The 66,454-nt window shown below is 56.9% G+C and overlaps 6 protein-coding genes across 18 annotated transcripts; 4 read left to right on the top strand and 2 right to left on the bottom strand.

The window, feature by feature from the left end:
• Positions 1–739: 739 nt before the first annotated feature.
• LOC114200990 (putative CENPB DNA-binding domain-containing protein 1) lies at positions 740–1,057 on the bottom strand. Its single transcript, XM_028093386.2, has one exon. It carries the CDS (start codon positions 1,055–1,057, stop codon positions 740–742), a length of 318 nt encoding a protein of 105 aa, XP_027949187.2.
• A 16,128-nt stretch (positions 1,058–17,185) lies between these two features.
• Positions 17,186–26,577, top strand: MZF1 (myeloid zinc finger 1). 5 transcript variants are annotated; one of them, XM_028093305.2, is made up of 7 exons: positions 17,186–17,705; positions 18,066–18,407; positions 18,917–19,450; positions 19,892–20,075; positions 20,738–20,808; positions 20,924–21,044; positions 24,945–26,577. In XM_028093305.2, exons 3-7 carry the CDS (start codon positions 19,055–19,057, stop codon positions 26,390–26,392), a joined length of 2,220 nt encoding a protein of 739 aa, XP_027949106.2. In that variant the 5' UTR covers positions 17,186–17,705; positions 18,066–18,407; positions 18,917–19,054; the 3' UTR covers positions 26,393–26,577. The 5 variants fall into 5 exon arrangements, with proteins under 5 accessions (XP_027949106.2, XP_027949109.2, XP_027949107.2 ...); XM_028093308.2 differs by lacking the exon at positions 18,066–18,407 and having other exon boundaries at positions 19,015–19,450; XM_028093306.2 differs by lacking the exon at positions 18,066–18,407.
• Positions 26,578–30,581: 4,004 nt separating this feature from the next.
• UBE2M (ubiquitin conjugating enzyme E2 M) lies at positions 30,582–33,929 on the top strand. The gene is made up of 6 exons (XM_028093366.2): positions 30,582–31,338; positions 32,528–32,622; positions 32,750–32,788; positions 32,897–33,000; positions 33,262–33,325; positions 33,412–33,929. The coding sequence occupies exons 1-6, from the start codon at positions 31,230–31,232 to the stop codon at positions 33,550–33,552; spliced, it is 552 nt and encodes a 183-aa protein (XP_027949167.1). The 5' UTR covers positions 30,582–31,229; the 3' UTR covers positions 33,553–33,929.
• A 631-nt stretch (positions 33,930–34,560) lies between these two features.
• Positions 34,561–37,459, top strand: CHMP2A (charged multivesicular body protein 2A). 2 transcript variants are annotated; one of them, XM_028093361.2, is made up of 6 exons: positions 34,561–34,690; positions 35,511–35,702; positions 36,586–36,765; positions 36,839–36,969; positions 37,060–37,121; positions 37,238–37,459. In XM_028093361.2, exons 2-6 carry the CDS (start codon positions 35,535–35,537, stop codon positions 37,363–37,365), a joined length of 669 nt encoding a protein of 222 aa, XP_027949162.1. In that variant the 5' UTR covers positions 34,561–34,690; positions 35,511–35,534; the 3' UTR covers positions 37,366–37,459. The 2 variants fall into 2 exon arrangements, with proteins under 2 accessions (XP_027949162.1, XP_027949161.1); XM_028093360.2 differs by having other exon boundaries at positions 35,493–35,702.
• A 732-nt stretch (positions 37,460–38,191) lies between these two features.
• On the bottom strand, positions 38,192–44,465 carry TRIM28 (tripartite motif containing 28). The gene is made up of 17 exons (XM_028093384.2): positions 44,031–44,465; positions 43,566–43,678; positions 43,237–43,369; positions 41,290–41,425; positions 41,093–41,209; positions 40,896–41,010; positions 40,643–40,789; positions 40,424–40,538; positions 40,233–40,339; positions 40,102–40,138; positions 39,975–40,020; positions 39,643–39,895; positions 39,233–39,552; positions 39,029–39,152; positions 38,854–38,940; positions 38,636–38,773; positions 38,192–38,543 (listed from the first exon to the last, which is right to left on the bottom strand). Exons 1-17 carry the CDS (start codon positions 44,371–44,373, stop codon positions 38,367–38,369), a joined length of 2,508 nt encoding a protein of 835 aa, XP_027949185.2. The 5' UTR covers positions 44,374–44,465; the 3' UTR covers positions 38,192–38,366.
• Positions 44,466–60,306: 15,841 nt separating this feature from the next.
• On the top strand, positions 60,307–66,076 carry ZBTB45 (zinc finger and BTB domain containing 45). 8 transcript variants are annotated; one of them, XM_088027002.1, is made up of 5 exons: positions 60,352–60,457; positions 61,990–62,084; positions 62,299–62,359; positions 62,564–63,842; positions 64,886–66,076. In XM_088027002.1, the coding sequence occupies exons 4-5, from the start codon at positions 62,564–62,566 to the stop codon at positions 65,140–65,142; spliced, it is 1,536 nt and encodes a 511-aa protein (XP_087883128.1). In that variant the 5' UTR covers positions 60,352–60,457; positions 61,990–62,084; positions 62,299–62,359; the 3' UTR covers positions 65,143–66,076. The 8 variants fall into 8 exon arrangements, with proteins under 8 accessions (XP_027949134.1, XP_087883127.1, XP_027949137.1 ...); XM_028093333.2 differs by lacking the exon at positions 61,990–62,084 and having other exon boundaries at positions 60,307–60,457; positions 62,559–63,842; XM_088027001.1 differs by having other exon boundaries at positions 60,307–60,457; positions 61,990–62,359; positions 62,559–63,842.
• Positions 66,077–66,454: the final 378 nt, after the last annotated feature.

Genomic DNA, 66,454 nt, shown 5'->3' with positions numbered 1-66,454 from the left:
AGGCGGTGTCAAGAATGCTGTAGTCTCGCCAGAAGTCAAGGACCACCAACTGCTCGTCCCTGCCTCCCACCCTCAACGCCAACAGGCGGAAGACCGTCCGTGGGTAGCAGGCCTTGAACGTGGCAACAATGTCCTGGTTCATGGGCTGGACGAGGGCCATGGTTTTCTTGGGCAGGTACAGCACATGCACGTGGTCCGATAGGTCATCCAGGTTCCCAGGGTGGCCAGGGGCACTGTCCAGGATGAGCAGGGCTTTGTACGGGAGGCCGTACCGGGCACAGTCCCTCTCCACAGCTGGGCAGAAGTGCACAAACCACTCCTGGAGGATGCTCATGGTCACCCAGGCTTTCTTGTGTGAACGCCACACCATGGGCAGGTTGGGCCTGGAGCAGCCCTTGAGAGCATGCAGGTTCTCTGAGGGATACAGCAGCAGCGGCTTCAGCTTGAGGTCTCCAGCCGCACTGCCACCAAGCCGCAGCGTCAGGAGATCTCGGGCAGCTCTGCACCCCAGGGCTGACTTCTCCTCCAGGGAAAGGAGCATCCTGGCAGGCAGTCGCTTCCAGAAACGTCCAGTCCCATCCATGTTGAACACCAGCCGGGGTGTGTAGCCGCCCTCCTGGATCACTCTCCGCAGAAGGGCGGGGTACCTGCGCATGGCTGCCGCAGTTGTGCCCATAGCCTCGACACCCACCCCAAGACCAGGCAGGTTATGTCAGGCCTTGAACCGCGTGAACCACCCTCAGCTAGCCCCGAAGGTCTCCGATTGGGCACCCTCACCCTGCTCCCGCTTGAGGTCCTCAAACAGGCTGCGAGCCTTCTCCTGGATGAGGAAGACACTGATGGGCACATTGCGCTGGTTCTGGTCCTCGATCCACACACTTAGCAGCCGCTCCATGTTCTCCATCACCAGGCTGCGGCTGCACATCAATCTGGTGGCCGCCTGGGAACTCGCTCGGATCTTCTCCTTGTTGTCACAAATGGTAGCCACAGTGGAGGTGGACAGCCCCAACACCTTCCCAATTCTGCTAAGCTCTCCGGCTTCGAAGCACCACAACATCTCAAACTTCACCTGCAGGTTGATAGCCTTGTGGACCCCCCTCGGTGCTTTGGCACTGGCTTACACTGGGCGGCCTCTTCAGAGGGATCTTCTGGCCAGAAACGGAGGGGGAGGCTCTATCTGCATCCCTCTGTCCAGACACAGCTAAAGAATATGTGTTTTCCCGCCCTGTGCCTGCTGATTTCAATGCCGCTGCTGCCCCGGCCCTGACCTGCTGTAAAATGGGGAGAAAACCTTTATTGGTGGGAATGTAGACAGGCTTGGATAAACCTGTTAAAGACCGTTAATAAATCTCCCTCATTTGGCCACAGAGCTCACTTCCCACTGGATGAATTCTGGCCCCATGGACTAAATTAACTTCAGCCTCAGTAATGCGGCAAGCCTCTGAAATACACAACAAGCTGATGTCAGACCAAAGGCAGAAATCAGAAATTAACAGGTTGGAGGGGTGGTGTGCCTCAAAACATTGTGGCTGGGTACAGGAATTTATAACAACTGTTCATAAAACTGAACTCTGAGCTTTCAGGCCACCAAGGAGGAAAACAAGAAGCTGTCCAGTTACAAGAAACGCATTTTCATGGCTCTGAGCTTGCAGAGACCCTGAACAATGTAATTAAGGATATCAAAACTCACAGTTTTTGCTTTGTGTTGTTTTGTTTGTTTTGCTAGAGGTAAGAGCTGACCTTTGAACAACACGGAGTTAGGGGACCCCCCGCCAAGCAGTTGAAGATCCACTTATAACTTTTGACTATTAATAACTTACTGTTGACTGGAAGCTTTGCTGATAACATAAGCAGTCAATTAACACATACTTTGTATGTTATATGTATTATACACTGTATTTTTAAAATAAAGCTAAGAAAAAAAGAAAATGTTATTAAAAGCACAAAGAAAATACATTACAGGGGTGCCTGGGTGGCTCAGTCGTTAAGCATCTGCCTTCAGCTCAGGTCATGATCCCGGGGTCCTGGGATCGAGCCCCATATCAGGCTCCCTGCTCAGTGGGGAGCCTGCTTCTCCCCTCTGCCCCTCAGCCCGCTTGTTCTCTCTCTCACTCTCTCTCAAATATATAAATAAAATCTTAAAAAAAAAAGAAAAAAGAAAGAAAAGAAAATACATTACTGTATTATATTTATTAAAAAAAAAAAAATCCAGGGCGCCTGGGTGGCTCAGTCAGTTAAGTGTCTGCCTTCCGCTCAGGTCATGATCCCGGGGTCCTGGGATGAAGCCCCACATCGGGCTCCCTGCTCAGTGAGGAGTCTGCTTCTCCCTCTCCCTCTGACCCTGCTTGTATGGTCTCTCTCTCTGTCACTCTCTCTCTCAAATAAATAAAATCTTTAAAAAAAAATCCACATACAAGTGGACTCATGCAGTTCAAGCCCATGCTATTTAAGGGTCAACTGTACATGGACATGGTAAAAAAAAAAAAAATGCGGACAGGCTACTGCAGAACCAGGCAAGGGTCCTAGAGGCAGCCAGGGAAACCCACTTCCCCTGTATCCTTCCACAACAATGGAAGACGATGCACCCTGTTTCTTTCGGGAACAGCATCTCTCAGAGCTCAACTTTGTACTATTGATTTGTGACTGGAGTTTCACCGTGAAGCATCCTGGCTACTCCCTAAGAGTTCCCAGCATGCCACTGACTCACAGAAAACATCTGCTGAGCCCAGCTTGGGTAGATCTGGACAGGCCAACTCTAAGAGTCCCCACATTTTGCAGTCTCTCAGGAAGCTCCAGGAATGACAGTCGGGAGCAGGGAGGGCCAGGATGAGGCCCACTCACCTGACAGGAGACCCTAGCCATGCTCCTTGCCTGATCTGCCCTCCTTCCCATGTATGCTCAGTCAATGTCTATAAGCAACTCCCTCGGGGCGCCTGGGTGGCTCAGTCGTTAAGCGTCTGCCTCCGGCTCGGGTCATGATCCCGGGGTCCTGGGATCGAGCCCCGCATCGGGCTCCCTGCTCCACGGGAAGCCTGTTCTCCCCCTCTCCCACTCCCCCCGCTTGTGTTCCCTCGCTCTCACTGTGTCTCTGTAAAAAAAATAAAATCTTTTTAAAAAATTAAATAAATAAGCAACTCCCTCTCTCCTCCTGGGGAAGCCCCTGGGTTACCCGCTGGGACCACAAACACTCAAGTACCCTGTGACACAGAGGCAAGCTTTGGCCCCTATCTCATGGGGGAGAGCCATCCCTGGGGAGGCTATATAATGCCCAAGGACCAAAAGGCCTCCCCACATCAAGGTAAGCCTGACCAAGGAATGGGAGGCCAACTGTTTGCCACAAAACACCTCAGTTCCCTTCCCTGCCCAAAAGAGACAGCCACGCTAGGCTGCCATGAGGACTGAAGGTGAGACAACCCTCCACAGTGCTCAGCACCGAAGCCCGGGCTCCAGGGACATCTGTGTGCTGAAGGCTGGGCTGATCTAGAGGATCGGCAGGCCAGGAGGGCAGAGGAGAAGAGGGGCGACAGCTAGGACCGGGGTGTGTGTTCTGAGATGGGCAAGACAAATGACTCCCAAAGAGCCACTAAAAGGAAAGGGTTGAGCTGCTTGTGACACTGGAAGGGCCAATAAGAGATGAAGTGAAAGAGCAGGTGCAGAGCATAGGTGGGGCTTCCTTTGGAAGCATCTATATACCTACACACCTGCAGACATGTGTGTGCTGCATGTGCATATATAAAACGAGGGAGAGGGGACACACAGAGGCTAACAACGGCCGTCTCCAAAGAGGCGGACCAGCCGTGAGGCTTGAAATGTACATACTTCATAATACACATATATTACACTGTTAGATTTAAAATGTAACGGGAGGGTAACCTGCTACTGATCAGCATATTACTTTCTATCTCTGTGCATCAGAAACGACGACTAAATTAATAACAGAAAACCCACTTTGGAGAAGTGGTCCATAAGATGGGGAAGAGGAGCCTGCTGGCGTGGGGGCCTGAAAGAAGCAAAGCCAAGATCAAAGCCAGCCCAGGGGGCACAGCCAAGGCACCCCAGACAGAGGAGAGGTACCCAGCCCCCATTACAGGCCAGTGTGGTCAGTCCTGCCCACAGTTGTGTCCTCTCGGCCTGCCAAATGCTGTTTTAAATTGTGAACTGGTGCAGTTTTGGGCTTTCCTGACAGCAATGTTTGGCCACACCCAAAAGAAGTCGAGACCAGGCAACCCCATCTGTGCCCCAGGCTCACCCCCGTGCCTCCGGATTTGGGCACTGGGGTCCCGAGACCTCAGGACAAGCACCTAGTCTACTATTCAGACAGTGCAAGCCTGGGGATACCCCACCGTCAAAACCAGGAGCTGAAGGAGGCTGCAGGGCAGGCTCCTGGGCCCCCAAACCTGAGGGTGAAGGGAGGTGAGAAGAGGCTGGGCACAGCTGCTGAAGTGACCCTCCAAGGAAAGGTGGTGAGAGCCTTCCTTTGGCTGCAGCCAGATATTCAGTAAAGGGCTGACTCAGCAGGCCTGGGTTGTCCAAACCCTGCAGGTTCCAAAAGTTTGGCCCTTGACCTGCTCCTAAGAGGTAACCTCTAAGCCCTTGGAATATTCTGCCTGTTAAAGGTGTCTTTGTTTACCTAAGGACTTGTGCCAAACCAGATAGTTCATGCTAACAATGTGACTTACAGTGGTGACCCTGGGCCACACTGTACCAATCTGACCTCTGGGAGGAGTTGAGATTGAGTAACTAAAGTCAGGATGCTCCATGCTTATGTGACTGACCCTCAGTAGAAACCCTGCCCACGAGAGCTCAGGAAAGCATCCCTGACTGCCGCCCTGTCATGTATCACTGCTATGAGAATTAAGCAGTGTCCACATGACTACCCTGGGAAAGGACATGTGGAAGCTCATGGCCACTATCTCCCAGACTATGCACCTTTTTCCATTGCTGATTTTAATATGTATCTTTTCACTGTAATCAACTATAATCATGAGTACAACAGCCTTGTTGAATTCTGTGACTCCTTCCAGCAAATTGTTAAGACTAAGGGTGGTCTTAGGGACCACCACACACACCTTGACATTGACAGCCAAGGAAAAAGTTTGAGACATCTAGCTTCTGAACTTCCTGACAGAATCACAGCAATCATCTCCGAGGCCACTCAGAGAAAGCAAGGGCCAGACCCTCTACCCTCTCTCACGTGGGGCCACTGGAGGGACCAGCAACAGGACAAGATCAGGTAAGGGCATGGAGCAAAGGGAGGAGTGTTCATGTACATTTGAACAGTGGCAAACCTGAATTGTGTGTGATCTCAAGGATGAACGGACAGAACCAGACACACCCCACAAGAATCACGTGAGTACCAGGCCTGAGTCCGTTCGGTAACCTGTAGGCTGCTGTTCCAACATCCACAATGTTATTGCAAAATCGCCTTTTTTTAAAAGTTTATTTATGTTTTTAGTAGTCTCTACAGCCAACATGGGGCTCAAACTCATGACCCCGAGATCAAAAGTCACATGCTCTTCCAACTGAGCCAGCCAGGTGCCCTGCACACTGTCTTTAGAGCGTGCATCACCTACGCATCTATTCAGTGGGAAGCTGAGAACTAGAACTAAAAGACAGACCTCAGAGGAGGAGGCAGACATTGGATGTTGGTCAAGAGACAGCCCGCCTCAAAACACTGGCAGCAAGCTTAGAAAAGGGCATGGTAGTACCACCAAACACCCCAGAAAGACTACAGACACATGCCTCCAAAGTGCCTCACCTGCACCTCACGTTCACGCCTAGGTGAAAACACTCATCATCAAGGTCTTCCTTAGCAGGAACCGAATCCAGTTCATGTGCACAACCAGATTCACCATATCCCCCTCAGAAGCCCCAGCACCATCCAGCAGTGGCCTCTCCTCAGGGGTCTGGGTCACACGCCCTCCTCAGTTTCTAATTGTCTTAATTCCAATCTCTTCCCTTTGTTCCCACAGCTCTAGAAGTAGATACTATTCCCTGCAGTCCTTACTGCCATGACACCTTACAATTCTTTCTATACTCTTCTCCTCCTTCAATAACTGGTTAAATGATTTACATTAAAATTCCCTCTGTTAGGGGCGCCTGGGTGGCTCAGTTGTTAAGCGTCTGCCTTCAGCTCAGGTCATGGTCCCAGGGTCCTGGGATCGAGCCCCGCATCAGGCTCCCTGCTCCGCGGGAAGCCTGCTTCTCCCTCTCCCACTCCTCCTGCTTGTGTTCCCTCTCTCACTGTCTCTCTCTCTCTCTCTGTCAAATAAATAAATAAATAAAATCTTTAAAAAAAAAATTCCCTCCGTTAAAACAAGTGCTGTGTCACCATTCCTGTAAAGGTCAAACAGCCTCACCACATGACCCAGCAATTCCACTCCTAGGTAAATAAACTAAAATCTTTGTGTCTCTATGGGTTTGCTTATTCTGGACATTTCATTAAAGAGAATCATGCAGCATGTGGCTTTTTATGACTCGCTTCTTTCACAAGTGTCATGTTTTCAGTGTTCACCTATGCTGTGGTATGTAATTATCTCTTTTTTATGGCTGCCAGGGCATTAGGAGGAGAAGAATGGAGAGTGACTCCGAATGGGCATAGAGTTTCTTTGGAGATGTTTAAGTTATGGTATCAGGCAACGGTGATGGTTGTACAATCCTGTAAATATACTAAACCCAGGGACGGTACACTTTTTTGGTATGTAAACTATAACTTAGCACAGCTCGTTTTGTTTTTAATTGCTATGGTTTCTACTTCTTGGTACAGAGAACCAAGCAAGCAAAAGGCACCGCATACGTATGTGTGAGCAAACGTGTCAACAAATGCCAGGATGAATGACGGCACCCTACCCAACCATCTCTCCTTCCCGTTTCATGGTTATCCCCTCCTCACGGGCACATAGGCACATGTGTGGCCTAAGGTGAAGATGTCACATGGCAGGAAATGCAAAGCCATCCCTGGCCAGGCCAACCCCTGTGCTCACCTCCTTGTGCCCCCACCCCCTCCAGAGAAAGGAGGATACCCTAATCGTGACTGGAGGTCTCCCTATTCAACTCGCCAAACAGACTAAGCTCCAATAGGGCAGAAACCTTGCTTTTTCCTTTCCCTGCTTGACTTATATGGCCTGGAACACAGCATGCATTCAGTGATCTTGTGAGAGAGTGAGAAAGGAAGAGAAAGGAGGCCCAGCACACCCTGAGAGGGTGAAATGTCATGCCGATGTCAAGCTCACATCTCTGGGGAGCTCACAGGCTAGAAAACGCTCCGAACATCGTCCAGCTTCTGAGTCTTATTCCCAGCAATGAGAACACTGGGCCAGGGTCATGGGTTGTGTCCCCTTCTGCATTCCCCAGCCCACAGGAATCCCAACCAGCCCCTGGGCCCCTGTGGCTCAACAGTCTCCTGCATCATCTGAGCAAGGTCCTCCACCAGCGCCACAGCCTCCTCACCATTCTCAGGGCACTGGGACTCCACCCAGACCGGAGTGTGAGGTGGCAACACACCCAGGAACTACTCCAGCATTAATAGGTCCAGCATCTGCTCCTTAGGGTGTGCTTCGGGCCGCAGCCACTGGCGGCACAGTTCCTGTAGCCTGGCTAGGGCCTCTTGGGGCCCTGCTGTCTCTTCATAGCGGAAGCTGCAGAGGTGCTGCTGGGGGTCCCTACAGAGTCTGGGCAGCAGGGTTGAGGGCTGAGGACTGGAGAGGGGTTCAGGATCCCATGGGGCAGCCTCATCTTCCTCCATCTTGATGATCACGAGCTCTTCCTGATTGAGGGGTGCTGGGTCGGCTGCCATGACAAGACCTTGGGAAGTTGGCCTCCCTTGCACTCACTCAGGCCACACACTGTCTCCCTGGGACAAATGCCCATCCAGTCAGGGCCACTGATCATGCATGCCCCTCCAGTCACCCACACCCTCAAGGCCACCTGCTGCTGGGGAAACTGTCCCCAAGTCTGGCCAGCTGGCAACCTGGTAGGGGATACCTCCAGTCTCAACCTCCCCATCTGTGCCCTCAAGAGAACACCTGGCACTGGGAATCTGGTTAAGAGAACAGTGAACCCACCCCTGCAGAACTTTACAATAGCTCATGCCAGACTGGGTAAAGGTAGGAGAGTTGTTCCTGAGGATAGAGGGCACAGACATGCCGTGTTTCAGTGAACTGAGAGAGCCCCACCAGCAGTCGAGCAGGAGTGCAGGCGAGAACTAGCAGAGGGTCAGTGCCCAGGGAGGGTATGAGCAAGTGAAGGGTGCAATCAGCCAGGCACCAGGAAGAGTGATGTGGGGGACGGACTGGAAGGGCAAGATGGAAGCTAGGGACAGCATGGGCCAGGCGCAGGGAGAGCGATAGCTGACTCACACTGGAAGCCCTTCCTTCCCCCATGGCAGACTCCTACGGAGCCTGAGAGGCTCAGCTCACACCAATTAGCCAAGATCAAAAAATGACAAGGAACAATGTTAAATAAGAAGGTAATCTGTGGCCCTCCTCACGTAACATGATCCCACTAACGTTAACATTTTAAAACAAACCTCTGCGGTGCATGTGTGTGAGTGCACGCAGGAGCTATCGTTATAAATGTTCGGAAACAGGTCCTGAAAAACAAACTCCCAGTGGGCGAAATCTGGGGGAAATAACTGGAGGAGGACATCCGCTTTTTCTTTTCTCAATCTCTACATGCTGCTTTTTTTTTTTTTTTTGGCAACGGCTATCTGTTACCATTGCAACTTTAAAAGAAAATAAAGGCCGTTTTCACTGCCAGCGCATGTTTCTAAAAGGGTTGGTCGGGGTTCCCCAGGCCGGGGCAGCTCCATGCCCCACACACACCCAACCACCAGGCTCCTGACTGCCAGGCGCCCTGAGGAGGTGATGGCTACGGGAGAGAACATTCTGGGCCGCGGAATCAGCTCAGGCCAGAGCCACGTGGCCAGGGCAACCCTGCAGAGGCTTCGCCACGTAAGGGTCTGGACTCTCACACCCGAGGGCGCAGAGCGCCCTCTACGGACGGACGCACGTGGAGTGGGCGCAAAGAGGACACGCAAGCGTGGGTGGCGGAAACCCAGAGAGCCCCAGAGGCAGTGCGAACAGTCTCGAAGGAGCTGGGTGGGTCTGCATCTGAAAGGGAACCGCTGGAGGGAAGCCCAGAAAACTGGGCTCAGGAGGGTAAACAGAGCCCATCCGCGGGCAGAACCCGGCGCATTGGTGAGAGCCCAACTCAGCCCAGAACCACTTCCGGGTCAGGACGCGCCCGCGCAAGCCTGGGTATCCCAGAGGCCCCCCCCGAGGCGCCCTTCCTCCGGGACGAACGGGGCTCCCAGGGAAACGGGCGATGCTTCTCTGCGCCAAGTCCCCTGCCGCCCTCCGCCGGGCTGCACACCCTACCCCAGGCCTTTCCGACGCTTCCGGCTGCACTGCGCCCGCCTCACCGCCCCCGAGAGCCCCACGGCCCGGCTCCACCGCGCAGGGACAGCGAGCAACCACCCCGGCGAGGAGAACGGGGAGCTTCCGGCGCCTGTGCCCTTGCCCTCGCGCGCGGCCTCCCACGCAAACACCGCGGGAGGGGAGGGGGGCGGGAGTCGGTCGCTTCTGCGTCGAAGAGCGGCTCTGTTGGTGAGTTTCTCCGGCGAATGCAGTCCCCAGCGCGTCGGAGAACCAGCCTGTGGAGCTGCAGGAGACACCGGGCTTCCCCGACCCACCACCAGGGCCCCCCTAAAACGCTAGGGGCCTGGGAAAGCTTGCCGGCTGAACGAATCCAGGGCTCCCCGCTGCGCGCTTGTTGATGGCCGGGCGCCTGAAGAAACAAGCCCTGGGGCCAGACGGGCCGCCACAATGCCTGCGTGGCCTAACTACTCCTTCCACCCCGTCAGATTTGGCCTCACGGACTCCCACCCGGTCACCCGCCTCCTTCAGGGGCGTGTACGGCACTCAGCCTCCCCCGAGGGTACCCCTTCCTCCCGGGCCTCAGGCCTTCGCCAACCACCCCACCACACTGGGCTGCCTCTGCCAAAGCCCTGTGCACCGCGTGGCGTTTTGAAACGAGGGGTTTCCTGACTGCCGGCAAGGTCCCTGAAGTCTGAGACACCACTTCCCCAGAAAGCCTATCACGCCTGGTCCTCTGTGCCCGGCTAGGTGGGGGGGGGGGGGGGGGTCCTCCCGAGTCGCCGGGCATAGCCTCGTCACCGAGAACGGAACCACCTCTGGACTGGCAGCTCCTGGTCTCAACAGCGGGCTCACAAACTGGGCGATCAGTCCAGTCTGTCACCAGAACCCTAAGAAAAGCCTCCCTTCTCTGTCATCCCTCTTACCATTCTCCCCAGGAAAGCAAGCACGGGGCCTCACCTGACCTTTCTCCCAGCAAGGCTGGCCCTTCAAGTCCCTCCCTGGACCCCGGCCCTTGTGATATGTTGACAGCAAGCCCATCAATGCAGACGGAAGTAGCCGGCATCCTTCCTCCCACCTTTATTTCTTGGCATGCGTGTCTGTTTGTGTGCGCGCACCTGTGTCGAAAGGAGTCCACAAGCCCAGACATCCCTGTCCCACCACCTGTGGCTCCTCCAGCTGGAGCACAAGAACACCTTCCCTTGCTGGCTGGCTGTGTTTTGGTGACCCAAGTGGTGTTTCTGCCGTCAGGTGGACACCCCATGATGCCTGTTGTTCCAGTTCAGGGGACAGGAAAACAAACTGGAATTAGGGGAGATGATGAGACTGGGGGGTCGGGGTGTCCATCAGAATCTCAGAGCTTTGGGTCTAACTCAGGGAGAGGCTGGGCTGTAGCCAGTGCACTGGGAGTTAACCCTGAGGTGATCCCAGCTCTTAGCAGCAGATGGTATTTTCCAAAGAGCAGCAGAACTGGGAGACCATCACAGTCACAAAAGCCTCAACCTCAAAGGCTGGAGGGAAGCCATGCCCACGGCACAGAAACTCAGGGAAGAAAACATCTCCAGACGAAGGAAGTGAACCCTGGTATCAAAATCCACAGTGAATCAAAGTGCTCAGGCACAGGGAAGGTACCAGAGACCCGGGTCAACAGAGGCCATGGAAGCCAGAAGAGGGGAGGATGGCATGGAAAGTGACAGAGGACATGCCGAGAGCAGGAAGCCCTCATCTAAAGTTGGCAAGGCACGGAGTAAGAGGTCAGGTTTGGAAAATGGGAGAGGTGGGTCTCAGTTCTGGCCCCTCACCACAAGAAAAGCTGCCCTGGCAGGCTGTGCTGGGCGACTACCATACTACAGGTTGTGTCCCTGTCATGGGTGGGCACTCCTGGGCCCTGCAGCTCATCTGCCAGTCAGAGAACACTACCCTTCTGTTCCCCAAGCCTGAGCTGTGTGTCACTATACAAAGACCAGAGAGCATGAGATATGCGAACCTGGGGGAGAAGTAGCAGTATCTGACCTCCAGAAACAAAACATCATTAGAGAGAGATCACGTGAGGTCAAGCCCAAGCCCCAAATCATACAGGACAGCCAGAGGTCTGACCTTCATGACCAGTGCCCTTAGCCACATCCCCACCCTCTATGGGCCCCACTTGGGGCAAGGGCAGCTTTCCTGCCAAATCCCTTGTTGCCACTGCCGTGGGGCCCCCTAAGGATGCAACTGCCCGGGCCTGTCGCCTCCTTTCCCGGTGCAGCTCCCGGAGGCGGGCAAGGGCACAGTGGACACCCCGGGACACCCGGAGGCTGCGTTCCCGGTTTGGATCATTCTCCATGAGGACCCGTAAACCAGCAGCAAAGTGAGACAGGGCCTGGGCCAGGTGCTCGGTGCTCAGAGCACCCACATCAGCTTCCTCGGTCCCCGCACCCACCACAGCCTCTGTGAAATCTGGCTCTGGTTTTCTGGAGACTGAGCCTTTCCCTGCCTCCCAGGGCAACCCAGAGCTGCTGATGTCCCCATCCTCTGCATCCTGGGGGCTGCCGTGGGGTGGGGGCTCCCCATGGGCCTGCAGGAGGCTGGCGACATCGGCCTCAGCTGCATCTCCAAGGCCCACATGGCTGGCTAGTGCAACAATGCTGCGACGGAGCTGAGGCACAGTGTCAGGCTCGGGGGTGCCAGGGGGGACACACTCGGGCCAGAGCTTCCTCCAGGCACCATTCATGGTGGCAGGCTGCAGCTCTGCCCAGGCTTCGGCTATATTGTCCACAGCAGTCACAACAGTGTAGCTGCGCCAGAACTCCCGCACAGAGGGCCGGTCTTCCCCAGCTGTCTCCTGGACCAGCTGGCTGAGCGTGCGGCGCAGGTAACAGGCCTTGAATGTGGCAATGACACCCTGGTTCATGGGCTGGATCAGGGCCGATGTGTTCTTGGGCAGGAACTCAACTCGCACATGGGCTGAGAGGCCACCCAGATGAGCAGGGTGGCAGGGCGCGCCATCCAAGAGCAACAGGGCACGGTGTGGGAGGCCGTGGCTGGCACAGTAGCTCTCCACGGCAGGGCAGAAGCAGCCAGTAAACCACTCCTGGAAGATGCTGGGTGTCAGCCAGTCGTTGCGGTTAGAGCGCCAGACCACAGGAAGGCTGGCCTTGGAGCAGCCCTTGAGGGCACGCGGGTTCTCTGAAGGGTACACCAGCAGGGGCTTCAGTTTGAAATCACCAGCTGCATTGCCACCAAGCAGCAGAGTCAGGTGGTCCTTGGAGGCCTTGAGGCCAGGCCCAGCTGCCCCTTCCAGGGCCAGCAGCATGCGCTCCGGGAGCCGCTTCCAGAACAGGCCCGTCTCATCCACATTGAAGACCTGGCGTGGTGAGTAGCAGCCCTCCTCCAGAATGGTGCGCAGCACTGGGGGGTAGTGGGCAGCAGCCTGGGTGTCAGCCACCGATGGCTCATCTGTCAAAAGCACATTGTGGCGAGCCTTGAATCGGGCAAACCAGCCATTACTGGCCCCAAAGGTCTCAGCCTGAGTGCCATTACCCTGCTCATGCTGCAGCTGCACAAAGAGCCGTCGTGCCTTGTCCTGGATGAGCAGTGTGCTGATGGGCAGGTTCTGCCGCTTTTGCTCCTCAATCCACAGGCTCAGCAAGCGTTCCATATGGCCCATCACCACACCCCGGCAGCGGGTCAGCTGTGTGGCGCTGACAGGGGTGGCTGCCTGAGAATTGGCCCGGATCTTGTCCTTGTTGACACGGATCGAAGCGACGGTAGAGGTGGCCAGCCCCAGGGCCCGGGCAATCTGAGTCAGCTTCTCACCTTCCTCAAACCTCCGGAGCACCTCTAACTTCACATGCAGGGTGATGGACTTTCGGTCCCGCTTGGCACTGTGGCGGAGGCCAATCCCACCAAGGGGTGCCTTCCCCGACACTTGCAGCCGAGGAGTTGTCTTCATTCCGCCTCCCTGAGCCATGCACCTTGATGAGGTCTCTCCCCAGGGCCTATCCACAGTAGCTACCAATGTGCCCACAATGGCAGCCTCTTGGCCTCTCCTGCCATACCTGCCTCTGCCTGTAAGACAAGGACACACGGGCATTAACGTGTAAGTACATGGAAGTCCCGACCACCAGCTGGCCTTCCCGTGCTCTGACACAGGGCACCCAGCCCTGCTGACCTCTGCCTCAGAGGCATGCCCAGCCCCTTCTTTCCCTACTGCTAAAAACACTGCACATGCACTTCCAAGCATTCCTTGCATTTAGAGGAGCATGTCACTTAGTTTTAGCTTATGAGATCAAGACAAGTCTGCTAGGAGACTTTGCTGTCTTCCCCAAGCAAACCTCTTGCAACCACGAGACAGTCTAGAAACCCACCTCCCACACACTGATGAGCAAATGAGCTACCCATTTCCTTGCTTCCCACCCAAAGACATCAAACATCAGTGTGAGTTGCTCCTAAAGACAGTCACATCCTAATCCCTATGAATAAATTACCTTATATGGCAAAAGGGACACTGTAGGTGTGATTAAGTTAATAATCTTGAGATAGGGAAATTATCCTGGCTTATTTAAATGGGCCCTAAATGTAATCTGAGGGGTCCTTGCAAGGGGAGGCAAAAGATTTCACTCAGAAGGTGGCAATGTGACCACTAAAGCCTAAAGCCTCCAGAAGGAACCAGCCCAGCTGATACCTTGATTTTAGCTCACTGAGACCCATCTCAGATTTCTGACCTCCAAGATTCCAAGATAATACATTTGTGTTATTTTAAACCACTCATTTTTCAGCAATACGTTATAGCAGTCATAGGAAACCAACGCAGGAGGAAACCAACCTAATTCGTGCCACCCCGCAGAGCACCTGGGAATAGAGGAGGAAGGTGGTTCTCCACTCGGCAGCCACAAAGATTCAGTAAGCACTAAGATCCTGTTGCCCCCCTCTCTGCTCAGAGGTCTCCCAGCTCTGAGTAAAAGCCACCATCCTCACCAGGTTCGTCAAGCACTTCAAAGCCTCCTCCTTTACTTTGCTCACTCCTGCCCACATCCTTGGTGCTCCTGTTTCCTTCAGCCCAGGGCCCAGGCTCTTCCCTGTTACCTGCGTGGCTCACTCCCTCTCCTACAGATCTCTGCTCAAAAGTAACCTAATCAAAAAGGCCCTCCCCACCTACGTTTTATCATACATCTGTCACATGCTGCCTGAGGGCAGGAGCTGAGTCCGCTGAGCTCTCTCTTGTGTCCCCAGCCCCGGGAATAGTGCATCCAGCTTGCTGATGGAATTATTAAATGAAGTACAGCGGTGGGAGGAAGGTTTCTCACCTCGTCCCTATCGCATTACGAACCATGTGAAAGTAGCACCTGATCAAACAGTAAAAAAAAAAAAAAAAATTGACGGAGTGCCTGTGAAAGCATGGACAAATGAGTGAAGGTCCGTTTTTGCAGCGGCTATGGCACCTATCGGTATCGCATCAGTACCTTCAAGGATTCATGGGCTGCACATGCTTGAAACAAGGTGGCACAGGAACCTCGAGCCTGGAGGCAGGGAAAGGTGGGTGGGCGTGGGAAAGGCTCCTCTTGCCTGGAAGCCGTCCCCGAATTCTGAACCCCTCACGCGCCATTGTTCTTTCTTCAATATTCACGCCTTCCTCTGCTCACCCACAATTTTAAACGAATTCCCCCATGTGGTCATTCACTCATTCGCTCCCTCCCTCCCACTCTCGTGAGAAAGTCTCCGAGCGCGCCGCCGGGGAGGCTCACCGCCCAGCGTCTGGGTGGGAGACAGGGCTCGTCCCCGTGAGACTACAATTCCCAGACAGCCGGGGGGCCGCCGGAAGCTCCGATTGGCTCACCCGCGCTCGTCCCGGACTGAGCGCGCAGCGGCCTCTGTCCGTTCCCTTCCCGAGAAACGGCGCCCCAGCCCCAGCCACCGGAGCCCGGGCCCCCGCGCGGCCGCCCGTCCTCACCTCCGGACCGCGACGCGGGCCGGCTGCTTCAGCTCTTCCCCATCTCCTGCCTTAGAGCGCCCCTTTCCGGAGGCGGCCGAGCTCAGCCTCCATATTCCCGGCGGGGGCGGAAGATTGCCGGCGACTGCCGAGATTGGCGGAGTCCGCGTGGGGCCCGCCCCCGACGGCGCTCTGAACCCTGCGCCGGGCCCTCCCAGGGCCGCCGGGAAATGTAGTTTGGCGTCGAGGACGCTGCGCATAGAGGCCAGCCGGGGGCGCTGGAGGCTGCCTGTGCCCAAAGCTGGCTTTCTGCTTCCTTTCTCTCGAATCTTCCCCGCGCCGACTTTCTGTCTGTGTCCTTACTTCATCCTCCCTACCTCCTTCCATTTCTGGCTCTGTTTTCTCTTTTTCTTGGTTTGTCCCCCATCCTGGAGAATTCCGCTAAGACTGTCAAGTGTTTTTTTAAACGTTAAAAATAAACTCAGTGAGGGGCACCTGGGTGGCTCAGTCGTCGGGCGTCTGCCTTCAGCTTCGGTCATGATCCCAGGATCCTGGGATCGAGCCCCGCATCGGGCTCCCTGCTCCGCGGGAAGCCTGCTTCTCCCTCTCCTACTCCCCCTGCTTGTGTTCCCTCTCCCGCTGTGTCTCTCTTTGTCAAATAAATAAATAAAATCTTTTTAAAAAATTTTTTAAAAAATGCACCAAGAAAACTGCCAAAAGGGGCGCCTGGGTGGCTCAGTCGTTAAGCGTCTGCCTTCGGCTCAGGTCATGATCCCGGGGTCCTGGGATCGAGCCCCGCATCGGGCTCCCTGCTCCGCGGGAAGCCTGCTTCTCCCTCTCCCACTCCCCCTGCTTGTGTTCCCTCTTGCTGTCTCTCTCTCTGTCAAATAAACCCTTTAAAAAAAGAAATAAACTCAATGAGTGCGTGTCAAGGAGCTATTTACGTCATGGAGGGAACTAGCAGGGTGACATAGGTAGTTCCAGGAAGATGAAGGAGAAGGAACAGAAAGGGTGAAAGAAATGAGGAATACTCAAATAAAAGCCCAAAGTCGAATGAGTGCCCTACAGGACAGCGGGTCCGGGTGTCTCAGTTCCTGCTCAGTGTCCTGGGGGTGATACAACTCTAACCCCAAGCATTTGCAGCCTGGATTCGGACCGAAAGGTAGTTCCGAGACTACTTGGTACACAATGCTAGGGAATGCAGAGAGAGCCCCCAACCATTTTTTTTTTTTTTTCGGTCCTATTGTCAAATTTTGGATACGTTTTCCTAACAAGTCTACCTCCAACTGTCTCTCTTCTTGCTGTCGCCCTTCTCTAGGTCTGTGAACACTCTCCCTCCACCCATCTTTGCTGTATCTCAAAACCCTGTCCCTCTCTCTGCCCCTGCTTGTCTGGATCTTGTCTCTGTGAGGCTCTTCTTCCTCTCCCTCTGGCTCTCCTTTCACACCCAACCCTTCCTGATCTCCTTCCCCTCGCTGACTTCTCTGACACTCCTGTCTACCCGGGCCTGACTCTCTGCGCCTCTGGCTTCTCATCACATTCTCTGGGTCTCTGAGAGTGGGAATGCCTCCCTGATGACTTTCTTTCCTGTCGGTGTCTCGGTCTCTGGATCTGTCCTCTTCCGCTCGCGGTCTCTCCTCGAGCCTCTCTGCCCCTGAGCGGGCTCACAGGCGCTGGGCCTCTCCCCACCGTCCTCACTGTCTCACTCGACGTCCCTGCCCCAGGCGGCTCCCCAAGCCCTACCCCACCCTCCCCATCGCCTCTCGGACGCCCACCAGGTCCCCAGCGTTGCGCTGGAGACCGGCGGGTCGGCCCCACAGGTCACCATGGAGACTCCCAGGCCCGCCTACCGCTCACGAGCACAAAGGAACGTCGCGCGGCGCTAGCGCCCACGGAGGGCCCAGCCGACTACACTTCCCAGAAAGCTCTGGGCCGAGCCTCTCTGCAATCTGCAGTCCGGGCGGGCGGTGGAGGAGGCGCCCCCCGTTTCTGCAAAAAGGTTGCCGTGGAGACGCGGGCCGACAGCGTCCTAGCGAGAGCGGTGATTGGTGCAGAACCCTGCTAATCCCTGGAAGGCCCGTCAAGAACTGAGGCAAACGTGGTGGGGGGCATGCGCGGTTGGGAAGGCGGTGCTGCGATCCGTGGCCCCCTGAGAAGCTTGCTCACGTCGACGGGGCATGGACGCCTGGATCTGAGGCGGGGAGCGCGGGAAGAGGCGGCCGGGCGTGTGATCTGATCGTTGCGAACAACGCTACCCCGGGGAACGGGAGGAGGGTGGAAAAGGAGGCGAGGGTGGGGGAAGGGCAAGGAGGCACTCGGGCTGATGCGTGGAGCATTCTGGGAGACATAGTCCGGCCGGGGAGGGGGAAGTCGGCGAGTGCGCATGCTTAGGAGCGCGGAGCGGCCGGCAGAGCGTGGAGGTGAGGGCGGGGGCCTCTCAACGAGGAAGGCTTGGGCGGGGACCGGGGCGGCGGCCGCGGACTCTTGGATTCCCGCTCCCCGGCGGGACCCGCACGCGGAGCAGGGACCTAGCACCCCTTGTCGGCGAGCCGGGCGCTGTCGCGCGATGCTCTTCAATCTCTGTGCATTGCCACAGCGGCAAGGTCTAGGAGCCCCGCCCCCCGGTTGCCATGGCGGCACTAAACCCGCCGGGGGAGGGGGGGAGGGAGGGTCTCTTGAAAGTGGAAGATGCTCTTCAAGATTTCTGGTAAATGTAGTTCAGGAAGCTTCGCAGTGGCTGGCTGGCTTAAAAATGGTCCAACTTTCTCCCGGGGTTGCAGGTTGGCCTGGAACCTTGAGGAACGGAAGTTTGACCCACGGGATCCGGCGGCCCTGGAAATCGAATCTACTCACTTAATAAACTCAGATTTCTTCACAAAGCCCGCACATTATTCCCAGCTGCAAAGGGAGCAGCAATGGCGGGGGAAGGGGGGCATCCCCACTTACGGGGGACGGTAAAGATGGGGAAACTGAGGTTCCCAGAAACTCGCCAGGGTTACGTAGCAAATAGGCAAGATCAGAATCTCCGACCTTGCCTGCAGGCACCTGGTCCAGTTGTCTTGGGGCCTTCGTGGGCCTCCTGGAAGCTCCCATCACCTCCTAATCCTGCCTAAATCAGGAAGGTGAAGAGATGGTGGGGCATTACATGGTGTGATAAGTTGGGCCGGTTCAGAGGATGGGGCTGAATGGGGGGGGGAGAGGGGGGGTGCTGCCTGGAGGCGTGGCCACAGAGTTGACCTTGCCCATCTGTGGGGGTGGGGAGCAGGTGGAGGGAGGCTGCCCTATGGAACGAAGCTGAGAGACTAGATGGGAGAGTGAGTGGTGCAATGATGGGCTGGTGTTCGGGAGTGGGGGGGGGGATGGACCTGTAGTGGTGCTTATGCCTACGTGGTAAATATTGCAAATGTCATTTACCTGGCAGTGGGTGAGCTGCCGGACAGGGATGGGGTGGTGCATGTAGAAGGGCAGGATTTAAGGGAGGAGTGCCTTCTATGCCTAAGAAGCACCCTGTTTGGAACAGGGGAATGCCAGAGACTGTGTAGGTCCCAGCTAGAGACCAGAGACACAGGTGCCTGGGATGTGACCACCACTCTGTGCCTCAGTTTTCTTATCTGCCTTCTACTCAGTGCAGGTCTGAAGATGGAACAACGAAGCGTACAGTAGACGCTCAAATAAGCATTTGCTGCCACTGTTTGTCCTCGCAGTAGCCTCACCCTATTCCTCTCCTAGGGGAAGACATTATCCTCGGAGCCCCCGCCCAGTCTTTCCAATGAGGCCCGCAGCACTAGGCTCCCCAGGTCACACGTCCCTGGACGATGAGGGACCTGTCATGGTGAAGCTGGAGGACTCTGAGGAGGAGGGTGAGGCCGCCCCGTGGGATCCCGGCCCAGAGGCTGCACGCCAGCGTTTTCGGCACTTCCACTATGCGGAAGAAGAGGGTCCCCGTGAGGCCCTGGCCCGGCTCCGGGAGCTGTGCCGCCAGTGGCTGCGGCCCGAGGCGCACTCCAAGGAGCAGATGCTGGAGCTGCTGGTGCTGGAGCAGTTCCTGTGCGCGCTGCCCCCTGAGATCCAGGCCCGTGTGGAGGGACAGCGGCCAGGCAGCCCTGAGGAGGCCGCTGCCCTGGTCGAGGGGCTGCGCCAGGAGCCAGGAGGCCCCCGCAGATGGGTGAGTCAGTGGCCCTGAGCGAGGATCCAGGCTGGAACAGTATCCAGCTCTGCCTCACCCTGGGGAGTGCCATGCTCAACCAGACACCTGTTCCTTGTGGTTTGGAAGTGGTCACTTGAAGCAGACCTTGTGTGAGAGTAGCCAAGCTTCCAGGGCCAGCCTCACTGGCCCATCCCTGCATCACCTGGAGTCATGGACGCGGGAAGGGCTGCAGGGTGGAGAGAGAGGGAGACCACTGGGCATTCGTGGTTGTAAGCAGCAAGAGAGCAACTGCAGGTGGTTCCTTCACTCCTGACTCAGTGCTGGGGGGATGTGGGTCCTTGGAGAACCTCGTGGGTCAGGACCTCGGGTCCTGTGATGGGGAAGATGCCCATGAACCCCCTGCTTGTGCCCAGCCAAACTCTCTGCATGGGTCCCTGATGGTGGGGGGCGCCTCCCCAGGTCACAGTCCAAGTGCAGGGTCAGGAGGTGCTATCAGAGAAGATGGAGCCCTCCAACTTCCAGCCCCTCCTTCAAACCAAGCCTCAGACTCCAGAATGTGGGCCTAGGACACCATCTGAAGCCACACAAGAGTCACCACTGGGCCTTTGGGTGAAAGAGGAGCCCACGGTTACAGAGGACCCAGGTGAGGGCAGCCAACGCATGCATGGCCCAAAGCCTGATTGGGTAGACCAGAGGAGTCTGGCGTCAACAGCCTGAAGGTCACCTGCTGGATGGAAATATTCATGTGCACTGGTGCCCCCCACCCCCGCACTCCATCTTGCCTAGCCGGTGGCCATCACTGCCCCTCACATGCCAAGTCTGACTGTCACAGCTGTTTCTGTGCTCTCCCCCCGCATGGCGTAGGCTGTTGGGGTCTCGAGGTGGGGGGCATGTGAGGAGATCCACTGAGAGACAATAGCTGGTCTCTGGGGAGCAGGCAGCAGGCTTGAATATGGGTGGGTGTGGCTGAAGGAGGACCCCAGGGTGCTGGGAGGCATGCCCCTCCCTGTTTTACTCCTTCCAGGCAGGTGCCAGCACTGGCCACCCACACTCTGCATCATTCCTATGTGGACCCTGGTGCAGTGCTCCTCTCCACCCTCACTGGCCTTCCTGCCCAGGGCTCATGCAGGGGTGCAGGGCACAGACCTGAGCCTGTCTCATCCTGCTATAGCTCCTCCTATGGCCTTCCAGGGGGTTCTGCCTTACTCCAGCCCCAAGGGTGGATTCCAGCATCTGGCATATCACTGAGGAGGGTAATGGGGTGGGGACACCCTTGGGCCACCTGACCCCAACCTTCCTCTACAGAGCTTCTGGATTCTGGGCCTGTAGCCAACCCCCAAGAAGCCACTTCCACTCTCCTGCCTGAAGAGGCCCAGGTGAGCCCCGTACAGGCCATCCTCCCTGTCTGGGGAGCCTCAGTGGGTGGGGGTCAGGTAGGTCCCTCTCTGAGCCTAGCTGGGCATAGACGAGCAGCGACCACTGTGGTTTCAGGGCTGTGAGACAGTGCTGGACCAGGCCTCTCCCCACAGCGAGACTGGGCTTGAGGGGCCTTCATGGAGGGAGCATCCTGGGGCCCTGTGGCAGGAGGAAGCTGGGGGCATCTTCCCTCCAGGTGAGTGAGACCAGGCATGGTGGGGCTGGGCCCTCTGCATGGGCAGCATCACATTCACCTCTCCCACCCCTAGCCCTGCCCTCTCACTCCAGCATCTCCAAGCTCCTCCATTCTGTGGACTGTTTCTTGCAGCATGTAACCTTCTGTGCTCTCCCCTGGCATGGAGTAGGCTGCTGGGGTTTCCCTCAAGCCCTCTGCTGACTTCAGGCTCCCTCCAGGTGCTGCTCCCCACCACAGTAAAACCTGAGAGCAGAGCCTGTATTCCCCCCCCAGACCCCCATCCTCTCCCAGCCCTAGCATCCTGGAAGGTGCATAGATTCTGGATTTGCCCTACTGACTGGGTAGCAGGGGAGGGAGGGTCTGGATCTGGCAAGGACCCCAAGTTAGCAGACAGTGGGTGGGCAGGAGGGACCTGGATCAGACAGGACAGAAGAGGAAGCCAGTGGTCCCCTGCTGTCCACCTCAGCTATACTGCTCTCAGTCTGCCATCATCCAGTGTCTCTGCCCCTTCTTCCTTGTTCCCTGGACCCTTTCTCTTTCTTGGTTTACTCCCTTGCTCTGGTGGACCTTCCTGGGAACTCTGGTATGGGAGATAAAAAGTTCTGAGAGGCTACATCTCTAAAACACACTCACCTAACATTCTCTATGAGGCTACTTGGGCTACATGAAGAATTCTTGTTACTAATTAAGTTTCAGAGTTTTTTCATCATCATTGTTGGTAAGTCCCTTCAGTTTGAAATTCATACCTCTCAATTTTGGGAAACTGGCTTGAATTGTTTCTCTGAATTTCCTTTCCTTGCCTTGTTTCGTTCCCTTGTTTCTGGAATGTGTATCACTTGGCTGTTGGCTATATTGCTTCCTCAGTATGGTCTCTTACCCTCAACCCAGCCTTTTGCCAGGATGGGGAGAAGGGATCCAGGAATCAGAGATACAGCAGTGCCCACTATTTGCTCAGAGTTCTGTGCCCAGGGTTGGTCTATGCAGTAGTTCTGAACTACTGCATAGTGTGCTTGGTGGCCCTGCCCCTTCACCTCCATGGCCAGAGCTACCTGGTACCTCTAACTCCCAAACTTTTCGAGTCTTCTTTGAGGTCAAACAGAGTGATTCGTTTTTTTTTTTTTTTTCCATTTTCCTCACTGCTGGCTTAGTATTCACTTTCTACAATCTGCTACACAGTTACTCTTTGCCCCTCAGCTTTCCAGAGTAGAAAATGTTAGGGGTTTGTTTGTTTCCTTTCCTCTTCTTTAACCTTTGTGGATTTTATGCCCCAAGAAACAAAAACTTTGTTGTTGTTTTTACTGTTGTTTCAGAATGGAACTTAAATAGATACCATTATTGGCCAGAAGTCCCTATTCGCTATGTTTTTTGTCAATAAGGATTCTAAGTCTTTCTTTTTTCATAATGTCCTTGTTTCATGGATGCCCATCCGTCCTTTGAGGATTTGGACATACTTCACTGTCCTTTCCAAACTGGTTAGCTAGTTTGGTTTCTTCAGGTGTGAATTCTCCCAACTGGTTGCACTGTTGACAGTCTGCCCTTCATAGCTGGAGCTTCCTGTTTATCCCCACGTGGGACAAGCATCCTGGTGGGTGAGAGGCTGCCACAGGATCCATCATAACCCTGAAGTGGAAGGATCATCTGGGCCCCAGGATGTTCAGTGAAGGTACTTCTGGAACCCAGCCAAAAGCAAGCAGCTTATTCCTGGCCAGGTCTGTGGGTGGACTGCACTAACCTAGCCCGTGTCCTCAACCCTGAGCTTCATGACAGAGCCTGGCTTTAATCCCCAGGTCTAAAGCCCCAGGGGCTTTAGAGCTCACTGCACAGGCTCTGGATTCCTGAACCTCACCAGCTGTCCTTTCTTCCTTTGGAGTTGCCCAAAATATTTTTAAGTTTTTTCTCAGGTTCTGTTGTCATTTCTGCATGTTGGAGTTGAGGGAGTTGGCTCTGGCACATCCCCCATCCGCTGTTTTAGTCTTCAGCTGGCTGGCCAGGCTCGGCCTTGTGCTTTGTGACCGACCACTGCCTCCAACTTGGACCTGCTTCTCTCTCAGTTCACAACCCCACAGTCTTTCAGCTTTCTCCATCCACCCTGGCGGCACCACCTCAGACTTCTTGGCGGGTTCCTTCTTTGCAACCCTGTTCTCTCTGTTGACAACCGCAGCCCCCAGCTTCAAACACTCATTCCCTTCAGTTACCTTGGTCTCTCCATTAAGGATGCCTGGCTGCTCTCCTCATCCCTCAACCAACCATCTCTGCAGCCACTGTCTTCATCATAGTATTTGGAATAGCTAATGTATTCACATGTTAGAAAATTCAAAAGGCACGAGGAAGTGTACAGTAGAATGCCCTTCTCCTGCCTGTGTTACACAGTCTTGTCCCCCAACAGCCAACATTACCATCTTCTTGTGTGTCCTTCCAAAAAGATTTTGTGCATAAAAAAAGAGCAAACACAAATTCAAATACATACCTTTTTCCCCTTTAAAACACAGGTGAAGGCCTAATCCCCATGTTTCACACCTGACATTTTTTGTGCATCTTCCCACTTCACGCAGCAACAAATACTCTTGTCTCTGGACAGCTGCATGGAGCCCCACTGGGGCTCACTGTGGAGACACTTGCCCATTCAGGCAGGCTCCTGCTGACATTCCTTTGGGTGGAGTTTCAGTGACGGACTGAGAAATCTCGTATATATAGGTCACTTTGGACAGCGGGGAACATAACTGTTGAAGTGCATAAAAGTGAAACTGCTAATCAAAGTGTGAGAAATTTGCCATTTTAACGTATTTTGCCCCACTGACTTCCCATTAAATGCTCACCAGCAAGGCATGCAAACACTTGAGTCCCTCTGGGGAGAGTATGAAAATGGTAGTCGAGTACAGCTCCAATTTGCAGTTTCTTATTAGGATCGAACTCAGCATATCTTATGGGATACAGCATTAGTTACATCCTTTGCCTGTGTTTGTCAGGTCACGGGTCTTGTTGATTAATTGGAGCTCTTTACTTAGAAGCTTAATTAGCCCTTTGCTTCTGGAAAATGTGTTTGTCATTCATTCTTTGGCTCCAAGGTTGTCTTTGCTGTGCACAAATGATCTCCTTTGATGCAGTATAATTTATGACTTTTCTTTGACAACTTACAGACTTTCTGTCCCACTGAAGCCCTTGCTAGCCTCTTAGTCTTCCTGATTTAACTTCCTTCAACCTTTCTCTTTCTCTAGCCCCTGCTTCTCAGCCGCATTTGGTCACACCTCCCTTTTCACACAGCATCTAATGCTGGAGTGCCACAGCGTGGCTCGGACCTGCTCCTTCTTTCCATAGAGACCCACTCTTATTTGACCACACACAGGGCCAGGGCTCTGTGTGCCATGCATATGCCACAGCACCCATGTTCACATTTCCCTGCACACTGAGCCCCAGTTCCTGCACCCCACAGCCTGCATGCAGTCTCTCTCCCTCAAGACGCCCCATGGACATCTCAAGCAAGGCACATCAGACCAAAGTCCTGCCGCCTACCCCCCTCCCATCCCCGTTTCTTTCCTGTTGGCTCCACTTCCAACCCCCCTCAGACCCACCCACTTCTGTGTGTTTGTGGAAACCATCATCACTAGTGCAGGGCCACCTGCCCCATATCTGCCCTACAGCCCTTCCAGGAAGGCGATTCTTGCAAACTGAAGCCAGGCCTGGAAAGCGTGTCCCCATCTCCTGAATCTCCCTCGTGCTAGGTTCTGTCCCACCGTTGCCTCTGTAGGGAGGCCTGCACAGAAAGAATCCTTGCCCCTGCCCCCTCCGAAAGCCTCACTGGCTAGTTTCAGGTCCCTCTAGTTCACCCTGTTTACCGTGGGCTGGAGTGGGTCCAGACACAGTTCTCTTGGTATGAATGAGGGATCCCCTTGTGCAATGCAGGGTTTGCGCTCCACGTGGACAGCGTCTCTGCTGGCCCAGGCACTGTGAGCCCCCACCTCCACATCCCCTGGGACCTCGGCATGGCCGGCCTCACCGACCGACTCCAGTCGCCCTCCCGTGAAAGTGGCTTCTCACATGCACTCGTGCTCCCCAGTGGCCCTGGAGGTGAGCAGAACCCCACGAACGAGGGTCCCCGCCAGCTCCTGGGCCCCATACTGGCCACTGCCCGCTGGCGCACGCCCAGGACCCAAGGCCGGGGCCGGGGCCGCCCCAGCACAGGCCCCGCGGTGGGGCGGGGTGGCCGCTGCGACGTGTGTGGGAAGGTGTTCAGCCAACGCAGCAACCTACTGAGGCACCAGAAAATACACACGGGAGAGCGGCCATTCATGTGCAGCGAGTGCGGCCGAAGCTTCAGCCGAAGCTCGCACCTTCTGCGCCATCAACTCACGCACACTGAGGAGCGGCCGTTTGTGTGCGGCGACTGTGGTCAGGGCTTCGTGCGCAGCGCGCGCCTGGAAGAGCACCGGCGAGTGCACACAGGCGAGCAGCCCTTCCACTGCGCAGAGTGCGGCCAGAGCTTCCGGCAGCGCTCCAACCTGCTGCAGCACCAGCGCATCCACGGCGACCCCCCGGGCCCTGGCGCCGGGCCCAGCGCGCCCCTCACGCCTCCCGGCGCACCGGAGCCCCCAGGCCCCTTCCCCTGCAGCGAGTGCCGCGAGAGCTTCCCGCGGCGAGCCGTGCTCCTGGAACACCAGGCAGTGCACACGGGTGACAAATCCTTTGGCTGCGTGGAGTGTGGCGAGCGTTTCGGCCGCCGCTCCGTGCTGCTGCAGCACCGGCGAGTACACAGCGGTGAGCGGCCCTTCGCCTGTGCCGAGTGCGGCCAGAGCTTCCGGCAGCGCTCCAACCTCACACAGCACCGGCGCATCCACACAGGCGAGCGGCCCTTCGCCTGTGCCGAGTGCGGCAAGGCCTTCCGCCAGAGGCCCACGCTCACGCAGCACCTGCGCGTGCACACAGGCGAGAAGCCCTTCGCCTGCCCGGAGTGTGGCCAGCGCTTCAGCCAGCGCCTGAAGCTCACGCGCCACCAGCGGACGCACACCGGGGAGAAACCCTACCACTGCAGCGAGTGCGGCCTGGGCTTCACGCAAGTCTCGCGGCTCACCGAGCACCAGCGTATCCACACGGGTGAGCGGCCCTTTGCCTGCCCTGACTGCGGCCAGAGCTTCCGGCAGCACGCCAACCTCACACAGCACCGGCGCATCCACACAGGCGAGCGGCCCTACGCGTGCCCGGAGTGCGGCAAGGCCTTCCGCCAGAGGCCCACGCTCACGCAGCACCTGCGCACCCACCGGCGTGAGAAGCCCTTTGCCTGCCAGGATTGTGGCCGCCGCTTCCACCAGAGCACTAAGCTCATCCAGCACCAGCGCATCCACAGTGCGGAGTAACCAGCACTCACCGTACCCCCTTCTCTGCGCCTCGGCTTTTGGCCTTTTGTCGGGGGAGGGGAGCGTGTTCGTTCAGAACACTTACCTCACAGGGTGGTTGTGAGGCCTCTGATCAAGTTTGGGTACAGGCGGGCCCACCCAGGACGTGGCTCCCAGTAGGTGCTCAATAAACAGTAGACAGAGCATGGGTCTGGAAATCTACCCACTCCGTGCCTCCCCACCTGCGCGGGTCCCTCTGCCCACCTGCCCACCACTTCGGAAACTATGCAGTCTCTGTGAGAGCCACGGACTCCTAGCAGCACCCCCCGAGGTCTGTGGGTGCCACCTGTTTGCCCATGATGCCTTCCACCCGCGTAGCTATGGGCTAAGCCAACTGCCAGGTGAGAACTGGCCCAGGTTTCCCGGGCCAGCCACGATCGTCCAGCCCAGTAGAAGCAGCAGACTGGTGCCCAGCAGGCCAGAGCTGGGGATGTGTCTGTTAAAACTTTACACCTAGGAAGCCATTTCTTAGGCATAAAAGCTAGGTTTTATCTGGAAACCTAGATTCACGCATGTTCACTACCAGTGGGTGCTGAGGTTAGGTTCCCCTTAGGATAGTACCCCAACCAGTCCAGAAATCAAAGTCCACTGGAGGCCCCAGGCCAGTTCCCTAGCCCTCTAGTGATCACTCCCATTCCGTGGGCCACAGCTGCCGCCAACCCTGCCAGGTGTGCAGCCCCCAAGGGCTCCCCCACGCTGGGGGGTGGTCTCTGAGGAATGTGTTCAGTGGCAAATCCCAGGAAACACAGCTGTTGGCAGCTTCCAAATCAAAGCACACGAGCTGCCAGTGCAGGTTCGGTGTCTACACCGGGCTGGCATCTCTGGAACCCTCTAGACTTTTCCCATGCCACTGCGTCTTGCCTTACTGATCTTACCCTTCCATCCCGCTGTCCAGGCCCTTGGCCTAGCACCACCCCCACCTCCAACCGGTGGGTACCTTGGGGTGCCGAAAGCAGGATGAAGAGCAGCGCCAAAGAAAAGCTCTTCATGCATCAGGATCTGGCTTGGGACCTAAACCCCACTCTGGGCAGGGGTCAGCCTGCCCTCGGCCTGAGGGGTTCTAAACACAATCTTTTGAGGCTAATGTGTCCAAGCTTCTTCCAGGGATACAGCTGAACTTTGCTACAAAACTGGGGTCCTGAAATCGGGGAAAGACGCCAGCCTCGGCCAGAAGCTTCCAATGGTCACCCCAGAGAAGGCGTGTTCCCTGCCTCTTTCCCTCCCCTACTCCACCCCTCTCTCCACCCCCCCCCCCACCCCGCCGGCCTACCCCCAGCCAGGACCAGGGCCACTCTGGTCAACAGCTCCCCTTGTGTAGGGGCACTGCCATGTGGCACAGTCAGGAGGTGGGGAGAGGTCCCCTGGGCCCTGTGCCAACACTTCCTGTCCTCTCCAACCACAAACCGAACTCTGAGGATCCTGACCTGGGGTATACTAATCAGGGGAGGAAGGCAGTCACTGGGTCCCTAGGTGGAGGCAAGGGGTCCAATTAAGGAAGGCACACAAACACCGAGGCAGCTAGTGCTGTGAGGCTAAGTATTGCCAGAACTTCATAAATCCTGTAACATTGACTTTTTTCAAATCCTCTGTGAATTTTATAATCAGAAACAAAGAGAACAAGAAAGCTCACTCTCGTGTTTTGATCATCTTGGTGTTTGAGGAACATGAAGAGAAATCTGCACACATATGACTACTTAAGAACTTGAATTTACACACGGGAAAAATTGTAACACACATGAGAGGCATGAGACATCAGGCCGGGGCCCCATGCGCAAAGTCGTAAGTCCACGGACTCACCTGCTGAATCAGTCCTCTAAGAAAAAAACTTGAAGTGATATGAGAGCCCCCCACGAAGGGCCATTTCTGCAGTTGGCTGGGGACACCCCTGCAAGCCAGGCTGGGGTTTGTGAACCCAAGTGCTACCATACGAGCAGCAGGGCTGCGGACTTGGACAGAATGACCACTTGGCCTCCCTCAGCCAGAACCATCGGAGGAAGCCAGGAGAGGAACCCCTAAGGCACTGGTCATCTGGGGAAGCTACAATAGCGCGCAACCAGCCTGTCCCTGGATCATCCGTACCTGAGCCCATACTGTTTGCTCCCAAGTATGGCCTCCCATGCCACATCCACCCAGTTATTCTTACCCCCAACCCCAAGCTACCCAAATCTGTCCATTTCTCTCCATCCCCCAGCACTGCTCCGATCCCATCCACAAATCTCTAGCCTGGAGGCCCACAGCACCCCGCCTCCCTTCCCTGCCCGCTTTTGCCACTCCTTTCCAAAACAGACCCTAGCTTCTCAGTGACAGGTCCCAGAGGCTATGCTAATGCCCCAGGGGCACTTCCAGCCTCACTCTTCACCTGTCATATGCTGCCCGATCCATCATCCAGGTGCCAGCCCCAGCTTCCCTCAGGACCTTTGATATGCTGAGCCCTATGCTGCCTGCCAAGAGGATGCAGGCCCAAAGGGTACAAGCACCCTCACCACTCAACCACCTGTGCCCCTCTGCCATGAGAGTGGCAGGTGCACCGCTTCCAACCCAAAACCCTGCCTCACCTCAGCCATCCCCTCCTCCCTGGCCCAGGCCCCGTGGCCCCCTTTTCCCAGCATTTTGTCGCATGGTTAAGTCTTCCCGGCGGACTGTCACGGAAAGCCATGAGATCAGAGACCACGAGAATCTAGCTTTGGCTAGCGCAGCACCACTTCTCCAGGAAACCAACACCCTATCCTCAGATGGGCCTCCAACTGACGAGCCTCCGAAACCGGCCTGAGGATGGACACATGGTTCAGGCTGACCAGTAGGCAACACCCCTGAGACTGGGGCTGGACCCAGAATGGTCACCCCCCTCACCTGGCGATGGGCGTACGATAGATAGGAAGAGCAGAGTGGCTGAGAAAAAGAGAGAGGAAGAGGGAGATTGAATCTGGAGGGGCCATCTGAGCCCCATGACCAGCCACGTCGGAAGCCTAAGAACGCGGGGGCGGTTGCAGCGTCAGCCCCAAACTTGAGCTGCTTGAGGTTCCTGAGTCCGCGCCCTCATCCTGGCCCCTCTCCAGCACTCGGCTCTGGAACCGAGAAAGGATGCCGGGATAACGGCACGACCAGAGGCACGAACGGGGTCCTGGGATGGTGGTACTGACAACGGCAGGGCCCAAAGCGGCCGCAGTTGGACAGACACAGCTGGGATCGGTCCGCGGAGCCCAGGGACGTCAATGGTACCCGAAAACCCACAGCGCAGGGGCTCTAAGGAGGCTGGGTCAAGATCCGAAAAGGTGGAGGCGACGAGAGGGACCGAGATGGACACCAGCTCGGGTCTGGGAGGGCGTCAGGGCGACTGCCCCGAGGCGAGGACTGCGCGCCTGGGCCGGGGTCGACGGCCGAGGGCAGCCCGCGAGCATCCCCGCCCAACCGGACCGCCAAACTCCTTCTTCCGCAATGCTCCAGGCGATGGGGCCGCTCGCCTCAGACACGGAAGGGGACGCGCAGCGGGAGCCGCACTCGGTCGCCGCAGGGCCGAGCGGCAGAGCGCCAGCCGCAGCCACCCACCCGGCCCCTGGCCGCGCAGCTCACCCGCCTGACGGTTTCCGTGGCGACCGCCGGAAGTCCCCGCACCGCCCCGCGCCGCTGCCTCCCGCCCTCCGGGGCCCGCTGAGCTTGTGTGTGACTGGAGCGCAGGCTGGCCGCACAGACGGCGGGAGGCCGCAGAGCGTCTCCGCGGGCACTCAGGACCCTCCGGGAGGACCCCCGCCCCACATCCCAGCCAGGGCCCACCCATGTAAACTCCCAAAGTGCTTACCACTCTCTAGCACAGTACACCTTTTATTTGCTAGTTTACCTCGGCCAGAATCTCCGCGAGCGGGTTGCGTTTGCGATGGGGCACCGAGGGCGCTCGACCCCGCACTCTTTGGGCAAAGCCTATGGCCTCGCCCGGGCTCTGGCCCGCCGTGGTCACCCCGCCTCTGTGACCTCCAGGGGCGAGGACCTCGTGAGACCCACCCCCGCCGCGGTCTGCACAAGTGAACCTCCAGCGAAGTGACCTGCACCTGCCCTACTTAAAGATGGCGGCGGCACCGCCCACGCCTGGACCCGTGAGCGTCCCCGGAAATGACTGCGGGACTGCCTGCACGAACGGAAATACCCGAGCCCAGCCGAAAAAGTCCGAATAATCAAGACCTATCGCTGAGCAACGCTGGGCGGCGGCGGCGGCGACAGCAGCAGCAGCAGCAGCGGCGGCTGCGCAAGCGCACAGCGCAGACCGGGCGAGAAGAGCCGAAGTGGGCAAGCGGCGGAAATATCCGAAGCGGTGGGGCGCCCGAGGCCGTTGCGGACCTCCGCGCCGAAGCCGCTGCTGCCGCGGAAGCCGAGCCTCTTCTAGTACACGGCAGCCGCCACCGCGGCCGCCGCCTCCTCCTTCCCCTCGAGCCGCACCCCCTCGCGGTGGGAGCGAGTGAACAGACAGGCGGCGCGGCCGCAGCTGAGCCTGAGGGGACCTAAGCGGGCGAGGGGGAGGAGGGAGCGGCCGGGTGGGGGCGGGGCCGAGCGGACCCGAGAAGAGCCGAGTCGGCCCGAGCGCCGCCGAGCGAGCCCGAGGCGCCGGGCCAGGCCGGAGCCGGACTACGGGAGCCGACGCGGGCCGCGCGGTGGGCGCGGAGCGGCACGGCAGGCCGGGCGGGCGGCAGCAGCAGCGGAGGAGGCCGCGAAGGCGGGTTCGAGTGGCGGAGGCGGCGCGGGCGGCGGCAGGGGGCCGGGTGGCCGGGGTCCCGGGCCCCGCAGCGGCGGCAGCGGCGGCGGCGGCAGGATGATCAAGCTGTTCTCGCTGAAGCAGCAGAAGAAGGAGGAGGAGTCGGCGGGCGGCACCAAGGGCAGCAGCAAGAAGGCGTCGGCTGCGCAGCTGCGGATCCAGAAGGGTAGGGGGTCGGAGGATGGGGTGGGGGTCGGAGGTCAGCGCTTGGGGTGGGGTGATGTAAGAGTCAGGAGTGGGATAATGCAGTCAGCGGGGGTCAGAGATGTCAGAGATGTGGGGTCGGAGGTTAGGGCCTGGGTGTTGGTGTGATGGGGGATCAGGAGAAATGCAGTCACCGGGGGGGTCAAAGATGGGGGGCCGAGTATGGGGCACTTAGGGTACCCGGAAAGCCAGGCGTCTTGCATCAGGGACCGAGAATCAGAGAGTCAGGCAATGGAGGGCGAGTAGGAAGCTGGAGACTCCACTGAGCCTGGGGGTCAGACTGGAACGTGAGTGATAGGCAGAGGAGATTGGGTAGGTGGTGGGCCAAGGGTTGGGGATAGGAGTCGGAGAGGATTTAGTGAAGTATCTTGGGGTCGCTGGGAATCTGAAAGTGAGATGGAGTGAAGTAAGTTTGGGGCACTGCGATTTGTGGGTCGGGGGTCACATGGCGATTTGGGGTTTGGGGTGACACGTGGAGGAAGGAAGAACAGTGTGTGCCAGGGGTTGGAGATGGGAGTAGGGTTGAATTTAGACTATCATCCTGGAGGTGCTGGGAATCTCAGAGGCTGCTGAGAGGGGTACAGGAATGGGAACTCACATGTCTGAGGGCCGGGTGGGTCCCTGAATTTAGGGTGACAAGCAGAGAAGAGGAGGGACGGTGGAGACGGGATTGGTGAGGGGATGATGGGGGGCAGGGTCCTTGAGTTTGGGTGGACGGGGGGTAGCAGCAGTGTCCACTAGAAAAGGGAGTTCTTGGCTGGAGATCCTGGTGTTTGGGGTAGTGGGAGGCTCTTGGGGGCCACACAGGGGTGGGGGAATTTGGGAGCTGGGTTGGGGGCACCCAGCTGTTGGGTGCTGAGACTTGAGGCTGTGGATTCACAAGAGTTGGGCCTTACCTGGGCCAGGAGATGGAGCGTAGCCAGAGTTGAAAATGCGTGTTTGAGGCGTGCTGTGGATCTAGCAGAGCGTGCCTGGACACTGGGAAGCAGAAGGAGCAGGGAGAGGGTTAGGGCTGTGGGGCACAGCCAGGACAGAGCCCTGAGGGTGCAGGTGGAGGCCGTGGGTGCTCTGCTGGCACTTGCACCTGCTCTGAGTGCCCTCCTCTCTCTCTTGCCCACTCTTTGTTCCCCTTCTCTGCTTTGCAAACCCAGACATAAACGAGCTGAACCTGCCCAAGACGTGTGACATCAGCTTCTCAGATCCAGACGATCTCCTCAACTTCAAGCTGGTTATCTGTCCTGATGAGGTAAGGGCTCACTCAGTTGGACTCCCAGGTATGGGGCTGGGGGGGAATACCTTGAGTTGGGAGACCTGGTTTACCTGCCAGGCCCTGCAGGATGGTGTCCTAAGACTTTTTTCCTTTCCCCTCGCAGGGCTTCTACAAGAGTGGGAAGTTTGTGTTCAGTTTTAAGGTGAGTCCCGGGTGGGCAGGGATAGAGGGATAGAGGCATCAGCTGAGGCCCGCCCCAGCCAGGCACTGCTAAGGCGCCTGTCTATCTACTCTCTCTCCTTGGAGCCAGGTGGGCCAGGGTTACCCACATGACCCCCCCAAGGTGAAGTGTGAGACGATGGTCTATCACCCCAACATTGACCTCGAGGGCAACGTCTGCCTCAACATCCTCAGGTGAGGGCCCTGACTTTAGACCGCACAGGCCTCTGTCCCTTCCCTCCCTCTTGTGGTCTGCGGTTTTCTATCTCTTCATCTCCACATTTTCTTCCTCAAGCCTTGACCTTAGCTTTCTCCTTGGCCTGTCCCGTTGTGTGCCCTCCCCCTAGCCTCTCACATCTGCACTGTCCTGTGCCCTGGGCCTGAGCTGTTCAGTCCCAGCAGGCTCTTTGTTGGCCATCCACTCACCAGCCCCTGACCCTGATTCTCTGTCCGCAGAGAGGACTGGAAGCCAGTCCTTACGATAAACTCCATAATTTATGGCCTGCAGTATCTCTTCTTGGTGAGTAGGGGTGGGTGGGTGAGGCTGGGGAAGGTTGGCCCTCTCTGCTCTTAGGGCCTGTTGACCCCTACCCATACCGGCCACAGGAGCCCAACCCCGAAGACCCACTGAACAAGGAGGCCGCCGAGGTCCTGCAGAACAACCGGCGGCTGTTTGAGCAGAATGTGCAGCGCTCCATGCGGGGTGGCTATATCGGCTCCACCTACTTCGAGCGCTGCCTGAAATAGGGTTGGCGCACACCCACCCCTGCCAGGGCCACCAGCCCCGGCGTCCCCTGCAAATATTTATTGGGGGCCACAGGTGGGGGGCATGGGGTGGCGGGTGGGGGAATCCCATGCCCTGGCCTTGCCTCCCCTCCCTGCCACTGGCTCCTAGTTATTATTTTTTTTTTAACCACCACGTGATTAAGGTCGGCGCTGCCTCCCCCGACCCGCTCAGCAATGGGAAATGAATTGGCTTGTCTAGCCCCCAGCTGGGTGCTGTCCAGCCCCCCACCCTGGGCTCTGGGGTGGGTGGCCAAGGGGACTGGGTGGCTGGGGCTCGGGCACCCCACCCCTCCACCACTGGAGGTCCCACCAGGCTATTAAAGGGGAATGTTACTGCATGGCCTCCGCCTCTTCCTTCTGTGGGGGTGGGAGGGGCAGGTGATGTCCACCAGAGCTCTTGCAGCAGGAGTGGCGGGAGCTGTGTAACCGGTTACAGGTGGCACTGGGGCACCCCTCAGGAAGCTACCCAGTGCCCTGGGGGGTAATAGGGGGACAACACCCCAAGCCTCAGGCTGGGTGGGATGAATCCCAATATGCGACCATCAAGGGGCAGGACCAGTAACCACTCGCTTCCTGCTTGGTAAGCCAGTGTAGAGGAAAGTCCGTGCCATCTCCAGCTGTGCCCCCTCCTGCCATGACTGGACCCATCAAGAACCCTCCCTGGTGCTACCAGGTGCCTCAGATCCAGAAACATTAGGGAAACGTCGGGGTCCGTCGGATGAGCTGGGCCTTCTAGTGGGTGCGGTGGTGGGATCCGGGACCTCTGGGGTGGCCGGGCCCAAGGCGCCCGAAGATGCACCAACCCAACAGGGGGCTGGGATTCCAGGCCTGGCTCGTCTGGAACCTATGGAACACCCACAGGCAGGCCCCGGAGAGACGGAAGCTTGTGCGCATGCGCCTGGATGTCGGCCTGCTTGCGCACGCGCGCTCTTGTCCCCGCCCATCGTTCCGGGTGCCGGTGGGGCGTGTGACGTCAGATCATTTCTTCCGGAAACGGCGGCGACGGCAGAAAGAACCGAGGGGCTATCGTTGGTGGGTGCGCCTGGGAGCCGAGAGGAGCGTAACCCGGAAGCGGAAGCCGATTCCCGTCCCAGCTCCGGTGAGTGGCCCCTGCTGGGCCGCGGGTCCCGGGTGGGTGCGTGGGCGACGGCGTACGAGGGTCTGTTCGCCGGGGTGTCGGCTGCCTCGCCCGTCCACGGGACCCTAGCCCCATCAGCGAGCCACCTTGCTCTCGGTGTGCGGGCCGCCCAACGCCCCCCAGGTTGTCCTGGATGAACAAGGCGCCCCATCGCCCATCATCACGTTCCGGGTGTACAGGGGCCCCCAAGGACCCGTTTCTTCCAGATCCTCAGAGCTCCCCAGCATCCATCATTTCCTTAGTGTGCCGGGTACCCCAACTCCCCACAACCATGTTATTCGCACCCAGGTTCCCTCCCCGTTCAGCACCGCCCCCCCCGTCCCCCGCCAATCCGAATGCTAATTCGTAGGTTGTCAGCTTCAGAACTCCTATACTCACTTTGTTCTTGGCATTCAGGCCCCCACAGTTGCCCTGTCCTTGGCGCTCAGGGTCCACATGCCCACCATTTCCCTTCTCAGTGCATCAGACTCCAGGGCCTCACTATGGTCTGGAGAGGGGCTGAAGCCTTGAACCTCCTTTGGGGCACTATGATGAAGGGCTGGGGTGGGTATGTTGTGGATGACTTTCAGATCTTGCTGACCCCACTTGTACCCATGGGGCTCCTTCAGTGTTCCAGGCTAGGTTTTGGCCTTCCATTAATGCTTCTTCTCCCTGCTTACCCCTCTGCATTTTGCAAGCCCCCCCAACTACCCCCCCCATACACATTGTGACCCTGCCTCTGCTTCTTGCCCTTTCTCTGGGGCCCACACCACTTTGCACCTAGGCTTCACACTTGTCACAGGTCCACTGGTGGGCTCCTGCTACCATGGATTTGTTGTTTGGGCGCCGGAAGACACCAGAGGAGTTGCTGAGGCAGAACCAGCGAGCCCTGAACCGTGCCATGCGAGAGTTGGACCGTGAGCGACAGAAGCTAGAGACCCAGGAGAAGAAAATCATCGCAGACATCAAGAAGATGGCCAAGCAGGGCCAGATGGTGAGCTCAGTTGGGCACAGGCTGGGACACAGGGTTAGGTGCTGTGGTTTGGTCAGGCACTGCTAGAACGGTGGAGCGTGACAGGACACCAACAGGTGCTCTGAGAGAAATTAAGGGTGAGCGGGGCTTCCCTATTTTGGGTATCCAGAAAGGCTGCCTCCCAGGTGATATCAGAGCCACAAACCTTGAGTAATGAAGAGGATGAGCCTGTGAAGATCCACGCAACCAACACGTCAAACAGATGAGGCAGCAAATGTTCCATGAGGGAGTGATAGGTGAGCTCAGAGTAGACAGTAGCCCAGACCAGTTGAAATCATGGGCTACAGTGGGAGCTGAGTCAAAGGGTTTAATGCAAGAAGGCCAGTAAAAGAAATGGAGACAGCCTGAACCAGCAGGGAGCAGAGCCTGTGACAGGTGACAAGTTTGAACCTGAGCAACTTGAGCAGCTCAGTTGAAGAGGTTCTGTTTCCCAGGATAGGCAAGGCAAGGAAGACGTTTGGGGAAGTCGAAAGCTGAGCTATGGATAGATTTATATTTGGGATAAAGTGCTTGAGGTGTGAGCCTTTGTGAGGTGGAGGGAAAGAAACTCTTCAGCTAAGACAGAAATTCAGGAATAGGTACTGTAAGTCAAGGGAGTGTGACTTTAGATATGGAAGGAAGAGGGTCCCTAGATAAGAGTGAGCCCAGCCTTCCTTCCAGAGTCCGTGGGTGAGAGAGGTTAAGTGTACAAAGGAACCGGTGGAGTGGTGACCCAAGGCGCATGAGGATGAGGTTGGGAGGAGGGAGGGGGCAGTGACCACATGTAAATCTCTGAAAGCATCAGCTAGAATGGTGCAGTGGGAGCATCTTCCCTTGGCCCACTCCCCGTTTGTCCACTCCTCAGGATGCTGTGCGTATCATGGCAAAAGACCTGGTGCGCACTCGGCGTTATGTGCGCAAATTTGTGTTGATGCGGGCCAACATCCAGGCTGTGTCCCTGAAGATCCAGACACTGAAGTCTAACAACTCAATGGCGCAAGCTATGAAAGGGGTCACCAAAGCCATGGGCACCATGAACAGACAGGTGCGCCTCTCCTGTTTCCCCACCCTCCCCCACAACTAACCCCCAACTAACCCTCCCCACACCCCACTTCCAGCTGAAGTTGCCTCAGATCCAGAAGATCATGATGGAATTTGAGCGGCAGGCCGAGATCATGGACATGAAGGAGGAGATGATGAACGATGCCATTGATGATGCCATGGGTGATGAGGAAGATGAAGAAGAAAGGTTAGGGGACACCAGGTGTGGGGAGGATGGGGATGGATGCCTGGTCCTCGCACATGCCTGGCCCTCACAAAGGTCTTCTCTCTTCCCAAGTGACGCTGTTGTGTCCCAGGTCCTGGATGAGCTGGGATTGAGCCTGACAGACGAGCTGTCAAGTGAGTGCACCAAATTCTGGGCCCCGTCCCACCCAACAGTCCAGACACAACCTGACCCCCCTGCTCCCAGCATTATTCCTTTCTGCAGGAGCTCTCCTAACTCCCCCTCTCTCTAGACCTCCCCTCCACCGGAGGCTCCCTCAGTGTGGCTGCCAGTGGGAAGAAAGCAGAGGCAGCAGCTTCAGCCCTAGTAGATGCCGACGCAGACCTGGAGGAGCGGCTCAAGAATCTGCGGAGGGACTGATTGCCCTATACCACTCTGGGTGGGAGGTGGGCAGTGGATGCCCAGCAGTTTCACTGTACTTCTTCTGTAATAAAAGATTGGACACTGGTTCCTAGGCCTGTGTTGACTGGCCTGATGTGGGCCAGGCTGGGGTCCCTTGGCACAGGTCACATACAGGGCTTGATAAAAGGGCAACTGACAGGCACGGCAGAAGACCAAGTGCCAGATTCATTGAGGTGTAGAATAAGGCAGGCTGGATTGCTTCCCAGTTTGTGGCAGGAGTTGACAAGTTGTCTCTACAGGACGTTCAGGGTTTGGGAGCTTAAGATCATCTGTGTGCTCTGCTTCAGCACCCTTCCCAAAGCCTCTAGTGCCTTGGCTCAGTGCCTTGGCCTCTAGTGCCTATCACCTCCAAGACCATGGGCTTCCCGGATACCCTGAAGTCTGGGCTCATCTGCCAGGGATCCTCAGCCCACCCAGCTCACTGTGGTGCCATCTCATTATGAGAAATGGTTACACCCAAGTCCAGGAAGTACTCAGGAAGAATAGCCACCATGCAGCATGTATCTGGGGCTACGCACTGCCTGCCCAGAGCAGCCTGGGCATTACCATCTACAGAGGCACCCAAAACCCTCCAGCTGGCATGTGCACCATGTGACCCTCCCATCCACCTGAGGCACTCTCTACATTGCAAGGGCCAGGAGAGATGCTCTTCCCCACTCCCTGGACACAAAAATGGCTGAAGACGAGTGCCCCACACCTACTCCATCCACCGGGGCATGGTGAGGGAATTGCAGAGACCAGGCCCCAGGACCACTGCCCCCGCCCCCCCAACAAAGGCCTGAGGAACTGGTGAAGTTTTTATTAAATCCACATAAGTAAAAACCATATCGTGAGGGACTGGGGGATGGGGCCACCAAGTAGGAGCCAGGCCACCAGAGGGGGAGGTTGGGGGGGAGTGGGGGGGGGATTTGACAGGACAGAGACAGAGTCAGGCCGGGTTGGCCTGAGAGGCCACAGACTCAAGGGCCATCACCAGGACCACTGGATAGCTCCTGGGCACTCAGGCCAGCACCAGGCAGGCTCAGCGGCGGGGGCTCCACCAGCACAGCTGAGAACTTGGTGTCACCAAAGGCCTCGTTCATGCGAGTCTCAAAGAAGCGCTGCAGGCCGATGATGGACTGCACGTCTGCCTTGTCCTAAGCCGGGCAGATGGCAGTGCGTGGGTCCTAGCTCTCCCTCCTCCCACCTCCCCTTGCCCTGCCCCCAACCCCAATCTCCCCAAGCTCACCTCTGTCAGCTTGTTGAACTGCTTAAACATGCGGCCCACATCCTGGGCAAACTCCTGAGGGGAACTATAAGGGGGTGACAACTTCTCCTGGAGACGGGCACGGATCAAGGTTAGGTCCAGGGTGCCGCCAGGCTGATCCTGTCGACAAAAGCCACAAGCTATAAAGGTGAGGCCAGGCACTCTCTCCCTGTACCCTCCCTTTAAGTCCCAAGACTCACCAGGGAGAAAGTGGAGTCAGTAGCCAGCTGGTGCAGGGGCCGGCAGGGCTCATGACAGAACAGGGCCAGCAAAACACGCTCACACTTCTGTGAACAGAACAGGGGACATCAGAGCCACAGAGGGAGGGGTAGGGCTGCTGAGCAAACTCCTAAGGAAGTCAGCCCCCACCCTCACCTGCTGGTTGGCTGGCGAGAGCTTGGCCACCACACCGGTGCTATCACCACCATCCAGGCTCAGGCTGCCATCTTCCTCTTTCAGATCGGGTAGCACATGGCAGAGAGAGCAACTCCACTCCTCCCTGGATGGAAGGAGAATGAGGAGCTGCAAAGAACCTGGCCCAGCCCTCCACCCTGCACAGACCCCACACAAGCCTCGCACCCTGGCACATCCTGCAGGGCAGGCAGGTGGCAGTCCAGGTGGAAACAGAACTCGCACTGGTTGCACATGACCAGATCGCCTGGCTTCTGGCAGACACGGCAGATGGTGGCACTGTCATCCAGGGCACCCGGGCCACCTGCTGGGGCTGAACTGCCCTCTGGAGCCACCACCTCCAGACCTGAACTGGTGCTGCCACTGGGTGAGGCCAGGCGCGGGCCCTCAGCACCAGGGCCCTCCGCCAGGGCCATCAGCACAGGCTTGGTCTCAGGGCCCTCAGTGGCAGCAGGCGGGGCTCCGATGGCAGCCTCTGTCTCTTCTTCCTGCAAGAAGGTAACAAGGTAATAAGGTGTTCAGCAGGGTGCAGACCTGTGTGTTCGTCTCCCACTCACAATCACTTGAGGCAGGCTCACCTTGACTATGGCCATACCAGGCAGAGGCGGGGCCCCAGGAGCCCCGGGTGGAGCAGTCCCAGGCTGTCCAGCTGCAGCAGCTGCAGCACCACGCTCAATAACGATGAGATTGTAATCCTCAGTAGTGCTGCCTGGGAAGACCTTGAAAACTGGTGGCTGACTATCAGCTGTGAGATCCAGGTCCAAGCGCTCGAGGCTCACCCGGGGCACCTTGCGCATGAGGCCACTCACCTCGCCCTCACCTGAGCGGGACCTGTGGGTGCAGGGGCAGCACGGTGTCAGCACACCTATCCCTAATCCCACCTGGCTCCACCAAAGGATAGCCAACTCACCGCTTCACACCTGACACATGGGGCTCTGCACTCGAGTAAGGATCGTCTGCTCGGAAAATACAAGAAAAAACAACAGGTTAGGGATAAGCCTAGAGCACTGAAGCTCTCCCACCTACAAGGCACTCACCTGAGCCAAAGCCATAGCCTTCCTGCACCTCCATGGGCTGTGGGCAAAGTAGGTGGTCCTCAGTGGGCAGGTGTCCCATAGGACCCCGTGCCCCCCGGCTCCCTACCAGGGTTCTCCCGCCCCCGGCTCACCTGGCTGCTGCCAGAGCCCTGCTTGCTCAAGGGCCCTGGAGCCCGAGGAGGGGCCATGGACGTAGGGCCTGTTGAGTTGGTGCCAGGACGCTCTGCCACGATCTTGCCTGCAAAAATGAAGTGAAATCAGCATGAAACGACCCAGTGTCTGGAACAGTAGCAATATGCAGCAGGATAAGAAAAGGACACACCAAAAGCCTCTGCACTCTTGGTCCAGGCATTGAGGTCCCACTGGAACTTCATCTCGCCATGTGGCTCCACAGGGTCCACAATCATCTTGAGGGCCCGATGCAGCTGAAAGTAGATCTGGAGATGGAGCAGTACATGAATACACAAAAAGCAAACAAGGCTGCAGGGTGCTGAGCAGCACCTGCCTGGAACCCACCACCTGGGTGCCCACCAGCACACACCAGCTTCTTGGAGAGCAGCAGGGCCGTGTTGTTGTCACTCTCCAGAGCCCATGAGGCAAAGCGCAGGATATGTTCCTGGTGCTTCTGGATCTTGGTCATGGTCCAGTGTTGCCGCTCCAGGCGCTCCTGCTGCCCTTCAGTCACCTTCTGCAGGTAGAGCAGAGAAAGCAACGAAGGAAAGCAGACACGAAGGATGGCATCAAGAGCCAGCAGATGGGACCCAGAATCCCTTCCCCACCCAAAGAGGGTGTACCTGGGCATCGTTGACCAGCACACGGCCCCGCTTGTTCAGTTCCTTCATGATCTGCAAGATGGCCATCTTAACATCCACCTGCACACGCTTCTGTACATCAGACACCTGGCGGATCCTGGGGGGGGGCAGGGTGAATCAGGTCAGGAACATGCTGCCCCAGGACTGCCCCCAACTACGGCCCCGGCTTCCACACTTACGAGCTGCGAACCTCCTTGGTGTTCTTCTGCAGCGTTGCATGCTTGTCCCCGAGGCGCTTCACCAGCGAGGCCAGGAGCTTGCGCTGGTTCCTCACTGCATCTTCCAGGAACTGGTATCTGAGAGCAGACAAAAGTGGGCCTTGGGTGCTGAACATGGGAACGAACAGGCAGCACCCACCAGCATCCTCAGTACTCACTGGTGGTCCTTATGGGCGTTGAGCTGGCAGTCCCGGCAGGTGAGGGTGTCACAGCTCTCGCAGAACAGCACGAGGGGCTCATGCTTGTGCACGTTGCAGTACACCGTACGCTCACCATCCCTTGACTTGGCTGGCCCTGAGGAATAGAAACCGTGAGTCTGAAACTCATCCTCAGCTATCTCCACCTCAAGTAGTACACAGAACTTGAGGCTTCATTTCCCGCCTGTCCTGCAAGCCTGGGCTGTCTGCTGAGAAAACTCAAGGGCCCTGCAGCAGTGACCAGGGAAAAGCACAGACCTTTAAGCCGAAATCCTTCGGGGCGCCTGGGTGGCTCAGTCGTTAAGCGTCTGCCTTCGGCTCAGGTCATGATCCCAGGGTCCTGGGACTGAGCCCCGCATCGGGCTCCCTGTTCCGCGGGAAGCCTGCTTCTCCCTCTCCCACTCCCCCTGCTTATGTTCCTGCTCTATCTCTCTGTCAAATAAATAAATAAAATCTTAAAAAAAAAAAAAAAAAAAAAAGACCAAATCCTTCCTTTCAAAATACTCTGCCTGGAGCCTGACCCAGACAACCACCCCCTCCTATCAGCTTGTGACCTGGATAACAAAGTCTGAAGACTTTGGTAGAGACCTCCCACTTGCTGTTCTAATAGAACCTTCCCCAGGTGGACACTCAGGAGAGCTCCTCCACCTTGAAAACCCCCACTGGGCTCAATTCCTCCTCCACTCGCAGCAGATTCTGTACAGCAGAGAAGGGAACTCTGGCTATTGTAGCATCCAAGCACAAAAAACGTTTGCTCGCTGGCACGGAGAGAAAGCAAATCAGGGGCTAGAGATACTGTTCAAGCGCAGCTTCCTCAGAAGCCGTGCCTTGGTGATTCCCCCTCTCTTGAGTAAGAGAAATCCACAGAGTTCTTACCACCCAAAGGCCTACAAGGGACCCAGACTTTGCAAAGCCTTCTTAGGATAGGAGACGTGAAATGTCAGACCAAAATCCTCATAAAGGAGTCAGGTCCCCTCTCTCTGAAAAGAGGTTTCTGGTACTTAGAGTAACACCGCCCAAAGACCAATACACCACCCCGCCCCCAACCTGTCACCGTTACAAAGCTGCTTGAGATCATCTATTCCTCTTTCCTACCCAATCCCAATTACATCCTGGCTACACCATCCCAGCCCAAGACCTATGACTGAGACACAAATCAGCCAGACCGTGGGTCCTCCCATATTGCCCCACTCCTGCACTCTGCCCTGTGCCTGAACCCAGGACCTCCTACAAATCCCTGCCCTTTGTTCCTGATTCCTCATGCCCCCACAGCTACCACCACCATCCTTATCTTCCTGACAATGCTAACCTCTAGGACTGAGAAGCAACAGTGTAACTACCAAAAGGCCACTCATAGAGTGTTCTGGAACTAAAACCAGAATAAACTCTGAAAACTCCCAAGCCCTTTTCTGTACCACCACCAGCACTTACAGAAAAGTCTGCAAATACCTACCTGAGCTGAACTTTAAAACATGCACAACCCAAAATTAAAACGCTTCTAAGACTCACTCTCCAGGATGGCCTTGAGGGCCCTTGCAAGTTATCAACACAGTGGTCCAGAGGCCTCATTTTCTCCTACAGAGCCTCAACCAAGTTGCCAGGGAACCCAGGCCCACCCCTCCACTACTGCGGCTTATCACCTATGTGTATGTCTTTGTGGGGGGGGCGGGGGTGTCTTGCTTGAACCCTCAGTGCACCCCCACCCTATGGCCTTTTCCCTCCCACTCGGATCCACAGAGACGACACACCTGAGCCCCAGACTCCCCATTTCTAAGTTCTGCCCTCAGACCCTTCAGGTGGTACCCTCCAAAAAAGCCTCCCTGGACCCAGCCATCCTTTGTAACTAGCATCATGAACAACTGAGGACAAACGTAAAACAGCCAAAGCTCTCCCCTCTGCCTTGCATACCAGTGGAGCGCACGGTGTGGTCCTTGGTGTACTTCACCCGCTGGTGTGCCTCCACACACGTCTCACACAGCGGCTCAGAGCACTCCACACAGTAGCTGGTGGCAGGGGCATTATCCTCACAGCTAGTGCAGCACTGATGGGCAAAGGCAGGGTAAGAAGAGACAAAACCGCCAAACAGGTCCACATCTGCACCCCAAATAACACAACCTAACGCAAAGTGTAGCCTTTACCTAGTGACAAGTCTGCCCAGAGCCTTGTAGTGTGAGAATAAAGTTTGGAACTACTACCGTGTCCCGAGGCCTCTTAGGGGTTGCTGGGGCAGGAGGTACCTGATTTGCATCCTGCGAGTCTGTGGCAGCCTTGCTGCCGCTGTCACGCATAAAGTAATTCTCCACAATGTCTTTGGAGAAGCATTGCTGCTTGCACACAGGACAGTCGACCACTGCCAAAAACAAACAAAAAAAACAAGATTGTTGCAAGTTCACCTCCAAGCTATAACCCATCCCCCGACTGAGCCCAACCTCCATGCCGAAGAGGACCAGCTCCTCTCATTAGGAAGCAGGAACCCAAACCCTTCTTTGATCGCGCTTGAAGCGGACACCCCATCTCAGCGCCCAGCCCAGAACCCACTGCCCATACCCGATCCGGCCACGCACTATCCGGGTGCCTATCCCTCTCGCTCAGGCGACCCCCCACCATCGCCATGCTGGGAACGGGCCCCCAATACCCACGCCGAGTCGGGATCAAAGCCTGCAGGGTGGGGGGATGGGCCGGCCCGGCCCGACCGTACTCACCGGCGCCGTCGCCCGCCGCGCCGCCATCCCCCGAGCTGTTGGCGGCGGCGGGCGCCGGGGGCCCGAGGCAGGCACTGCAAGCCGAGTGCAGGCAGGGCAACAAGCGAGGCTCCCTCTCGGGGCGCAGGCGCTCCCGGCACACACCGCAGTGCTCCAGCAGCTCCAGCGCCTCGCCGCCGCCCCCCGCGGGCGACGAGGCCGAGGCCGAGGCCGCGGCCGCGGCCGACGAGGCGGCGGCGCGCTTTTCGCCGCCAGCCGAGCCCTCGCCTGGGCCCGGGCTGCCCGAGGCGGCCGCCGCCGCCGCCGCCGCCGCCGCGGAGGCCGCCGCCGCCGAGGCCGCCATTCACACGCCGCCGGGGGCGCCCAGGGGGGAGGAGGGGCGCGGGGCCCGCCGCGCAGGCGCAAACGCGCTCGCCGCCAACGGCTTGGGCCGCCGCCGCCGCCGCGAGGCCGAGCGCCGCCACGCGCCGCCTGGGCTACCGCCCGCTGCGCGCGGGGCGCTGTCGAAGCCCCGCCGGCCGCCGCCTGCTAGCCTCCCGCCGACGACGACCGCGCTTCCTCTTCAAAGGCCGCCCAGACACCGCGCCACGCGCCACGCGAACAACCGCTCGCCCGCGCGCCCGCTCGCAGAAAGAGCCGCGGCCGGGGGGCGGGACAGAAATAACTGGCGCCGACGCCGCCGCGCAAGCGCGCTGGGCGTCTTGCGCCCGGGGGCGGGGCCCGGGCCGAGCGCCCCGGGCGAGGCCGCGAGTACGCACGCGCCTGAACCGGGTCTTCCTACCGCCGCCGACACCGCCTCGGCGCCGCCTGTGCGGCAGGGGCGGGGCTGTTGACATCACCGCCGCAACATTGTACGCGGGCGGGGCGCGCGCACCTTTCCTGGCTCGCGCTCCCCCTCCGGCCCCAGCCCCTGGCCGCCGTACTGCGCAGGCGGTTTGGCAGGCCGGGCCACCACCTCAATCCCCGCCCCTTAGGCCAAGGCCGGAGACGCCTCGGGGCGCGGCGTGTGCCAGCGCCGGGGAGAGATGCTGGGTCCAGAGAGAGAGGCGCAGGGTCCCCATCCCAGGAGGACGTCCCCTTCGGAGCCGAGTGGCTGACTGTGGGGTTTTAACCGTTTTATTGTTTGACCAGACACTGAAACCTGCCTAAAGCAAACAAATTCCAAGGGGCTCCCGAGCAGCGAGTCCTGCTGCCCCACACACGACCCCTTCCCGTCTTTTAGGCAGCCGCGGCGCTGACTTGGATGCTTTTCCGGGTGGGCGAACGGAATGAACCTCAACAGTGGGGCAGTTCTAGGGAAGGGGGCTGGGTCGGGGCGCGGGGCGGGGAGGGGGACGTGAGCCCCGTCGGAAAAGAAAGCCGACTCTGTAGGGATTATCCTATCTGAGGGAGGAGGCAAGATCCGTGAAGAGCGGAATCCGGCCTCGCTTGGAGGTGGGATCTGGGCGCGGGAGTCCTGTCCGAGGGAGGAAGCAGAATGTCTGGGGAGAACGAGGCCCGTGAGCGGTGGGGGCATCCTGTCTGGGAGAAACAGGGCCTTTTTGTGGGAATCCTGAGAGGGAAGCGGAGCCTGGCGAGAATCCCGGGGGCCAGGCGGGGGCGGGGGGAGAGAAGGCCGGTCTGGGCTGGGAAGCAGGGCCTGCGGCGGAGGCGGACAGCTCCTGTTTGATCCTGTTTGAGGTGGGGGCCGAGTCTGGGAAGGGACCGTGTCTGAGGACGCTAGGCACGAAGAAAGCCCGAGGGAAGCGTGCCTCGGAGCCGGCCCTTGGGGTGGGCCTCGGCCCCTTAGGCAGGGCTCCTTGGTGCTGAGCTCTCTGGTTCAGGCCAAGGCTAAAGGGGACAGTGGGGTGGGGGGGGCGGTCAGCTTTTGAGAGGATGCTTAGAGCATGCCGGCTGGCGAGTCTGGCCCCAAGACGCTACTCCGCGTTTCTGGATCCAAACATAAAGCCTGTGGGCCGAGCCGTGCGCCCACGCGTGGGGGCGGTGGAGGCGCGTCTGGCCCCACTGGGCGGGGTGTGGCCTTTGTTCCCGAAGGGGGCTGGGGGCCCGTGGGGCTTTGTCTCTGCGCCGGCCTTTGTTCCAGCCCCGCCGCAGCCCCCAAATCCGCGGGCCCGCCCCGCCCCTAAGCGGAGTCGTTGCGGGCCTCTCCCCGCCCAACCCACCCACCGGGTCCGCGGGGCCACGCCCCACCATTGAGTGGCCCGCCCCCTCGTGCTGCTCCCCCAAGGCTCTGGCCTCAGACCCTTGCTTCCTTTCTCTGGTAAGTGGGAAGGAAAGGGGGCAAAGGAACTACCCATACCCACCCAAACCTCTGGGGCAGACACTAGGGTCAAAATAAGGTGATGGTAAAGACTGGAGGAGTGGACTCTCCCGGAGGACGACCTCCAAGCGCCTGTGGGTCGGGGTAAACAACTGCAGAGGGCCTGACCAGGCCCTGAGAGAGCAGTGAAGTGAGGGGTGTCAGAGAAAGCTGGAGGGAGCCTAGAGGTTGCTCAACAGCTAGGTTGGGATGGGTCCTCCAGATTGCCCCTGGTTATGAGCCCTTCAATAGACTCCAGCAACTGACCCTGTGGTTTCAGTGCCTCAAGGTTTTCTCTGTAAACAGTACCTCCTTTCTCCTGGGCCCAGCACTTTCCGTCCCAGTACACGGCAGCCACACAGTCAGCGTATAACCAGGTGCCAGCAGTAGGCCTTGAAGATTCCCTCTACCATCTTACTTACCAGGTACCAGGCCACTCTCAGTTCCATTCACCAAATGTCCGCACCAAGTCTTCCGGAAGTGCCAGGACAACACTGGGGGTCGGAAATCAACTGGGAACCAGCCTCAGGCAGACCAAGAGAAGCACCAGGGGCCACCCCAGGACAGGTGGAGAAAGAGTGGAGAAAGGCATCCAGGTGGGCAAGACCAAGGCAGAAATCTTGGTCAGAGGTCCAGATGTGTATGGCAGGACATGGGTACATCTTGGCTCTGCACCCGCAGTAGGCGAGACCAAGTGGTCAGTGGCACCTTCTACTCTCATCCTCTGTGCTCCTTGCTCACCCTTTCAGCATGTCACCCTTCCCAGTCCTGGACCACTGGAAACTGTCTATATTATGACCTTGCAGACAGAACTCAAGGGATAAAACAAGGTGTAAGAGTCACTCAGACTGCACCCAGGCCAGCCATGGCCTACCCACTGCTTCTTTTGAGCACCCACCTGCAGGCAGCCCTCTCTCTTTTCTCCCAAACTCCACACCTGCACCTGGCTCTCCCTGGAAACTTCAGGTGTCACCGCCAAAGCCACTTCCTGGGGAGGTCTTGTGGCTACTTCACTTCAATCCCTTTCTCCATCGTCACAGATTCCATGTGGGAACTGGGCAGTTGTGATAGTTGTACAACATCAGGAATGTACTTAATGCCACTGAATTGTATATTTGTTGTTGTTGTTATTGTTTTTAGAGAGAGTGCAAGCGGGGAGGGGCAGAGGGAAAAGAAGAGACTCCTAAGCAGGCTTCACGCTCAACACGGAGCCTGACTTGGGGCTTGATCTCACAACCCCGAGACCATGACCCAAGCCAAAATCAAGAGTCAGATGCTCAACCAACTGAGCCACCCAGGAGCCTCACGTATATTTTAAAATACAGTTGACCCTTGGGGCACCTGTCTGGCTCAGTTGGTAGAGCATGCTACTCTTGATCTCATGGTTGTGAGTTGGAGCCCCAAGTGGGGTATAGAGATTACTTAAAAATAAAATCTCTAGGGGCGCCTGGGTGGCTGAGTGGGTCAAGTGTCTGCTTGTGGCTCAGGTCATGATCCCCGTGTTGGTTGTCGGGCTCCCTGCTCAGCAGGGGGTCTGCTTCTCCCTCTCCCTCTGCCCCTGCCCCCGTTCGGACTCTCTCTTGCAAGCTCTCTAATCAATAAATAATTTTTTTTTTAAATCACAAGGAAGAAAAAAATAGTTACAGGTACTACACTGTATTTATAAAAAAAAAAATTCACATGTAAGTAGACCACAGTTAAATCTCATGTTGTTCAAGGGCCCATTGTAGTCAAAATGGATTATGTTTTGTGTATTTTAACACACACATAAAAACCGGATTTTTTTAAAGATTTTATTTATTATTTATTTGACAGAGAGAGAGAGAGACAGCGAGAGAGGGAACACAAGCAGGGGGAGTGGAAGAGGGAGAAGCAGGCTTCCCATTGAGCAGGGAGGCCAATGCGGGGCTCGATCCCAGGACCCCGGGATCATGACCTGAGCCGAAGGCAGATGCCCAATGACTGGGCCACCCAGGCGCCCCTAAAATCAGATTTTGATGAGAACCCTGGTCTGTCCCTTCTGATCTCTGACCTCACCACTTGGCTCCAGCCACACAAGCCAACCTGTTTGTTGTTCCTACTTCAGTGCCTTTGCAGCTGCTGTTCTTTCTACCCAGAATGTTCTTCCCCACCTCTTTCTGGCTGGTTCCTTCTCTTCCTTCACATTTCAAGTAGGGAGAATCAAAAATTGTTTGGGCGCCTGGGTGGCTCAGTTGGTTAAGCGACTGCCTTCGGCTCAGGTCATGATCCTGGAGTCCTGGGATCGAGCCCCACATCAGGCTCCTGGCTCAGCGGGGAGCCTGCTTCTCCCTCTGACCCTCTCCCCTCTCATGCTGTTTCTCTCTCAAATAAATAAATAAATAAATAAATAAATAAATAAAATCTTTAAAAAAAAAAGAATCAAAATTGTGCTCACTGCTGCATCTACTTTGCCTAACGCAGGGCCTGCCCCATAGTAGGCACTCAGTAAATGTGTAAAAGGACAAAAAAAAAACAAAATGGGGGCATCTGGATGGCACAGCTGGTTAAGCGTTCGATTTGGTTTCAGCTCAGGTTGTGATCTCATGGTCCTGAGATTGAGAATGGTGTCGGGCTCTGTGCTGAGCATGGAATCTACTTAAGATTCTCTCTCCATCTCCCTCTACCATCCCCACTCATCTTCTCTCTCTAAAATAAATAAATAGGGGTGCCTGGGTGGTTCGGTCGGTTGGGTGTCTGCTTGGTGGGGAGTCTGCTTCCCCCTCTGCCTGCTGCTCCCCCCGCTTGTGCTCTCTCTCTGTGCCAAATAAATAAATAACCTTAAAAAAATAAAATAAAAACGGAAACCCAGGATCCATTAGCACTCACTCCCCTTTCACTCTCCCACCAGCCCCTGGCAACCACCAATCCACTGTCTGTTTCTATGAACTTTTTAAACCTTTTGATGAAGGCTTGTAATATAGAGAGAGCACCATGAGCCTCATAGCAAAAACTGGGATGTGTCAGGCTCCCAGAAGCCCTCTGTGCCTCTCATAGCCACTGCCATCCTGACTTCCACCACAGACAAGCTTTGCTGGTCTGTATGTGGAACAACACAAGGTTTGCATGTCAGTGTCTGGCTTCTTTTCCTGAGTGCACATTTGTGTGGTTGTGTACGGCCTTGGGTCCTTCTATGCCCTTGTTGTGTAGGGCCTTATCACACAAATACCCTAGTTTGTTTACACATTCTCTTTTCGACTGCACTTGGGTCTCCCTCCCACTTGTGCTGTTATAAACACAGACATTGCCCCATACACGTCTTTTGGCTAGGTTGTTTTTTGTAACTGTAATGAGGATCTAATAGAAGGTTTTAGTAGAAGATGACATGATGTAATTCCCATTTCTAGGGTCACAGGTGGGTAATGGATGGGTGGGAGATGGAAAGCAGAAGATAAGCATCCATGCAGGCCAGGCAGAGAAGGCACTAGATCCTCTCAATTGCCCCTTTTTTTTTTTTAAGATTTTATTTATTTGAAAGAGAGGTAGCGAGAGAGAGCATTAGCAGGGGGTAGGGAGAAGCAGGTTCCCCACTGAGCAGGGAGCCTGATGCGGGGCTCGATCCCAGGGTCCCAAGACCACAACCCGAGCCACCCAGGCACCCTTCAATTGCCCTTTAAAATCACTCTGTTGGAGCGCCTGGGTGGCCCAGTCGGTTGAGCGGCCGCCTTCGGCTCAGGTCATGATCCCAGGGTCCTGGGATCCAGCCCTGCATCGGGCTCCCTGCTCCCTGGGGAGCCTGCTTCTCCCTCTCCCACTCCCCCTGCTTGTGTTCCCTCTCTCGCTGTCTCTCTCTCTGTGTCAAATAAATAAATAAAATCTTTAAAAATAAAGAAATAAAGAATAAAATAAAATCACTATGTTTTCTCCATTGGTTTCCTGTGGCTACTGTAACCTATTACGATAAAACTGGTAGCTTAAAACAAAAATTTAGGGGTGCTGGCTGGCTCAGTCTGTAGTGCATGCAACTCTTGATCTCAGGGTTGTGATTTCAAGCTCCACAATGGGCATGGAGCCTACTTTTTAAAAAATTTGTTTTTTAAAAAATAAGACAGCAGAGAACTCGCTGTGGTGACAAAGAGGTTTTGTGAGCATGCAGTGATACAGCAGCCTCCTACAAGCCAAGAGAAAAGGCCTAAGAATGACACCTACTTTGCCAGCACCTTTATCTGGAACTTCTCAGCCTCCAGAACGGTGAGAAGTAAATTTTGGTTGTTTAAGCCATTCAACTATAGTACTTTGTAATGGCAACTTGAGCACACTAGTTGTCAAATTTCCCTCTGCCCCACCCTTATAACGGTGCATGTGACTTTACATTTGGAGCCCACCCAAATAATTCGGGATAATTTCCCCATTTCAAGATCTTTCATTACAATTGGAAAGATCCTTTTTCTTAAGAAGGTACCCACTTCGAGGGTCCAGGGATTAGGATGTATGTATCTTTGGGAGCCATTTTTCAGCCTACTGAAGTCATTTCACAGATGGGGAAACCAATCCTCAGAGAAGAGCAGTTGTCCGTAGCCCCACAGTCTGTAGGAGTCTGGCAACCCAGTCCTGGGCTCAGGAGGTGCCCTCACCCTTTCCATCTGCTTCCTTCCCAAAGGAATCTGTGGCTCCCAGGGAGGGCAGGGAGGGAAAGGGCAGGAGCCATCCACAGCCCAGAATTTCATCCCTTTTCCTGCAGAGAGGAACCAGGGCTCCCGGGAGAAATGACCGATTCCAAGACTAAATAGGGAGAGTCCCAGGTGAGTCTGGAACATCTTGTTATGCCACAAAATAAGTGCCCCAAGAATGACAGGATCATGTTAAAAGGACACAGAAACTAAACCTGATGATACAATTCAAGCATCAGAAAAAATAGTGATTGCCATTGGCTGACACACAATGAATCCTTAAGGGTTCTCAAAAAGGAGAGAGCCAGGAAAATAAGCTCATCTGTCACCGTATAATGTCACTTTTAAGCAGGCCCCTCATTCTGGGAATTCAGCACTGATCCTGCCTTCCCAAGGGGAACTGTATTTCAGGGGAACACATGGCCCCAGTTTTTGCTTAGATAAATTCTAGAATTCAGAAAATAATCATTTCCCAACCCATAATTAGATTCCTGAGCAGGTCAGGATTATCGATTGTATACACTATGAGGTGACTAGCGGGTGTGGTGAGAATATGATCACACCCTGGGAGGGAGCACAGGAGCGGGCAGCAGACAGGCTCTCACTGCCTCCACATTAGGGTCAGCAAAACTGAGATCCTTCATGAGATACAACAGGACCCATCCAACACTCTGTGAGACGTTCTAGCCCGTGTTTGACCAGAAACCCAACAAGTCTTTAGAGGTAACTTCTCATCCACAGGAGCTAAAGGAAATGCTAGAGGGAGGGAAAGAAGTAGCCAGTGGGCCCATCCAAAAGCAGGGCGTGTCCTGCCGGAAACTAAGGTCATCTGTAGCCAGATACCAGATCAGTGACTCCTAGGGTGCAGCAGGAATGGATGCAGCCTGCACAAAGGAAATTGGAAGGTGAAGGACAATGTTCTAAAACTGGACTGTGGGGGCGCCTGGGTGGCTCAGTCGTTAAGCGTCTGCCTTCAGCTCAGGTCGTGGTCCCGGGGTCCTGGGATTGAGGCCCGCATCGGGCTCCTGCTCAGCGGGAAGCCTGCTTCTCCCTCTCCCACTCCCCCTGCTTGTGTTCCCTCCCTCGCTGTGTCTCTGTCAAATAAATAAAATCTTTAAAAATATATAAATAAGTAAATAAATAAGCTTTTAATAAAAATTAATTAAACTGGATTGTGGTGATAGCTGCACAATGATGAATGTTAATTTGCTAAGAATATTTGAAGGCTACCTGCAATGGGTGTATTTTATGGCATATAAACTATACCTTAATACAACTTCTATTTATTTTGGGGTTTTTTTTTTTTTAGATTTTATTTTTTTAAGATTTTATTTATTTGAGAGAGAGACAGCACGAGCGGTGGGCGGGGAGGGAGGGACAGAGGGAGGGGGAAAAACAGACTCCCTGCCGAGCAGGGAGCTTGATGCAGGGCCCAATCCCAGAACCCTGGGGTCATGACCTGAGCCAAAGGCAAATACTTAACCGATTGGGCCACCCAGGTGCCCCTTAATACAACTTTTATACAAATGGCCTGGATAATAAAAACATAAAGAGACATTCCACATCATTAGTCATGAGGGAAATGCAAATCAAACCACTATGAAGTACCACTTCACATCCACTCTAGGGTCACCTGGCTGACTCAGTCAGAGTGTGCAACTCCTGATCTCAGGGTTGTGATGGTTACACAACATGTGATCATACTAAAATCCACTGAATTGTTCACTTTACTTTTTTTCCAAGATTGTATTTATTTATCTATTTTTTGAGAGAGAGAGGGAGGGAGGGGCAGAGAGAGAGGGAAAGAGAATCCCAAGCTGACTCCATGCTGAAGCGGAGCCGGACACAGGGCTCCATTCCACGATGCTGAGATCGTGACTTGAGCTGAAATCAAGAGTCAGATGCCCAACTGGATGAGCCACCCAGGTGTGCCTGAATTGTTCACTTTAAAATGGTTAATTTTGTTTTATCTGAATTTCACCTAAATTTAGAAAGGGTGAGTGGAACTTCTGGATCAACAGGGAGCAAGGAACCTGAGCAGTTCTGAAAGGGTTCCTGGCAAAGACAAATCAGCTGTCAGGGCCCATTTGTGGATAGCTGGTGACTTGGGGATGGGGACCAGGCATGTAAGGAGTGAGGAAGCTTCCGAGGACAGGCAACAAGGAAACCATCCTGGTTTGTTTTTTGTTTTGGGTGTGGAGCCCAGCATGGGGCTCAAACCCACAACGCTGAGATCAATACCTGAGCTGAGATTGAGAGTTGGATGCTTAACTGTCTGAGCCACCCAGGTGCCCCATCCTTGTTGTTGCTGTTGTTTTTAAAGATTTATTTATTTGTGGGCCCCTGGGTGGCTCGGTCGGTTAAGCGACTGCCTTCGGCTCAGGTCATGATCCTGGAGTCCCGGGATCGAGTCCTGCATCGGGCTCCCTGCTCAGCAGGGAGTCCGCTTCTCCCTCTGACCCTCCCCCCTCTCATGTGCTCTCTCTCTCTCTCTCATTCTCTCAAATAAAATCTTTTAAAAAAAGATTTATTTATTTGCTTTAGAGAGAGAGTGCACACAAGCAGGAAGAGGGGCAGAGGGAAAGGGAGAGAATCCCAAGCAGACTCCCCGCTGAGTGCAGAGCCCAACATGGGGCTCCATCTCACAACCCTGAGACCATGACCTGAGCTGAAATCAAGAGTCGGACCTCAACCAACTCAGCCACCCAGGCGCCCCTCATCCTTGCTTTTATTTATTTATTTATTTTTAAAGGGAACGTTTATTGTTTTTTAAGATTTTACTCATTTATTTGACAGAGAAAGACACAGCGAGAGCGGGAACACGAGCAGGGGGAGTGGGAGAGGGAGAAGCAGGCTTCCCGCAGAGCACGGAGCCCGATGCGGGGCTCGATGCCAGGACCCTGGGACCATGACCTGAGCTGAAGGCAGTTGCTTAACGACTGAGCCACCCAGGTGCCCCTCATCCTTGTTTTTAAAAGAGGCATCCTCATGTTAAAAGAGGAGAGTTGAACAGTGCCTCAAGCACGAGAAGCGCAGGGTAGAGAAGAGACCATGTCATGAAGGAGGGCAAGGGCCCAGCAGAAGGACACAGCTGGTAAAAGCAGGACCGGAGAGACTTCTGCCTCAGTTGCCCACCATGGCAAGGAAATACTTTTTAGAGAAGCCATGGGCAAGGCACCTGAACAGAAAACCATGAACAAATCCAACTAAACAAATTTAACATCTGGGTAGCACAGAAGCCTAAGGCAAAGTGACCCAGACCTCATATTATATGATCCCATTCATGTGAAATGTCCAGAACAGGTTAATCTGTAGTGACATTAGATTAGTGGTTGCCTGGACAGGGATGAGAATAGGAACTCACAGTGAACGGGTGGAAGTATCTCATCGGGTACAACAGAAATGTTCTAAAACAGGAGGATGCTAAGGGTTATACACATGGTAACTCTACTAAAAATGATTGGATTTTATGTTCACTGGGAATGGGAGAATTATATGAAAGAGTTGGTGTCCAAAGGCAGGTAAGGCTATGTTGGGCCACCCCCATGATGAGGCAACCCTGGGACAGTCGATGTGTGAAGATGTCATATCCTCTAGGCTCAGGGAGCTCCAAGGAGAAGTGATTGAGGAACATCGATTAAAATAGAGGGGCATCTGGGTGGCTCAGTCGGTTAAGCGTCTGACTCTTGATTTCGGCTCAGGTCATGATCTCAGGGTTGTGAGATTGAGCTCCGTGTCCGGCTCTGCACTCGGTGGGGAGCCTGCTTAAGATTCTCCCTCTCCCTCTGCCCACCCCCCCATCCTCTCTCTCCTAATAAAAAATTTAAAAACTAAAAATTAAATTTAAAAAATGAAAATCCCTGGGGCAGCTGGCTGGCTCAGGAGGAGGAGCATAGGACTCTTGCTCTCAGGGTGGTGAGTTTGAGCCCCAGGATGGGTGTAGAGATTATTAAAAAAAAAAAAAAAATTAAGTAAACTTTAACTTTAAAAAAATTATTACATGTGGGGGCGCCTGGGTGGCTCAGTCATTAAGCGTCGGCCTTCGGCTCAGGTCATCATCTCCGGGCCCTGGGATCGAGCCCCGCATCGGGCTCCCTGCTCCCCAGGAAGCCTGCTCTCCCTCTCCCACTCCCCTGCTTGTGTTCCCTCTCCCGCTGTGTCTCTGTCAAATAAATAAATAAAATGTTTTTAAAAATAAATAATAAAAAATGAAAAAATTATTACATGTGAAAAAACAAAACCAAACCAGAAACATTAATCTGGCTTCAGTAGATTGGTTAAACCAGGGTGGGAATAAGAGGCCTTGAAAGAACAGCAGTACCCAGGTGTGCCGCCTCCAGGGGCGTTCTCCTTTGCCTATAAGCTTTGCTTAAGAAAAAGAAAAAGAAAAAAACTGTTTTCATTTTTTTATTTACTTTTTTAAATGATTTTATTTATTTATTTGAGAGAGAGAATGAGAGAGAGAGAGCGCACATGAGGGGGGGAGGGTCAGAGGGCGAAGCAGGCTCCCCGCTGAGCGGGGACCCCGATGTGGGACTCGATCCCGGGACTCCAGGATCATGACCTGAGCCGAAGGCAGTCGCTTCACCAACTGAGCCACCCAGGCGCCCGTGGAAAAAAACTTTTTCTAAACTTTTTTTTTTGTGTGTGTGTGTACTAAAAGCAGGGCAAGGGGCGCCTGGGTGGCTCAGTCGTTGGGCGTCTGCCTTCGGCTCGGGTCGTGATCCCGGGGTCCTGGGATCGAGCCTCACATCGGGCTCCCTGCTCCGTGGGGAAGCCTGCTTCTCCCTCTCCTACTCCCTCTGCTTGTGTTCCCTCCTTCGCTGTGTCTCTCTCTGTCAAATAAATAAAATCTTTAAAAAAATAAATAAAAAAAAAAAGCAGGGCAAATAAATAAATAAATAAATAAATAAATAAATAAATAAAGGACGGGGTGCCTGGGTGGCTCAACAGTTATGTGTCTGACTCGATTTTGACTCAGGTCATGATCTCAGGGTCATGAGACTGAGCCCCACGTTGGGCTCCACACTCAATGGGGAGTCTGCTGGACACTGTCTCCCTCTACTCCTACCCCAGCTTGTGCACTCTCTCTCAAATAAATAAATAAATCTTTAGGAAAAAAAAAACGGACAAAACAAGAACATTTGGTGATTTGGGGATGTGAGTGCTCCGCCAGAGTGTGTGCTATATTATACTTCATGTTTGTTGGTTTTTTTTTTTTTTCACTTTTCAAAATTAAATCAAGAGCCCAGTACAGGACCTGGTGCAGGGACCCAGGAGAAGTGACAATGGCAGCTGTTATGACGACTATTATTTCAGTTTAGGTCTCCTACTTCCCGTGATTTCCTCAGGTCTCTGCCCACAGACTAGAAGGATGTTCTTGTCTTTCACATACGAAAGCCAATTAAACCTTTTCTCTCTGAGTTGCAAATATTCCTCACCCCATTTCCACCCCTACCCCCTCCTCAACAGTCCTTGGTCCTTGTCTGGATGTTTCTGCTTTGGTAAGTCCTGCAGGCACCTTGCTTTATCTGGCCCACTGCTCCTATCACCTTCATACACTCTACCAGGGCCTGGGTCTGGGTCCCCTCCAGCCCTCTCCCAAGCTTCCAAAACCTTATGGGTGTAGAAATGGGATCCTGTTACTGCCCTTCCCCCACCCCAAAGGGCTCCTCATTTCCCCAGTCTTGTCAGGAGGGCTAAACCCTCCGCAGCTGGTACCTGCCTTGCCTGGGACCTCCTTCAGTCTCTACCCGATCTGCCTTGTACTGGGAAGCATTTTTCCAGAGACGTGCTTTGTGTCTAACCCCTGGGCCAAGGGGAAGCTCCTGGCAGACTGAGGTGTGTACTGGAATCTTGAAACCTGCATCGCACATCTGGCACTATCCAGCCCCAGTAGGGTAGGGCTAGGCTTGTAGACAGTGGGACCTGAGCAGTGCTTTACCTGTGGGCAGTGCCTGCCACAGAAGGAGACCCTGCGTGAGAAGCTGGCTAGTAATGGAGGGTGGAGGGCGGTTAGGAACCCTGACTGAGCCAGAAGCAGGGACTGAGCCTTCTGACTTCTGACCTAAGCTGTCTGTGTGGTTGTGAGGGGTGTGGGGGGGCGGGGAACAGGGGTTCCTGCCTCTTGGCAGCTGAGGAGGCCCAGTCAAGGAGTAGCTTAATTTCTTCTTTCACGTGTCTGTGACCATTGCAAGCTCACAGGTTCTTCCCTTGATGGTCCGTCAGCCAGTGCCATCTGTCCCTTCTCATCACCTACTGCCTCTAAGACTCTAGGACCTGGCCTAGAATTCCCCATACTTGCAGGCCACGTTGACCCCTCCTTGGCTTATTAAACCTGTGTCCTTGGATACACTATGTATTCCTCGAAATGCCCCCACAACCACAGTGATAAGGTCTTTGGAGAGGAGAGGAAAGCAAAATACACATCTCCTCCAGGCTTGTGATACTGGAAGCTGCAGCTCCCACCTCCCTTGCTGCCTGAGACTGGTCAGTTTGTGTTTCTCCCTCCTGCCTCCTACTGGGCCAGGTCCCCCATCTCACCCTCATCCACTAAGACCTCCTCTGAAGCCACCCATGTCCTCTCCTTCCTACCCTGAATCTGTCCCCTTCTGGCTTTCCCTGCTGAGGTCTGAGTGGCCTCCTGTGTTTGCTGCCCTACAAGATCCACTGCCCTCCCCAAGGTCCTTTAAACATGCAGATGGGACTGTGGTCCTCCCCCTCTCCCCCCGCAACTCTGCAATCCCCACAGCAGCTCAGCCCACAATTCTCTCACTTTCCTCACCTTACGGAGGGCCACTGTCCCTCCTCAGAGCCCTCAAACATGCCTTTCTACCTGCCTGATGTTGTTCCAGCCATGTGTCTGGATGATTCATTCCCTTTCTCCCCACCACCCCGGCCCCCCCCGGAGTCCCTCTGCTTGTACGATAGGGTTATGAGACCATCAACGCGGCTGATAAATGCTCGTAAAGCAGAAATGAAGCATTCAGCAAGGGAGAGGCAAGGGGAAGGTATTCATCGATGGGAAAACAGTGGCATTTATCAGAAACGTACTGTGTGCAGGCTCTGAGTCTCTGGCAGCTATATTCATTTTCTATTGTTATTTAACAAATTACCACAAACTCAGCATCTTAAAACAACAGCCACCTATTAGCTTACTGTTGTGCATGTCGGACACCCAGGCAGCGTCCTCTGTTCCAGGTCTCACAGAGGCTGCAATCAGGTTTTGGGCAGGGCTGGGCTCTTACGGGAAGCTCTGGGGGGAAACCAGCTTCCCGGCTCCTTCAGGTAGTCAGCAGGTTCCAGTCCCATGCAGTCGTAGACTGAAGTCCCTATTTCCTTGCTGGCGGTCATGTGGGCCTCTTGTCAGATTCTAGACTCCCCTCTGTATTTGTCACGTGGCCCCCTCCAGCTTCAAAGCCCCTGGAGTCCTTCTACTTCAAGTCTCTCTGCTTTTAAAGGCCCTATGATTACCTTGGGCCTACCCAAGCAATCGAGGATCATCTCATTTTAAGGTCAGCTGCTTAGTAACCTTAACTATATCTGCCACGGACTGTAACTATACATAAGTCCTGGCCTGGAATCTTGGAGGGGGCGCTTTTAGAATTCTGCCCCCCCCCCCGGGGCGCCTGGGTGGCTCAGTCGTTGGGCGTCTGCCTTCGGCTCAGGTCACGGTCCCAGGGTCCTGGGATCGAGCCCCGCATCGGGCTCCCTGCTCGGCGGGAAGCCTGCTCTCCCTCTCCCACTCCCCCTGCTGTGTTCCTTCTCTCGCTGTGTCTCTCTCTGTCAAATAAATACATAAAATTCTTAAAAAAAAAAAAAGAATTCTGCCCCCCTACAGGAGACGACTTACAATGTCCCAGAACCTGTGCAATCAGGCCCAGGGCAGCGTGAAGCTGCTGTTAGCACCTCTCTTCCTGTTTAGGTAGTAGTAACAGCAGCAGGTGCCTGTCAAGGTGAGGACACAGACGACCCCCCTCCACAGGTCCCGTGACGGAAGACAGGGAGTGTCCCCGGAGGAGCAGTGGCAGCTGAGCTACGGAAGACAGTGCCACAGAAAGAGAACAGCACGGGCCAGCCTTGAGGCAGGCAGAACCAAGGCCCTGAGGAACGAGGACTGGAGAGGGGCCACTGAGGCTGGACGCAGCAGACGCGGGGGGCTGGGCGGGCCATTCTGACGGGCCCAGACTCCGAAGGAGGACACTGAGGCCGTCAGACTTGGGGTTTAACAAGGTTCCTCAGGGCACGGGCCACGGGCTGGGCTGCCCGCGGGGACGGTGGTTCCCCTCCTGACCTTCCACACGTCCACAACACAGCTGCCCAAGGTGGGAGGCTGGTACCCCGGTCCTGCCCTCATACTGGAGGCTAAGCCAGCCCCCCGCCCCCCCCCCCCGCTGGATTCCACACCTGCTGCACAAGGCATAGGGCCCACCCAGGTCTCAGGCCATCTTCCGACCTTTCTGGCCCCCTGGCTGCCTCTCGCCCCCACAAGCAAAGTGTAACGCTAGGCCAGCCCATCAGCCCAGCCTCTAGCCTGGTTCCTGGGGCCCTAGAGAGCCAGCCCCGGCTCCAGGTCCTTGAAAACCGAGGCGGTCTCCTCTGGCCGCACAGACGTCTCCGGAACTGATCCTCACCGCCCCGGCAGACGCACCACCCGTCTCACCCCTGCCCTTCCGTTCCGAGGTGTGTCCCAGGGCGCGGCGTGCGAAGGCACTCCGTTCCGGATCCATTCACACTGCTGTCCACTCCTCGCCCCGGGCAGGTGGGCCTGGCGTGTGTGCGGGGAGGCAGGCGGCACGGACAGGCTGCCTCCACCTTCTACCCGGGACCCGGGCTCAGGGGCGGAAGGCGGGAGCCGGAGGCTGGGGTGGTGTCTGCTCCCTCAGTCCGCTCGTGGCCGCGGGCGGGCGGGGAGGTGGGCTGCGGGGATGCCCCTGCCCTGCACGCAGGGCCGCAGTCCCCCGGACCAGGGACAAGCCCGACTGCCGGTCCCACTCACGCTGCGCGCAGGGGGCCGTCACCTGGGGCCGCCGCAGCCGGCCGAGACGGGGGGGGGGTCGCAGCGCAGTCCAGGCCTGCCGAGACCTACCTGGGCCTTCGCACCGCCTTCCCAGCCTCCGCGGCGGCGCCCGCGCTCCCAGTGCCAGCCCCGCGGGGCGCGCGCGGGGGCGTGGCCCCCAGGCGGACGGCGCAGGCCCCGCCTCGTCCGCGTGCCTAGGGCAACGCGCCGGAAGCGTGCTGCGGCCCAGGCGTTCCTCGCCGCCCCGCCGCCCGAGCCTCTGCGACTTGAGTTCCGACTCTGACGAGAGCAGGAAGTGCGGCCCGGCCGCGGCGGCGGATCGCCATAGAAACACCGGAAGCGTGCTCTGACCTAGCGCTTCCCCACCCCACCGCGGCTGCAGACTTCGGTTCCGCCGGCGTCGCCCCCCGAAAGTGCGGCCTGGTCGGCGCCGAGCGGGAGCAGGCCACGTCCCGGCCGCGTGCCTGAGGAGGAGCCGGAGGTGGGGTCTGGCGGGCATCCCCCTGCTGCAGGGCCCACGGGCAGGCCGGGGCGTGCCAGGGGAGGGGCACCGGCGCTAGGCTTGGAGCGCACGCTGTGGACGTGAGGGGGCGCTGCCGGGTGGGGGCATGGCTCTGGCGATCGCGCGCCGGCGGGAAATACAGGCTGGCTGGCCGGGGTCTGGAGCGGGTGCAGCCCGGGCGTCTCAGAGAGGGCCTCTGGGTTCAGGGTAGGGCGCGAGCAATTGAGCAGAGTGTGGGAGAGGGTGCTTGGAGCAACGCGTGCGGCGAGGGCAAAGGCGTGGCAGCCAGAATGCGGCGCCATAGCCGGGGGCGTGGGCCTTTGTTCTGAGGCGCCGAGAAGGCCCTGCTGCGTCTGGACCGAGAGAGAAGAGACCGGGAGCAGGGCGGGGCTGGGTCGGAAGAGGCCGGCTTTAAGGGTACCGGTCGATGCGCGGGTTTCCGCCCCAGGCGCCCAGGCACGGATTTGAAGTTCCCTAGGCGGTGGGTGAATAAAGACGGGGAACGGCCTGTGGCATAGGTAACGGCACGTGCAAAGACTTGGCTTGTTTGAAGAATTGCCAAGAATTAATTCATCGCCATGGAGGGCTCGGAGCCCAGGAGGGTCCCGATCTGTCAGGTCTGAACAGGCTCCCTCTGGCGGTCGCGTGGGGAATAGGCCGGGGGGCGGGCATCCCAAGGAGATGGCTCCATCAACCTCGGCCGGAGGTGCCGGGGCAGTGGCGGAGTGCGAAGTGATCTCAGGGTGAGATGTGGAGCACGCAAGAAAGGGAGGGGCTGGCCCCAAAAGAGGAAAGGCGATTTGGGCGTGAGGCACCGGAGGGGGGTGAGTCTGAGACCCCATTAGACCCGGAAGGTTAAGGGAGGCTGCGCTCCGGGGCTGTGTGACCCAGCCTCAGCCGGGCTGGTGGAGAGTGGGTGTGAGGGTGCGTCCTGTGTCCCGACTGTGCTCCCCTAGACTGGAGGTGCGTGTGGGCTGGGTGCAGGATGAGCCAGGTACCCCATCTTTGTTTGAAAGACGGAACACTGAGTCCTAGTGAGCATGGTGCCTGCTTGGCGGGTGAAGTAGCAGAGCCGCTCAGATTCCCGGAGTTCCCTTCCAGTGTCTGAGGGTGGGCAAATTAAGTGGAATTAGGAGGTCAGAATTTTGACAAGAGTCATGCTGATACGGAGGCCGCTGCTGCACCACCTTTGCCCTCCCGATCACACACCCTGCACGATCCACGCAAGCCCCCTCTCTATGCCACACCCACACCTCAGTGCCCTACAAGCCATATCGAGATTCCAAGAACACCAGGCTGCAAGAGGGACCTCCCTACCTGCGGTGCTGGGGTTGGCCAGAGACCACTTGCCAGGCTAGTGCCCAACTTACTCTCAACCCTTTGTGACTATGCACACCCTGAATCGCTTAGTCCAGGAGGCAGTCAGGGCGTGCCATCCCACCCTAAGAAGACCTCAGTATACACTAGTTAACATAACCCCATTCCAAGCCAACAGACCTGGGTCTCCACAGGACCTTGGATGCTCCAGGCTTAGGGGATGTGGCAAAGGAAGATCAAAAAAGAAGCTGCTTGGGGAGGAATCACAGCCAGCCAGGAAAGGGAGTGGGTAAGGTGTGGCAGCCAGTTCTGTAAAGGGGCCCCTGCAGTCTTCACAGAGCTGCCCCCTGAGAGGGGTACTTGGGGAAGGTTTATGGATTTGGAATTCCGCGAAGGGTTGGTGGGTGGGCCAATATAGGGGAAGCTCAGCTCTGGACCCTCCCCTGGGGAGTAAGCAAGACTGGGAGGGAGGCAGAGCTTTGGTATTCCCAACGTTCTTCCAGGTGGTGCCCTGGGGGCTTCAGAGGTAGAGCTGCAGAGGTCCTGGAGACGGGGTGGTGTTTGGTGAGTCCTGTGTCCTGGGTATGGGAACAGAACTGCCAGAGGCCTTTTCGAGAGGGCTGAGGTTCTCAAAGCCTGGGGTTGTGGTGCGCCCGTGGGCCTTGTCCTGAAATAAGGGCTCAAGTGACAGGGACAGTGGGGCGGGGGAGGGGGGTGGATCCCGGGCTGACTTCCCTCTCCCCGCCCACATCCCCTCATCCAGTGCAGATGGCGGCGGCAGAGGCGGTGCACCACATACACCTGCAGAACTTCTCCCGCTCGCTGCTCGAGACTCTCAACGGGCAGCGGCTGGGCGGGCACTTCTGCGACGTGACTGTGAGGATCCGCGAGGCTTCGCTGCGTGCACACCGCTGTGTGTTGGCTGCTGGCTCGCCCTTCTTCCAGGACAAGCTGCTGCTCGGCCACTCGGAGATCCGCGTGCCGCCGGTGGTGCCCGCGCAGACGGTGCGCCAGCTCGTCGAGTTCCTCTACAGCGGCTCGCTTGTGGTGGCACAGGGCGAAGCCCTGCAGGTGCTCACGGCCGCGTCGGTGCTGCGCATCCAGACGGTCATAGACGAATGCACGCAGATCATTGCCCGCGCCCGCGCCCCGGTCCCGGGCGCGCCCGCACCCCTACCCACGCCGGTGCCCCCACCTCTTGCGCCCGCGCAGCTACGCCACCGCCTGCGCCACCTGCTTGCCGCGCGACCCCCGGGCCACCCCGGTGCCGCGCATAGCCGCAAGCAGCGCCAGCCAGCGCGCCTGCAGCTGCCCGCGCCCACTGCGCCCACCAAGGCCGAGGGGTCGGACGTCGACCCCGCCCTCCCGGCGCCCCCGGACGACGGCGGCGATGGCGACGAGGAGACCGATGACGAAACCGACGGCGAGGACGGCGAAGGCGGCGGCCCGGGAGAGGGCCAGGCGCCCCCTTCCTTCCCCGACTGCGCCGCCGGCTTCCTCACCGCCGCCCCTGACAGCGCGTGCGAGGAGCCGCCTGCACCCGCCGGCCTCGCCGACTACGGCGGCGCCGGGAGGGACTTCCTTAGGGGGGCGTCGGCTGCCGAGGACGTGTTCCCGGAGAGCTACGTGTCCGCTTGGCAAGATGAGGATGGCACCGCCGCGGAAGCCTGTGCCACCGAGACCCCGGCTCCGCCTGACTGCGTCCTGTCCGGATCCCGCGTCCCCGGCGTGAAGACCCCGGGGCCCCCAGTCTCGCTTTTCCCGTTTCATCTGGGCGCTCCTGGGCCACCTGCGCAACCTTCTCCCGCGCCCTCCGGCCCTGCTCCTGCACTCTCCTCCGCCTTCTACCCCGCGCTCCAGCCAGATGCGGCCCCCAGCGCGCCTCCGGGGGAGGCACCGGCCCCGCCCGCCGCTCCCGCCGTGGCCCCCTCCGCCACCCCTGCCCGAGCCCCGGGTGCCGCCGAGCCACCTGCCTATGAGTGCAGTCACTGCCGCAAGACGTTCAGCTCGCGGAAAAACTACACCAAGCACATGTTCATCCACTCGGGTGAGCCGGGATGGGTCTCTGAGCCCCTTGGTCATTGGAGAGTCAAGCCTGAGGGGGGACTGGGGACTGGGCAAGTGGGGTGGAGGCACTCATGCGGCTCTGATGCTCTTTCATAACCCCAGGGGAGCCTGGAAATTGAGCCCCAAGTGCGACGTGTAGGGGGGAGGGGAAGCCCCTCCACATGGAGAAGCAGGCACTCCTGCATCCCTTACCTCGATGTAGTGGTGCAGGGGGGAATCCTACCGCCGGGTTAAGGAGCAGGAACTTGCCCAGAGCTTTTGGGAAGCTGGAAGTGAAGCCTTTACTCACCGCGATGGAGCCTGGGATGATCAGGAGGAAAGGAGCCTTGGCAGGGATATATAGCCAGGTTGGGGAGCAGTGCTGCAGGGAGCCTCCTGGGTCTTCTGGCTGGCTGTGGGTCCGGTGGCTGGGACTGGATATGAGGGAGGGTGACCTAGGGAAAGCGTGCAGAGTAGGCAGAGACGTGCCCTGATCAGCGCTGGAGGACAGAGATGGGGCTGCATAGTGGGGACCCCGCAGCTGCAGAGGGAGGGAAGGGGAGCTCCTTGAAGACCATGGAGAGGTCCCCTAAAAACCTCAGCTGGTCTGGGAGGTGCTCTGCAGTGGCTGAGGGAGAGACAGAGAGTGCTAGGGTGGACCGGTGGAGATTGTGGAGCTAGGGCCTGAGGTGGTGGCTGGCAGGTCCTGGGTGTGTTGTGGGGTGTGTGGGGTTCTCCCTAGGGGCTCAGGTGGAGGACAGGGGTGTGGAATGTCAAAGACTGCTTGCAGGGCTGAACTGGATGTTGTTAGGAAAAGCAAAGATTTGGCTGGAAATCCTGTGGGAGTGGGAATGGTCCCTGTTGTGCAGGAAGGTCCGGGAGTGAGGGGTAGTCCGGGAAGGAAGGGAGTGTCCCTAATGGACAGGGGGATTCCGGGTTGATGGGCAGTCCCGGAGGAGAAGGGAGTCCCTGCCAGACAAAGATTCCCCGGGGCGGGCCCCTTCCCAGCTGACATACGTGCGCGGCATGCCCTGTCGCCCACAGGGGAGAAGCCCCACCAGTGCGCCGTGTGCTGGCGATCTTTCTCACTGCGCGACTACCTGCTGAAGCATATGGTCACACACACAGGCGTGCGCGCCTTCCAATGCGCTGTCTGCGCCAAGCGCTTCACGCAGAAGAGCTCACTCAACGTGCACATGCGCACGCACCGGCCCGAGCGCGCGCCCTGCCCCGCCTGCGGCAAGGTCTTCTCACACCGCGCGCTGCTCGAGCGCCACCTGGCCGCGCACCCCGCGCCCTGATCCAGTTCTGGGCCTGGCTACGCCCACCGCAGGATTGACCACGCTCCCGCGCAGTCGGCCACCCTCTGCCGGGTTAGGGACCTCCCGTGGAACTAGGCCACAACCACCGCGGGACCGGTAACATCCCTGCCTAGACGCCTGGACCACATTCCCACCACCAAACCACACTTTCCCCAGAGCGCAGGCCTTCCCTCTGCTTCCGCCCTTTCCCCCAGACCTGACCAGGGGTCCAGCCTGCCTTACTCCTCTCCTCCCTCGTACTTAGACCCTCCTGACGGTGGCAGGCTGGGGCTGGGTTTGGTCAGGGACCTGATCACCCCTGAGAACTGGATCATCTCCAGCCTAAACTCAGAGACCCTTGGGCCAGGCCCAAGATTTGTGGCTTGAGTGGGGTGGGTTCTGGAGCTGCTCCTCTGCCCCAGCGTCGAGCGGGGCATGATCCCTGGCTCCCCACCGTACCCCTTCCTCAGTCTGGTGTCTAGGGGGCTCAGGTGGACCCATCATGGACTGGGACAGGGCCTTGGGACTCCCGCTCTCTAATAAAGTACTGGGGCCATGGGTTCCAAACTCGGAAGCTGTGAGCTCCCAGACCCGTGCATTTCTCATCATCACAGAATGGTTGTGGGCCTGGGGGCTCAGTGCCCCCGTCCCTGGGCAGCTAACCCTAACCTCCTGGGCTCCCTGGGCAGAGACAGGATGATCCACTTGGCCCCTCATGCCTCTGTTCTCCAGGAGGAAGTGGGATGTCCATGTGACTGGCACTTGACTCTTCTAGAGCCCTTGGTGCTATGGGGAGAGGTACAGGCCAGCCCTGAGGTGCATCTGGAAGAGGGAAGCCATATGTGGGAAAGATGCAGACTTCAAGGCCCTTCCTGCAGGAATCTCAAGGCCCTTTGGACTCTAGGCTTCCCCATCCCCATCCTAATGGGCATGATTGAGCACCTTACTTGGGTGGGGGGAGGGTGCCTAGGGAGTCTTTGAGGCCAGGCTGCCATGTGGGGATCTGAGCTCCAGGATGCCCACCCTGGCTGGTAAGTTCTGAAGCGTGGGGTGGGGGAGCAGGGCAAAAGGGGAGAAGCAGCCAGGACCCTTGGGCTGCTAACCAGGGGGCTGAAGGTACTGATCCCTGGTAGCAAACCAGTGTCACAAGACCCCGCATCAGTTTGGCTGCCAGCCCAGAAAGCAGCCACTCTTCTGCTTGCAGAGCATTGGCGGCACCTGACCCCGGGCACCCTGTCTTAAAGATTTGGAGCAGGTGGAGAGGGGTTTGAGCTGAAGACCTGCGGGCTCCCAGGTCGATGGCACCGCCTCT

This window comes from Eumetopias jubatus, unplaced genomic scaffold (assembly GCF_037043125.1).
Source record: "Eumetopias jubatus isolate StellerSeaLion01/CBP00866 unplaced genomic scaffold, mEumJub1_p1.0 scaffold_10, whole genome shotgun sequence".
Classification (NCBI taxonomy): domain Eukaryota; kingdom Metazoa; phylum Chordata; class Mammalia; order Carnivora; family Otariidae; genus Eumetopias; species Eumetopias jubatus.
Note: the sequence above shows the minus strand (reverse complement) of the source record. Positions and strands in the feature narration are given on the sequence as shown.

Excerpts from the sequence above, each read along its gene's own strand:
- LOC114200990 (XM_028093386.2), bottom strand. The coding sequence starts at position 1,057 with ATGTTGTGGTGCTTCGAAGCCGGAGAGCTTAGCAGAATTGGGAAGGTG.
- MZF1 (XM_028093308.2), top strand. The coding sequence starts at position 19,055 with ATGAGGCCCGCAGCACTAGGCTCCCCAGGTCACACGTCCCTGGACGAT. Across the intron at positions 19,451-19,891 it reads CAGGAGGCCCCCGCAGATGG|GTCACAGTCCAAGTGCAGGG; the intron begins GTGAGTCAGTGG and ends GCGCCTCCCCAG. Across the intron at positions 20,076-20,737 it reads CACGGTTACAGAGGACCCAG|AGCTTCTGGATTCTGGGCCT; the intron begins GTGAGGGCAGCC and ends CTTCCTCTACAG.
- UBE2M (XM_028093366.2), top strand. The coding sequence starts at position 31,230 with ATGATCAAGCTGTTCTCGCTGAAGCAGCAGAAGAAGGAGGAGGAGTCG. Across the intron at positions 31,339-32,527 it reads GCAGCTGCGGATCCAGAAGG|ACATAAACGAGCTGAACCTG; the intron begins GTAGGGGGTCGG and ends TTGCAAACCCAG. Across the intron at positions 32,623-32,749 it reads TGGTTATCTGTCCTGATGAG|GGCTTCTACAAGAGTGGGAA; the intron begins GTAAGGGCTCAC and ends TTCCCCTCGCAG.
- CHMP2A (XM_028093361.2), top strand. The coding sequence starts at position 35,535 with ATGGATTTGTTGTTTGGGCGCCGGAAGACACCAGAGGAGTTGCTGAGG. Across the intron at positions 36,970-37,059 it reads GAGGAAGATGAAGAAGAAAG|TGACGCTGTTGTGTCCCAGG; the intron begins GTTAGGGGACAC and ends TCTCTTCCCAAG. Across the intron at positions 37,122-37,237 it reads CCTGACAGACGAGCTGTCAA|ACCTCCCCTCCACCGGAGGC; the intron begins GTGAGTGCACCA and ends CCCTCTCTCTAG.
- TRIM28 (XM_028093384.2), bottom strand. The coding sequence starts at position 44,373 with ATGGCGGCCTCGGCGGCGGCGGCCTCCGCGGCGGCGGCGGCGGCGGCG. Across the intron at positions 40,790-40,895 it reads TGCTGGTCAACGATGCCCAG|AAGGTGACTGAAGGGCAGCA; the intron begins GTACACCCTCTT and ends CTCTACCTGCAG. Across the intron at positions 38,544-38,635 it reads AGTTCAACAAGCTGACAGAG|GACAAGGCAGACGTGCAGTC; the intron begins GTGAGCTTGGGG and ends TGCCCGGCTTAG.
- ZBTB45 (XM_028093331.2), top strand. The coding sequence starts at position 61,867 with ATGCACACCCTGAATCGCTTAGTCCAGGAGGCAGTCAGGGCGTGCCAT. Across the intron at positions 62,360-62,563 it reads TGGAGACGGGGTGGTGTTTG|ATGGCGGCGGCAGAGGCGGT; the intron begins GTGAGTCCTGTG and ends CATCCAGTGCAG. Across the intron at positions 63,843-64,885 it reads GCACATGTTCATCCACTCGG|GGGAGAAGCCCCACCAGTGC; the intron begins GTGAGCCGGGAT and ends TGTCGCCCACAG.